Raw genomic sequence first — 72089 nt, 5'->3', positions numbered from 1 at the left:
GCCCGGAAAAAGTCAGATTGGTATGTGTTTCATTTCAGGCTGTAAGGCAAAAAAGGTGACAAGGGGTGGTGACTTCTATACCCACTGTACATATGAGTAGGAGTAGTGAAAAATATGTAAACATTATTAGAGTGACTAGTGTTACAATAAAGTGGCCAGTGATTTCAAGTCTGTGTATATAGGCAGCAGCCTCTAAGGTGCTAGTGATGGCTATTTAACAGTCTGATGGCCTTGAGAGATAAGCTGTTGTTCAGTCCATGCTTTGAGCACCTGTACTTGACCTCACCTTCTGGACGATTAGTGGTGAAACAGCAGTGGCTTCGGGTGGTTGGTCCTTGGGATCTTTTGGCCTTCCTGTGACATTGGGTGCTGTAGGTGTCCTGAAGGGCAGGTAGTTTGCCCCGGTGATGGTGTGCAGACCGCCACCCTCTCGGAGAGCCCTGCAGTTGGGCGGTGCAGTTGCCGTACCAGGCGGTGATACAGCCCGACAGGATGTCTGTGTCGTCTGCAAACTTGATGATTGAGTTGAGGCAGTGAGGTGCGTGGCCATGCAGTCATGGGTGAACAGGAGTACAGGAGGGGGCTGAGCATGCACCTTGTGGGGCCCTGTGTTGAGAATCAGAGAAGTGGAGGTTGTTTCCTACCTTCACCACCTGAGGCGGCCCGTCAAGAAGTCCAGGACCCAGTCTTGCATAGGGTGGGTTTCAGACCCCAAGCTTAATGATGAGCTTGGAATGGTACTATTGTATTAAATGCTGAGATATAATCAATGAACAGCATTCTTAACGTAGTATTCCTTTTTGTCCAGGTGGGATCAGGGCAGTGGCAGTGTGATGGCGATGGCATCGTCTGTGGATCTATGGGGGCAAGTAAGCAAATTGAAGTGGGTTCTAGGGGGTCAGGTAAGGTAAGGTGATATGATCTCCTTGACTAAGTCTCTCAAAGCCACTTCATGAGGACAGAAGTGAGTGCTACGGGCGATAGTCATTAGTTCAGTTACCTTTGCTTTCTTGGGGTAGAGGAACAATGGTGGAAGTCTTGAAGCATATGGGGACAGCAGACAGGGATAGGGAGAGACTGAAGATGTCCGTAAACACTCCAGCCAGGTGGTATGCGCATTCTCTGAGGATGTGTCTACGGATGCCGTCTGGGCCTGCAGCCTTGCGAAGGTTAACACGTTTGAATGTCTTACTCACGTCGGCACGGAGAAGGAAAGATTCCACCCGTCCTTGGTAGATAACCCGTCGTTGGCACTGTTTTTATCTCAAAACGGTTGAAAAAGGTGGTTAGACTCATCCGGAAGCAAACATCGTTGACCGAGACGGGGGGTTTCCCCTATGTAGTCCATGATTGTCTGTAGACCCTGCCTCATACGACTCGTGTCTGACCGTTGAACTGCGACTCCACTTTGTCTCATGTACTGATTTTGCCTGTTTGATGCTTTGCGGAGGAATAACGGTGTGGGTGGAGTACTGTTTGTATTCGGCCATATTCCCAGTCGCTTTGCCATGGTTAAATGCAGTGGTTCGCTCTTTCAGTTTTGGGTTGGTTTTACAAGATCTCCTACACATTTTTCTGATAAAGTATCCGTATCCGTGTTATCGTCATATTATTGTCAGAACAATATCCCAGTCCACGTGATCTAAACATCTTGAAGCATGGATTCCGATTGGTCAGACCCAGCGTTTGAATAGTCCGTAGCCACAGATAATCCTGTTGAGTTTCTGCCTATAGGAAGGGAGGAGCAAAATGGAATCGTGATCATATTTGCCCAAGGGAGGGCAGGGGAGGTCCTGTAGCCATTTTGAAAGCTGAGTAACAACGTCCAATGTTTTCTCAGACGGTGCTACAGTCAATGGTTGTAGAACGTCAGTAGGTTTCCCTCAGATTAGCTCTGTAAAATCCCCTGCTACAATAAAATGCGGCCTCAGGATATGTGGTTTCCAATTTGCTGGAGTCCAGTGGTAGGTCCTGAGGGCTGTCGTGGTATCAGCTTGATGGAAATATACACAGCTGTGACAATACACAAGAGATTTATCTTGGGAGTAATACGGATGGCATTGATTGTGAGGTATTCTAGATACGGTGAGCAAAAGATTTGAGTTTCTGTACATTATCACAATCACACCATGAGTAGTTAATCATGAATATACACCCCCGCCCTTCTTCTTCCCGGAGAGATCTTTATTCCCGTCAGCGCGATGAACTGAGAACTCAACTGGCTGTACGGACTCAGACAATATACCCGAAAGAGCCATGTTTTCGTGAAACAGAGTGTGTTACAATCCCTGATGTCTCTCGGAAGGAAATCCTCACCCTGAGCACGTCAACTTTATTATCAAGAGACCGAACATTAGCAAGTAATATACTCGGAAGCGGTGGGTGGTGTGTGTGCCTCCTGAGTCGGACTAGGAGTTCACTCTGAAAAACTCTCCCCACCGGCGGTATTTTGGATCAGCCTCTAAATCAGTTAAAATGCCCTGGGGGGTACGAACAAAGGATACTTTTGGGAAAGTTATATTCCTGATCGTAATGATGGTAATGCTGGTGATTACCACCGCTCGATATCCAGAAGTTATTTCCAGTTGTACGTAATAACACACAAAAAATCTGGCTAATAATATAAGAAGTAACACATAAAAAACAATACTGCAAGTTGCTTAGAGTTAGAAGCACAGCTGCTCTAACTTTTGCGCCATCAAGACCAATGGTCAACTCTTATTGTTACAGTTTTCTTATATTTTGATGGCTTTCTTTCATTGATCCCTAACATTCTGAACCTGTTCTCTCACATATTATAGTGAGTCGTCGAGAAAATTAGAATTAAGGTACACCGTATTTAAAGGGGTGACTTTAGATAACTGAAAACAGCAGTTTAATTAAAGCTAACGTTAGCTCTAGGGGTTAGGGTTAGTGGTTAAGGTTAGGAGTTAGGTTAAAGGGTTAAGGTTAGGGTTACCTAACATGCTAAGTAGTTGCAAAGAAGCTAAAAAGTAGTAAGTAGTTACTAATTAGCTAAAACTGTACCTTTCGTTTGCTAGACGTTTGCGTTATACGCCTACCCATCCATCCATACATCCATCCATCCTGTCCAACCACCTTATTTCATTTTTGCCTTAAGTGACCTATCTTTTTAATTTTTAAATTTTTATTTCACCTTTATTTAACCAGGTAGGCTAGTTGAGACAAGTTCTCATTTGCAACTGCGACCTGGCCAAGATAAAGCATAGCAATTCGACACATACAACAACACAGAGGAATAAACACATGGAATAACAAAAACATACAGTCAATAATACAGTAGAAAAAAGAAACAAAAAAGTCTATATACAGTGAGTTCAAATTAAGTAAGAAAAGGGAGTTAAGGCAATAAATAGCCATGGTGGCGAAGTAATTACAATATAGCAATAAACACTGAATGGTAGAGTGCAGAAGATGAATGTTCAAGTAGAGATAATGGGGTGCAAAGGAGCAAAATAAATACAGTATGGGGATGAGGTAGATAAATGGTCTGTTTACAGATGGGCTATGTACTGGTGCAGGATCTGTGAGCTGCTCTGACAGCTGGTGCTAAAGCTAGTGAGGGAGATATGAGTCTCCAGCTTCAGTGATTTTTGTAGTTCGTTCCAGTCATTGGCAGCAGAGAACTGTAAGGAAAGGCGACCAAAGGAGGAATTGGCTTTGGGGGTGACCAGTGAGATATACCTGCTGGAGCGTGTGCTACGAGTGGTGCTGCTATGGTGACCAGTGAGCTGAGATAAGGCGGGGCTTTACCTAGCAGAGACGTTAGATAACCTGTAGCCAGTGGGTTTGGCGACGATCTTAAGTAACCATACCAAACATAACAATCATACAAATTTGAGTGTCACAGATTTACATTTACTGTGTTGCGTCTAGTCTATGAGACCAGTCTGGAAATTTCCTAAGTCTGAATCAGGCCCAATAAAATGAATAGATCAAAATAAACTCACATGCAGCAAACATGACCCGCAGGGTTCTAAATACAGGTTTTTATCGCAATACCCGGGCATCGCTGCATGTGTAAAATGGAGCTTGGTACATTTTAAAATGCCCTTCCCCATGTGGTCTATCATTCACTACATGGCCAAGATATGTGGACACCTGTTGAACATATCATTCCAAAATCATGGCATTAATATGGAGTTGTCCCCTCTTTGCTGCTATAACAGCCTTCACACTTCTGGGAAGGCTTTCCTAGATGTTGGAACATTGCTGCGGGGACTTCAGCCAAAAGAGCATTAGTGAAGTAGGGCACTGATGTGGGCGATTACGCCTGGCTCGCAGTCTTTACATGTCTGGTAATAGCAGAATATCAGAAAGGGAGAGTAAGGTTTGAACATTGTCTTCATAATGAATATATCTGTGAAACCATTTGAAGGGCTCCACTATGTCTGTACTCCAGTCATTCCCTCCTTTTCCCATTGGGGGGAGGAGTATGGCAGTGTCTGGAACCATTGTATTACCCCTCTGATGTTGCATGAATCTTGACCTAGTATATGACCTAGAGGCTCACTCCCCTCTGTGAGCTTGTCCAGGAGGGGGTGTATTTGAGATGGGAATATCTAGAATTGACAATTGATATATGTCATTGGATGAGGTAATGTTTTGGTACTAGGAAGTACCAAGAACGAGAAGTAGGACCTCGTCTAAGAGACCAAACTGAACGATAATTTATAGCTAATGCTATCTGGCTATGGGATACTCCMCTCGAAAATAAAAMGACTTTTGTGAAGTTCCTAAGATCTGTGGTTCGTCATGTGAGTTGAGAGGGGTGTATCTTGGCTATAAAAGATACTAAGTATTCTTTTGTAAGCACTCTCAGAGAATAGAAACGGCATGCAGCTCCAGTCTCCGGCAGTGTTCACAGTGGTAGGAGTCCTGATGGTAAGGCAGGCGTTTGGACATCAGGCCCAGAGAAGCTGTGGAGAAGGCAGCACTAATCAAGTGCAGCCCCAGGGTACATTTCACCTGGAGAGAGTACACCAATACACTGAATACACTGAGATTAACATTATACATTGAAAGTCAGGGTTTTTCATATGTGTGATTTCTTATAATTGCCTACATCACTATCAAAGATCCGTGGACACACTCTGCCACAACAGGAGCAAACATACATTAAAGAATTGTGTGCACCATTTCGGGATAATMTGTTGTTCAGTGCATACTGTTGCAAAAGGCAGCATATTGCATTATACCCACCCATAAGATGGAAGGCTTCCTGCTCACGTGGACAAGGACTGACCCAGACAGGATGAGCTATGGGAGTACACACATAACAGAATAAAACAGACGACTCACAGGTCAGATTACACACCTATACAGTGATGAAAATAACTGATTCAACAAAATAAATAATGTGTGTTCTATTCTAGAAAATTGCCATTGTACGGCTGTAAGCCTTTTCAGGTGTGCTGGATCAGGGTTGGAGCGAAAGCCTGCAGAAGGGTTGTTCTCCAGGAGGAGGGTCATTCTCCAGGAGGAGAGTCGTTCTCCAGGAGGAGAGTCGTTCTCCAGGAGGAGGGTTGGCCGGACCTGGTTAAAGACACACTGCCATTGTAGAGGGCGCTGTTGTAACAGTTGATACTTGGCCTGTAAATTCTGACTGGTACGTGTCATCTGGAGTAGGTAGAAATTGCCCTTACTAACGGATATAGGGTTGGGATTTATTTATATCGCCCTAATTGTTAAGGTTAGGATTGGGGTTAGGGTATCTGACTCTAGATCTGTGGTTGGGGTCACCATTGGCTCACTCACATGTAGGACAACAATCAAAAGGACAACGACATCACCAGTGAAGTGGATCTCGTGGAGCTGCAGCACAGAGGCGCTCAGACAGAGGACAAGACATCCTATGATGATCTGGACAGCCTGAGACCATACATAAAGAACTAGCATCAGTACCATTAACAGACCATTACATAGATAGAACAATGAGACAGATATTTCACTGGATGTATAAATGTGAAGCATCCGCTTGGCGTTTCCACTCACTACCAAATATGGTAGTGAGAGGAAGCCCACTGGCCGGCAGCGGGAGAAGATGGAACAAGATGGATTTTGGCCGAAATTTGTTTGGCCGACAAATTTTCTCATTGATGAAACATTTGATCTCAATACAGTTTTCTGCTCCCAAAACTAGAAATATGTTATGAACAGAGTGGACAAATTTTTGTCCTGCAATGATTTTACCCGTTGCAAAAAATTAAATAATTTGCAATGTTTAGAAGGAGTGCAAAGGTGAATTGAGTTATTGCACACGCGCACTTCACAGCTATAGGTGTTCCCTAACTGAAATATGCAGATGTATGCTAGAACACGCCAATAGTACCTCGCTAGCTCGTGCTTGGCTCTTCCCACCTCCTTGCTTGTGCTTCCCACTATGACTAATTTGTTCCCATTGGAAACAACAGGCTGTGGTCTATCTTGGTTTAGTTATAAAAATCTTTGGCCATTATGTGGCTCGACGGCTCTGTGTTTGGTATCACAGTAGTCATGTTCAGCAGACACACCATAGCGAAACGTGTTGTAATTGAAAACAGAATGGAGCATTTCTTAATGGACAAGTCCAGGAATCCCTCCCTGATTCAGTTTTTTCTCTTTCGTTTGGTGCCTACTGAACACGACCTAATGATGGGTTTGATTCAGGCATGGGAATATAAGAGTCWCCTACATTTACATATTATCATTATATTATAAGGCAATTTGTTGATGCTTTATTCTACGTACAGAATTTCAACTGGTATTGATTCATATCATATCCTTATAGTGTATCACACACATCTGMATGATTGAATGCTCATGTGATGATGTCACTCACCCCCAAGGTTTTAGCATCCACCTTCTGGAAGGAGCCCACCTGTCCAGAGGTGAGGTTGCTGGGGGAAGGAAAGGGGTCCTGGCTTTCAAGGCCCATGTTGTCGAGGGTGACAGGGCTTTAGATTGAAACAATGCAGGAAAGCTAACAACATTTTTCTAGATAAACAGTAATTAACTGAGAAAATGATTAACAAGACAATCAATGAAAGCTACAGTAAATTACTAGAAGGGTATACAAAGATGAAAAGAGAATGAGGAGGAGGAAAGGTATGTTTTTGAAGGAGAGCAATAATAAAGAGAGCTCAAATGAAACTGCAGGAAATCTTTTATCAGGATAATATGAGGAATTTGGGATACTTCCTTGGTATCGGTGTAAAACATGTAATCTATGGTTTGAACAAATATGCATATGCATTAGTGGGGGAAACCTGCAAATTGTATTGACAGAGGCTATTATGACCTCTGGGAATAGCAGGCAATTATAGGTCATTGTGATCTCGAACACCCGGCTCTCAATTACATTTAAAAATAAAACAAATATAATACCTAAATTATCAAGAATATCAATCAATATCATGTTTGCATCCCAAATAACTTCTAAATATTTCAGAGCGAGGTCAATTAGACATCAGCCCCTGTCAAAAAAWCGCAACATCAGGACCYCAGTCYATTTTGGCAATTCTCCAAGCTKMGTACTGCGCCATCATCACACAACTTTAACACACTATTCTGTGTCATCTTCACAAATACTGCACARAATGTTWTATTCAGAGAACCTGTAGATATATGCAYTGCTCTGTGGTCGTCAACGTAGTTAAATAATGGTAGGCTATTGTAAGTTTAACCATACACCTGCTAACTTGGGCRARYTAGGAAGGGCACATGTGCTACTGRATACGTCATGTCCCAGTTAGACCATCTCACAAGCCAAACCACATAAAGTGTGTATTCTGTATTACCTCCTCTGGTTCGAACAAGCAAGTAGTTCCCTTATTTATTGTCAACTAACGTGCATACAGCTACTCGAGTTGGTGTTGATGGGATCAAAAATCTGGGAGATGTTATGTGTATGAGCTGTAGGTGGATGGGACGTTTTTCCACTGCAGTGGTGAGGCGCAGGATGTGCTTCTGCGCTGAAGTGTGAGTGCATGAGTGAGCGTGTGTGCCTCTGCGCTCTGAGATTACTCTTCTCGACTACACCTACAGCGTCATTGTGCAAAATAGTATGCGGCATCATATGGATATGAATGCAACAGAAGTTCAACATTCACCTTCTGCTACTATTTCTGTCAAGCCGTTTACGCATACCGTTTGACGCATATGTACGAGCAACTGCCTCTGCAACACAATGCTGCAATGCAAAAGCAGCGTTTCATTGGCAATTTATGTAATTCTGGWGTAGAAAATTCAAAAGTCGGTGTGTTCGAAGCGTTATTGTGATCAAATTGATTCCCAAAACGGCCCTTATTGACAATAGGCCCAAAGAAGCAGAGGTGCAATGTCCTACATTTTTATCCAATGCAAGATGACAAGCATCAGGGCAGTCCCATACTCGATGCAGGTGTCCTGTGTATTAGCATGCCCTGAGCAATCTAAACTCAAGGACATGAGAAGGTTCACCTAAGGGCGCGTTCCTCTGCCAGGCATGCCAAATACTGGAACGCCTGGATAGGTGTTGTACGTATCAGCTAACCACATCATATGTTATAGCAATCTGTTGCCCGATGGATGGCACAGACGATGACGTGCCATCGGCAACCATTGGTTGCAACGTCTGAGCAGGGGAACACGACCATAATATGTGCAGGGAAGCGGGGAAGGGGAGCGTCACTGAGTGATTTACTATTTAAAGCCAAAGGGCCTATTGCAACCATGGATGGCCACTAGATTATCTCCAGCTGATCTCTCGTTAAACCATCAATATGCGTTAAATTCACCCACTCAACTGATCTCAATTGCAACCATTATTTGTCACCTCATTACAGCTCCCTAAAAGCTGATGGTGTGAKGTCTTAGTCCTGCTTGCTACCAAAGTCTTTCAAGATACAGTATGTTCGCCCTCGGGTGTGTATTATCATTGGAACAATTTACTCTTACTTTTTGAGCAGAATAAAGATGATTTATCAATTTGACAATCATTATGTACAACTGAAATAAAGTATTTCCTCGTATACCATGYCAAATGTACTGTGGCAATTTATCCGACAAGTTGTATGAATGGAAAACTAATGTTGGTGTAGCCTACTGGTATTATTTTATTTGTTTCCAATTTATATAATGCATTAAATACAACTGTCTTAAAATAAAATTGTCTGGTGTGGTAAAATATCCCCTGACTGTCCATTTTTGAAATTTGTAACTAAATAAAGTAAATCGTGATTGAGTAATATAATCTACATTTGGAAACTCTTCATTTGGATAGTCCATCTGTAATACCTCATTTTTGTTTTCAAGAATTTTTACAATATAGCCAATTGCAGCTGGCCTATCTGTCGGGGAATTGCTCATTTCTGCCTCCAGGACAAGGTTAATGACAACAAATGTCTGGCTCAAGGCCAAAAGAACTGACCGTGTGCTCCTCATTCCAATTTCACTGGGCTCTTGATCGTACTTTATTTACACCAGGATGTCTGAGTGGTTTAGACGTTGGAAAAAAATCCAATGAACGGTATATTCTTGTGGGTACCAACCCCATTCCTGGAAAAAGCTTACTTTGGATGTAATCAACCCTCATTTCACTCATTTACATTTAGCATGGATCAAATCTGAAAGAAATGACTATGACAAGTTCTTCCATTTTTGACTCAGCTCTTGTTAATCTTTTAGAAACACCTGGATGGCAGTGTGTTTAAGGCGTTAGACTCATGATCGAAATTAAAATGTCCTTGTTGGTTCGAAACCTACATCTGGTAGAATGTTTGATTTGGATGTAATCAAGTTTCATTTACATATTGTCTGGATCAAAGCCAAAAGATCTGACTGTGTGCTCCTTATTCCATTTGACTGGGCACTCGATTTCATGTTCTTTACACCAGGATGGCGAGAGGTTAAGGCGTTGACTTAAAGATCCAATGGACATATGTCCTCGTGGGTTCGAACCCCACTCTGGTAGAAGTTTATCTTTGATTTGGATGTTATCAATTGTTTGGATCAAAGCTGAAAAAATTGACTTTGTTCCCCTTATTCCGCCTTGACTAAGCAGTGTTTATCCTTTAAAAACAAAAAGATGGCTGAGTGGTTAAGGTGTTAGAGTCATTAACAACTTAATTATTATTCTTCTTGCTTCGAAACCCGTTCTTGTATTAAGTTTGATTTGGATGTCAACAAGTCTCTTTAGATATTGTCTGGTCAAAGCCAAAAGACTGACTGTGTGCTCCTTCATTCCATTTCACTGGGCTCTTGATGATACTTTACTTCACCAGGATGGCTGAGTTGTTTAGCTGTGGAATAAAAATCGAGAACAGTATGTTTTTGTGGGTACCAACCCCATTCCTGGAAAAAGCTTACTTAGGATGTAATCAACCCTCATTTCACTCATTTACATTTAGCGTGGATCAAATCTGAAGAAATGACTATGACAAGTTCTTCCATTTTTGACTCAGCTCTTGTTAATCTTTTAGAAACACCTGGATGGCAGTGTGTTTAAGGCGTTAGACTCATGATCGAAATGAAAATGTTCTTGTTGGTTCGAAACATCTGTCTGGTAGGTAGTTTGATTTGGATGTAATCAAGTCTCATTTAGATATTGTCTGGATCAAAGCCAAAATATCGGCCTAAGTGCTCTTTATTCCACTTTCACTGGGCTTCAGATAGTTACTTATTTGCACCAGGATGGCCGAGAGGTTAAGGCGTTGGACAAATGTCCTTGGATGTTATCAAATGCATTTCACTCGTTTGGATTTTGTGTGAATCAAAGCTGAAAGAAATGACTGTGTCCCATGTATTCCACTTTGACTCAGCACTTGTTTATCATTTAGAAACACCTAGATGGCTGAGCGGTTAAGGTGTTAGAATCAATATGAAATTATTGATTCTTCTTGTTGGTTCCAAACCCCCTTCTGGTAGAGTTTTATTTGGATGTAAACAAGTCTCATTTAGATATTGTCTAGCTCAAAGCTAAAATAGCTGACTATGTGCTCCATATTCCACTTTGAATGGGCTCTTGAAAGTACTTTATTTACACCAGGATGGCTGAGAGGTTTAGGTGTTGGAATTAAAATCCGATGGACTATATGTCCAAACCCCACTCTTGGAAGAATTTTGATATGGATGTAATCAACCCTCATTTACATTTAAAGCTGAAAGAAATGACAATGGATGGGTGAGAGGTTAAGGTGTTAGAATTAAAATCCAATGGACTACGTGTGCGTTCCATCCCCACTCCAGGAAGTTTGATAGGGATGTAATCAACCCTAAATTTATTCATTTGCATTTAGTGTGGATTAAAGCTGAAAGAAATGACAAGTTACTCCATTTTTAATCAGCACTTTAGGTGTTTATCCTTTATAAACACCTGGATGGCAGTGTGGTTAAGGCCTTAGACTCATGATCGAACTGAAGAATGTTATTGTTTGTTCAAAACCCCCTTCTGGTATAAAGTTGAACTTTTATTTGGATGACTCAAAGCCAAATATCTGTGTCCTCCTTATTTCCCTTTCACTGGGCTCTTGATTGGACTTTATTAACACCAGAATGGCTGAATGGTTAAGGCATTGGATTTAAGATCCAATGGACATGTGGGTTTGAACCCCACTCTTGGTAGAAATGTACCTTTGATTTAGATGTAATCAAYTCTCATTTAGATACTGTGTGCTCCTTATTCCATTTTGACTAGGATCTTGATTGTACTTTATTAAAACTAGGATGGCCGGGAGGTTAAGACGTTGGATGAAGATCCAATGGATAAATGTCCTCGTGCGTTCGAACCACACTCCTGGTAGAAGTTTGATTTGGATGTAATCAACCCTCCTTTTGCTCATTTGTATTTTATGTGGATAAAGGATGAAAGAAATGTCTGTGACCCCTTTCTCCACTTTGGCTGGGCTCTTGAGTATATTTTAGCTACATCAGGATGATGAGAGGTTAAGGCGTTGGATTTAAGCTCCAGTGGACATATGGTTTCGAACCCCTCTCCTGGTAACACGTTTACCTTTGATTTGGATGTAATCAACTCTGATTTGGACTTTGTGTGGATCAAATCCAAAATAAATGACTATGTCCACTTTGACTCAGCACTTTTTAGTCTTTTGGTAACAGCAGGATGACCGAGTGGTTAAGGCATTGGACTTAAGCTTCAATGGACATCTGTCCGCGTGGGTACGAACCCAACTACTGGTATAAATTTTTACCTTTGATTTGGATGTAACCCAGTCTCATTTAATTCCTTTGAATATTGTCTGGCTCAAAACAAAAAGGTGACTGAGAACCTTATAATGTACAACATAATGAGTCATATTAAATGGCAGGGAAACTGTCCAATTGCAGGCTTACCCTGCAGTGAAGTTTTGATAACTGTGTAAACCTCTTTAGGACTAGGTGACTTTTATCAATATATTTGRGTGTATTTACCCAGAAAAAATCATAAAGAACATCAAATGCGATGATGATCTGGACGAGACTGCCGAATCGAGGCAAAGGTAAGAATCTCTGGATTAACTATCCAATGTTAGCAAAATGTAGTAATAAATAACTTGGCAAAATGTCTTTAAAATTGGACAATTCTGTGCAAGTTTTAAATTGACACAATACTTGTTAGCAAAGTTGTCTGCTAGAGATGACGTGCAAGAGCTTGCAGTTATTTGTAGTTTTGCATGTCTACTTTGACGCTAATAAGCATTTTCAAATCAAAGTAAATAGAGCTGAATATATTGACAAAAAGTCACCTTGTCCAAGAGAGATTGCTGGTTATCAAAACATCACCCCAATAGTCAAAATGAACAATGGATAAACGATTGGAACCATTTGTTTGACCGCTAGGTTTTATGGGTATTACGACACCTCCACTGTGGGGCTCTAAAAAGACTCTCATAAATACACTTTAGTGGGTTCATAAATTTAGATTTACCCATTTCACAGGATAAATAGGAAAATGCTTTGACAGGAAGTTAAAGGCACTGTCAGATAGTGGACTTTTCAGTAAAAGATATGCCTGCCTTCTTGCATCCACCATCTAATATATTTAGTGGCAGCGTTGGTAAGGAAGTAGCTGGCACGAGCCTTTGCTTGAGCGAGCCGGAACAGCTCATAGGTTAGGAGCCCATCTCCTGTTTCTGTAGAGTGAGGCAGCTTAATGTACAAGTACACCCCCTGGACAGGATGCTAGTCTATCACAGGGCCTTACCCAGATCCAGCTCCTTTATGCTGAGTGCCAAGCAGAGATTGAACTCTCAACCTTCCAATCTCAGGGCGGACACTAACCACAAGGCCACTAAGTTTGGTGGGACGAACGTTAATGTCCAGGTTGAATGATTAGAGAGGAATGGGCACATAGTGAAGAAAGGCACTCCTGGTGGTGTGTCCTGACATAAGTTCACAATCACATAGAAAAAGTTACAAACATGACAGGCAGGTGGACTCATTTTGTCATCWACAAGTTTATTGATTTTAACCAAATGGACTGGTGGCTAGCTACAATGGTAGAACCAAGCAGGAAGCGTGACGAACTGACAATCAGGCCATTTTTTTTCCTTTACGTCCACTGTGAATTGCAAAGGTGGTGAGGATGTGGCAATGACCCCAAAAACATTTGGAATCCTTCTGACAGCATTAGGTTTTAAAAGTTGAAAGCTCCAGAATCATGCAGTAGGTCAGTCAGCATACAACGTTATCTATGAATGAGTGACAGTCTAGCAGTTGAAAAGAAAGACTCAAGTAAAGGTCTGGGCCATATTCAGTACAGACTTACAGCAGTTCTAAGGCCTGGTCCTGCAGCGCCCCTGTGAGTCATGGTTTTCAAAACCAGTCAATTAATGACTTCTGGAGTTCGAAAGACCTGATTGAATGCAGATATGGATTTCACCAAACATGGMCCACAACGAATGAATGACATCCAATCATACAAACCAGAATACACAGGGATCCCCCACAATGACAATTACAAAAAACATACAAATAAGGGAGGGACCAATAAAATGTGACAAAGGGCTCCCCGAAATAAAAATCCTATTGTATTTCAAACATCAACAAAAGGGTTATTCTTACAAGCTAAAAGTAAAATAATAATTAAACATTTGGTTTAGCATCCAAAATCATAGGACAATACTCAATCAAAAAGGTATCTTTGCTCCAGTTCAAAAGGTTTGAAGGACCAGTCACTCACACCGAAATATCAAGGTACACACAGTACACCACTCAAAGCATGTCCCACAGTGAATAGTATAATAAAAAACCAGAGCAACTTCAAATCAGAATCGTAACAACCATGTACCCAGACAGGTCGTCTACACAGTGTTGAAGTGTTCTGTTTTCACAGGTGGCCCAATATCACAATAACCAGGACACCATCTTGTTGGACATTGGCTGATGTCCTTTTCATTACATTGTCACCATTAAAGCACCATAAAAGATGGATGACATTGTACATGTATGGACAAATGAACAGTGCAGTGGATATTAACATGAACTATCAAGAAATATATTTAAGACAAGAGCGATAACTTACCATAGAACCCTCATATTCAAATCTGAACCTTGAAGCCACTTCCACTGCTTTCATTTTAAAAATGTATTATTCCTTCCCTCTAATCAGGGACTGATTAAAACCTGGGACACCAGGTAGGTGCAATTTATAATCAGGTAGAACTGAAAACCAGCAGTACTCCAGACCTCCTGGGTAGGTTTGAATGCCCCTGCCATAGAACAATGTCCTTCCTAGTCATCTTTCACACCTGGAAGTATTGTGCTCCTTCAAACATGTCACTGGTTAATACCAACAGTTTCACAAAACATTCAGGAATGTTTTTCTTGCTTTTAAGAATGCACCTTTAATTTTGGGGTACTTTCTGAAATATAGTTTCCCCTGAACTATTTACATGTGGGAATTTGATAGGGCTAAAGTGGAATGTTTCTTACAGAAGAAACATGAAAAGCAAATGCATAAGCATGGTAGCAATGGAAAGTGAACAGTTAGAAGACSGAAAAATTTGACCAAAAGTTGAGGACATAACAGTTTACCTGACAAGACTGAATCCAAACATTACACTTGATTTTATGTGCATTTTACATTTACTGTACTTTGCCACATWTGTTGATCAAATCTGAAAATACTCTGGATACACCCAGTAACATAAGAATACTCCTGGAAAATGTGGGGTAGGTGCAACATAAGGGTTGGAGTGAGAGGAKTATCTGGTGTCTCCATGTGGCCAAACACCTCTCCAAAGTGTGCACAGTTACTAAGTAATTCCAATGCACTTTAATGACTCAAAGAAGAGTCGTCAACTATAGGGTGCTTTTTTGAGCTCTCCTAGCCGTGCCATTGAGGAACTAGAGCAAGCACACTTGTAGTCGTTTTGTTTGGAACACAACCCTGCATCCACGCCATCACACAATTACTGTTTATGCAATCCAAAAACAGACCATTATAATTTGAAATCTGGGTCAGGTGGGCATAATTTGAAAGCTTGTTCTATTGCCAACATCACTAGCTAAGTTATAAAGTACAATCTTACAATMTTAGGCTTTCACAAGGCAATTCAGAGAAATGGATAGTAATTTTGGTGTGCATAGAAAGGAGTCAAGTGCATTCAGTTGCGTGAACAGGCTCATTCTGTTCAGAACCACCCAGGATATGACGCCATGTCATCTTGTAACTGTACATCAAACAGTGATCATAAACGTTGACACAGTATATGACATGAGTTTTACAATATAGAAATGTGAAGTGCACATTTGGACTCGGCTTGCTTGATGGACATCAAAACAGTAATTATTATCTTCAACATCTCATCTTTCAAAATACATCGAGTCCTCTTAAATGTAAAGCATTTCCCTCACTCAGACAAATTTGCCAAAGTTACCGAATTGGCGGGAGGGATGGCGGGAGGGATGGGGGCAACTTCTRCTCGTGTGCAGTACTCAAGTTCAGAACGGCTGTCAGTCAAAACCCATACAGCACTGTGAGGCACAGAACCTGAGCTCTGCCGTCATTTATAGCATGTTACTCTACAGCCACTGCATTCCAATTTAGTTGCTTATCAGGCATTTTTCAACCAATATACAGGTATGAGTGTAACATGTTAAGACAGGGCTTTGCAAAGTGGTTTTGTTCTCTTGTATTTGTGTTTATGTGAATAGATTTGTGACAAACAATAAAAACAGTGAATTCTATGGGATCTAAGTGTCAATGAAGACATTATTTGGTCACCTCCCATGTACAGGCAGCATGCAACATGTTATATAGCTTTAAAGCGATAGTTTTGCTAGCGACAACTTGCTAGTGATCTAAGAAAAGTTAAATATCTTAAAAGTGAAACACACCARGAGTAAGAAAATACATAACCTATTWCAAAGTCAGGCCGAGGAAAAACGCAAATACAATTACTATTATGTACAGTGCATTTGGAGAGTATTAAGACCCCYTGACTTTTTCCACATTTTGTTACGTTACAGCCTTATTCTAAAATTGATTAAATATTATTTTTGTCTCATTAATCTACACAATACCCCACAATGTCAAAGCGAAAACAGGATTTTAGAAATGTTTGCAAATGTATAAAATATTAAAAACAGAAATACCTTATTTACATAAGTATTCAGACCATGTGCTACGAGACTCGAAATTGAGCTCAAGTGCATCCTGTTTKCATTGGTCATCATTGAGATGTTTCTACAACTTGATTGGAGTCCACCTGTGATAAATTCAATTGATTGGACATGATTTGGAAAGGCACACACCTGTCTATGATAAATCAGAAAACAAGATTTTCTGGTCTGATGAAACAAAGTTTGAACTCTTTGGCTTGAATGCCAAGCGTCACATTTGGAATAAACCTGGCACCATCGCTAKGGTGAAGRYRMGTGGTGGCAGCATRATGCTGTGAGGATGTTTTTCAGCGGCAGGGACTGGGAGACTAGTCAYGATCGAGCGAAAGATGAACGGAGCAAAGTACAGAGATCCTTGATGAAAACATGCTCCCGYGTGCACAGGACCTRGGACTGGGGAGAAGGTTCACCTACCAAGATAACGCAGGAAAGGCTTCGGGACAAGTCTCTGAATGTCCTTGAGTGGCCCAGCCAGAGCCTGGACTTGTAACCGATCGAACATTTCTGGAGAGACCTGAAAATAGCTGTGCAGTGACGCTCCCCATCCAACCTGACAGAACTTGAGAGGATCTGCAGAGAAGAATGGGAGAAACTTCCCAAATACAGGAMTGCCAAGTTTYTAGCATCATACCCAAGACGACTCAAGGCTGTAATCGCTGCCAAAGGTGCTTCAACAAAGTACTGAGTAAAGGGTCTGAATACTTATGTAAATGTGATATATTTTTTATTTTTTAATACATTTGCAAAAATTTCAAAACAACCTGTTTTTTCTTTGTCATTATGAGGTATTGTGTGTAGATTGAAGAGGGGYAAAAAACTATTTTAGAATAAGGCTATAACGTAACGAAAATGTGGAGGGGTCTGAATACTTTCCGAATGCACTGTACACACCTTAAAGCCAAGAACATAAAGATGTGTTCTTTTTATAAAGCACAACGTCATAGATAAAAGCTATCTAATATTCTCAAACCAACGAACCACAAAACTAAAAACGTATTTAAACAGGATAAGCAGGATTTTGATGTCAAATGGAAAAGCATTATGAATGTGATGTTCAAAAGATTTCCCCCAACATTGTGTTTTTGTTTGCTTATGTTCAGATTGTTAAGAAACCTGTGTACGCATGTGTACTCTCTAAACTGTAATGCATTTTGACACCTAGCAGCTAGACTTCATAATTGCACTTAAAAATAAAAAAAACTGTATACATCCGAAACCCATTTCCTCTTGAGCATTGCATTTCTCCTCACTARTGGTTTGACAACAATTTAAATCCTGGGATATTCAATACCCCCAACTGGCAAGTAAGTTTGTTTTGCCTGTACAATTTCTATATAGGTCTTAACACTTTCCAGTTACTTAATAACAGCAGAAACCTAGCACTCAAAGATTAGCTAATTATGTTGATGCCCAAAATTCCATGGAAAAGAACCACGGGTCCTTGGTCATCCTCGGAGGATTGACGTTAAGCACTGTCAGTCACAGGCTGAAAGAAAAGCATGGAGAAAATGTTACATTGCATCAGTAATTTATGTTTTTAAATAATGTTGGAAATGAACCAAACACCACCAACTATTCAAAGTTAAGTGGATCAGGGGTGAGTTTCTCATAAACCTCGTRGCCAGCACAGTACTACACATCTCCTCATGACACAGCTCGCGTAGGACAGCAAAGTGCTTCATTTGAATTTCGTTAATTRAAGCACAGAAGATTCTCAAGAGAAATAACAGGCCATATTAGCTACAAGGCGTTTGGAAAACTCACCCTGGGTCAGCCCTGATGTATGACCAAATGAATAGATCTTCCCCAAACAGGAGGTTGGTGTAAAACATAGTGAAGGGTACATTCATTATTATTTTTTGTTGTTTTATGTCTCTGTAACTCAACATATYAAAGTCAGCTTCCCTCACCTTCTCTGATGTTAATTGGGCCTCGGTCGYTGGTTTTGCTTGGCTCTCTGGCTTTGGTTCACCCGCAGAAGACAGCGCTGTGGGCTTAGGCCCTGCCTTGTCATTGAGCTTCAGCTCGGTGTCAGACTTCTTGCTATCCACCTTCGAGTCACCTTTGCTCTCTGTGTCCTTAGGTCGTTTAGGAGAGCTCTTCAGAGAGAAAGACACATGACCCTTATTCAAGTGCCATGTTTCCCCAAGTTGGCAAACATACACGATTGCTTACTTTCTTACGTTTTTTTTTACTGATTCAAATGAACAACCTCTTAAAAACCTTTAAAATACCATGTAAAAACAATTTCTTTACGAATAGCAAAGTGACCCACACCTGCCACTTTCCTATTTAATATTTGGCAGCACTTTATAATAACACCTTGTAATAAAGAATTTATAATGGATTAGTAAATAGTTTATTCATTAAAATCAGTACTCRAACATTTGTTAATGTTAGTAAGCTAGCTATTCACATATTTATAAACTTCTAAAGTATGTAGTAATGATCCATATGATAATTTATATGTATAATATAGGTCCTTATATACCATTTAATCATTAGCAATGTCTTTTTGCGTGACTTCATCTAAAGTGAGGGCTATTTATACATTAGAAATACTTTATGTTTTGAGTGACCAGTGTAATTTCTTACAAAAAGATGGACATGAATTGGGAGACATTCCAGCAGTACCTGATGCTCCTTATTAAGGTCTCAAAATAGCCTAGAACATATGGTAAAACGGTAAAAGAATAAGGACACAATACAGGATGTTAAAGGAAATATAGCGAAGATTTGTCACAAAAACTGATGTAAAACAACTGTTTCAAGGTCATGAGGAAGTATTGTAATGCTAATGTTTTTCTAACGTTGTCAACCTCTCAAACTAGAACTAATCATAAAACAGGGAGATGTAGCCTACACATACAGCAGGCCGGATCAGCCAGTTTTTCTCTAGTGGATTTTTATTCCTTCATTACATACAGTGCCCTCAGAAAGTATTCAGACCCCTTGTCTTTTTCCACATTGTTACGTTACAGCCATATGACAGAGCTCTAGAGATCCTCTGTGGAGATGGGAGAACCTTCCAGAAGGACAACCATCTCTGCAGCACTCCACCAATCATTCCTCAGTAAAAAGGCACACGACAGCCCTCTTGGAGTTTGCCAAAAAGGCACCTAAAGACTCTCAGACCATGAGAAACAAGATTCTCTGGTCTGWTGAAACAAAGTTTGAACTCTTTGACTTGAATGCCAAGTGTCACGTKTGGAGGAAACATGGTACCATCCCTATAGTGAAGCATGGTGGTGGGATGGTTTTCAGCTGCAGGGACTGGGAGACTAGTCAGGATCGAGGGAAAGATGAACGGAGTAAAGTACAGAGAGATCCTTGATGAAGGCCCTGAGCACTCTAGAGCAGGTTTCAGACTGGGGGCGAAGGTTCACCTTCCAACAGGACAACCCAGGAGCGCTTTGGAACAAGTCTCTGAATGTCCTCGAGTGGCTTGCCAGAGCCCGGATTTAAACCTGATCTAACATTGCTGGAGAGACCTGAAAAAGCTGTGCAGCAAAACTTCCCATCCAACCTGATGGTGCTTGAGAGGATTTGCAGAGAAGAATGGGAGAAACTCCCCAAATACAGGTGTGCCAAGATTGTAGTGTCATACCCAAGAAGACTCGAGGCTGTAATCGCTACAAAAGGTGATTCAACAAAGTACTGAGTAAAGGGTCTGAATACTTATGTAAAAGTAATAATTCAGTATTACATTCTTTATAAATTAGCAACCATTTCTAAAAACCTGTTTTTGCTTTGTCATTATGAGGTATTGTGCGTAGATTAATACATTTTAGAATAAGGCTGTAAGCTAACAAAATGTGGAAAAAGTCAAGGGTTTTGAATACTTTCCAAAGGCACTGTATGTGATTGAGTTAGAAATGTTACATGCATAACCTTTAAATGCTTCCAGTGCCTCAGTCTTTTTAAAACGCAGACTATTTTCACACTTTGCTTTGTTTGGCGGCAAATTTGAACGTAATGGGTTAGTTCAGTGAAATTATGTATTCAGGTATTTGTTTTCTTACCACATAAGAAGTCTATGGACTTCTCTAAGGAGCAACTGCAATCCACACTTGGGTTTTGGTAGAAAAACCACTGCCAAGAAAAGGTTCATGTTTGCATTTTTGGACTAAGGTATACACCACACTATTACAACAGTGTGACTGTTTGTATTTGTATTTATTAAGGATCCCCATTAGCTGRGGCCAAGGCATACTCTTCCTGGGGTCCAGTAGAATTAAGGCAGTTATTCAATTTAAAAAACTATACATTCAACAGATTTCACAACACATTAAGTGTCTGCCCTCAGGCACCTACTGTACTACCACTGTTCTGGAATCAAATGTTTATTATATTCCCTTAAACATCCTCTGTAACCATCCTCTGTAGAGAACCATCCTCTGTAGAGAACCATCAATATGTTCTAGGACATTTTTAAAACTTAAATCTGGAATGCTTAATGGTGAAACTGCCATGTTCATTTGCAATATTATAACAAAGAAGTTACTGCAAACGACAACAAAATAAATTCCCCTCAGACATCACTACATGCGCGATAAAACAGCAGAATATGTACTGCACGCTGTGCGACACTCCTCACCTCCGCTTAGTCTCCCCAAAAAACAAAAACACATACAGTATAATAACAGTGGCACTGTTTCCCCTACTGCAGATACCATCTTTAAGGAGCATCGAGTACTGCTGGAATGTCTACCAATGGCATGTCCATCTTTTAATGAGAAATTACACTGGTCACTCAAAACATTATATATAGTATTTATAAAGTATAAATAGCACTCACTTGAAATGAGGCCATGCAAAAAMACAAATTTTTCTTAACTGCATTGTTGGTTAAGGGCTTGTAAGTAAGCATTTCACTGTAAGGTCTACACCTGTTATATTTGGCGCATGAGACACATACAATTAGATTGGAAAGCGTTCCACAGAGATGCTGGCCCATGTTGACTCCAATGCTTCCCACAGTTGTGTCAAGTTGGCTGGATGTCCATTGTGTGGTGGACCATTCTTGATACACATGGGAAATTATTGAGCATGAAATACCCAGCAGCATTGCAGMTCTTGGCACAAACCGGTACGCCTGGCACCTACTACCATATCCCGTTTAAAGGAACTTTCTTTTGTCTTGCCCGTTCACCCTCTGAATGGCACACACACACGATCCATGTCAAGGCTTAAAACGCCTTCTTTAACCTGTCTCCTCCCCTTCCTCTACACTGACTGAAGTGGATTTAACAAGTGACATCAATAAGGGATCACAGCTTTCACCTGGACAGTCTGTCATGGAAAGAGCAGGTGTTTCTAATGTTTTATACACTCTGTATAATGCAGCCTAAAGCAGAAAATGGTATCATTGCCTGTGAGTAAGTTCTTCGCCAATACCGGCCAGTGCCAGTCATTCGCATGAAGAGGAGACGGAGATACAGGGTTTGCAGATGTGGGTGCCTTGTGAGAATTTGTCGGGGAGTGGGTGTTACTTTTTTCATTTCTTTACATTCGTTTATTTAAMAAATATTTTTTTAACCTCTATTTTCTTAACTGCATTGTAAGTAAGCGTTTCACGGGAAGTTCTACACCTGTTGTATAAAGGGCATGTGACAAATACAATTTGATATCAAGAGCACTGTAAGCCTACCGCTGGCCAATCGGATGGCTCAGATTACAGTGTCTGCAGTAACGTAGCATGTATAAAAGAAAGCCACAGTAAAGTTGATACTGTGAGATTTCAAAACATTTAAAAGCATGACTAGGGAGAACCTGTCAACGAACACAGCAAAGAGCTGTTGTTTTTATGAGTGCGTTCATGTTTAAGTTCTTACTCGGCACTGTCAACACTTTTGTATTCAACACTTTTATGAAGCCATAAAATGCACTTTCCTACTATTTCCACTCAGCGCTACAACAAGCACTCCAGCAGTAATGAATGAGTAGGAAAGTATCTATAGGCTTGCATTGTTGTTATTATTAGCGGCTTGGGTCTTATTTAATGTCAAGTAATATTTCACTTTCTCTGTTCATAAGAGTAACATGAATTTGTGCATGAGGCAGAAAGTATGCGGTGCGAAAGTGTCCCTTTTTGGTCAGTGTCAGTGGAGGAAAGGGAGATCAGAGGGATGTTGAGAGGCGGACCCTCAGTCTGCTGCTCTCTCCCTCCGCTAAGACCATCAGATGCAGGTGCCATCAGCCCAGTAAAATAAAAAATAAAAAGCACATTTAAAATGTATGCTCACTCAGCTGCACCTCACAAGTAATACAACAGATCTATTACCGGTGTGATCATACAGCCTACTTCAAATTTTGAAATATATATATTTTTTTAATGGCCCCAACAACAGGGCACTGGCAGGGCAATTCAAGCAAAGCCAATGTGCTGATAAAGTATTGGGCCTATAGCTTACTGCGCAAACCAAGTACTGTTTTTAAATTGGTCAATGTTGCATAAGCTTATGTTTTTTAAGTAACGTYAAAAATAATCTGAGCAGTAGATCTCTGCCTGCATTTTGACTCAGAAAAGGTTGGTGACCACTGTTCTAGAGCATTTCCCTTTACTGTGGCAATTGTGATCGAATCAATGCAATGTTAGCCATTTCCAATGCAACATACTGAAACAACAAGAGATTTTGTTGTAGGCGGAACGCATCAGAGTAGGATACTATTGCATTGACACGCACGTCTCATCTAATACTCTACACAGACCAGTGCGGCATAAACAATCAGAGCTGCAGTAGGCCTATATGCAAATAGACCATTGCCTTATATGGATCTGTGCCATTTACTTTGAACTGGACTGTGTTTACAACATGAGCAGTCGTGAATAGATGAGCTTGGTTTGAGATCAAAGCGAGAGCTGCATATAGCCACTTGTGCACATTTTGTTCATATCATTTGCTAGGTAGTGAGTTATTAACCCAGTTATAGATCATTTGTAGTTAGCAATACGGGAGTGATTGCTTCCTACACGAGCACAAAATMTATACATTTCTAGACATCTTCAAAAATCGATTTTGTAAAGTGGTTTCRTGCATCAAACAACATTTTCAGTCACCTTGTCTGAAGGACAAGCAGATAAAGAGGTTAACTTCTCTAGGATAGGGGGCAGCATTTTCACGTTTGGATGAAAAGCATACCCAAATTCAACTGCCAGCTACTCATCCCCAGAAGATAAGATATGCATATTATTAGTAGATTTGGATAGAAAACACTCTGAAGTGTCTAAAACTGTTTGAATCATGTCTGTGAGTATAACAGAACTTATTTAGCAGGCGAAACCCCGAGGACAAACCATTCAGATTTTTTTTTTTGAGGTCACTCTTTTCAATGGGTTTTCATTGGGAATACAGATTTCTAATTGACCTTCTTGCAGTTCCTACCGCTTCCACTGGATGTCAACAGTCTTTAGAAGTTGGTTGAGGTTTTGTCCTTTGTGTAATGTAGAAGTACGGCCATCTTGAACGAGGGTCACTGGAAGTGTACTGTTAGTTAGAGGCGCGTGACCAGAAAGCTAGCTACAGTTTGTTTTAATCCTGTATTGAACACAGATCATCCCGTCTTCAATTTTATCGATTATTTACGTTAAAAAATACCTAAAGTTGTATTACAAAAGTAGTTTGAAATGTTTTGGCAAAGTTTACAGGTAACTTTTGAGATATTTTGTAGTCACGTTTCACAAGTTGGAACCGGTGTTTTTCTGGATCAAACGCGCCAAATAAATGGACATTTTGGATATATATCGACGTAATTAATCGAACAAAAGGACCATTTGTGATGTTTATGGGACATATTGGAGTGCCAACAACAGAAGCTCGTCAAAGATAAGGCATGAATTCTATTGTTATTTCTGCATTTTGTGTCGCGCCTGCAGGGTTGAAATATGCTTCTCTCTCTTTGTTTACTATGGTGCTAACGCAGATAATAGCATCGTTTGCTTTCGCCGAAAAGCCTATTTGAATTCTGACATGTTGGCTGGATTCACAACCAGTGTAGCTTTAATTTGGTATCTTCCATGTATGATTTAATGAAAGTTTGATTTTTATAGTAATTTATTTGAATTTGGCACTCTGCATTTTTACTGGCTTTTGGCCAAGTGGGACGTTAGCGTCCCACATATCCCAGAGAAATTAAAACTCTAATTTAATGTAGGCCTTCATTGAACACCACACATTGTCTGCTACTGTAGGCTGAAAGATAGAACAGCCATTTCCATATTAAAATGTTATGGGATGCATTTTCTCCATTGTTTTTGATGGTAGGCCTACATTATGATAAAATAGCCTACTTGGCCAATGTTAAAACTAACTTAAAGCGGGTACAGCCTCAGTGTTCACTATAAACGTTCAAGTTGGTGCTCAGCAGACATGAAATTTGCTCTGTGCCGTAAAAATATTAGGGAACATTGCTTGTGACTGACTTACCTCGACGGAATCCCCAGCTTTCCTCTTGGCCCCTCCCCTGTCGGTCTTCTCATCGATGATGAGGGTCCCTTCGTCCTCATCACTGCTTCCTTCTGCATTACCCTTTCGCGGCCCACCTGCCTCCACCGCCCCCTCTGCTGGGGTCTCCTTTGCCAGCTGAGGGAGAAAGAACATAATTTTGGCAGGAAAATATGGTGAATTACACCCTGTATTTGCTGAGGTTGAGTATAGGTAAATCTGTATTTGGGAGTACTTTTCGTCATGGATGATAAAGTAATAGGGATTTTGTGTTACTAGAATAGGAAAAATAAACATTGTGTGGTGTGCTTCTTAATATTTGCTCAAATCATATGTCATGTGTCACACAGGAACAAAGGCTCATGCACGTCGGCAGGTAGACAGACACGACCCTTTCCGCCGTAATCTAAGCACACACACACACACACACACACACCTCATAACCTGCGGGTTCGTGTATCACAGTAGGGTTGTTCTCAATTTCCCATAGACCCTCACTGAAGCCTTTCCTCTTGGTGGGCTTGCCAAACTTCTCCTTGCCCTCCTCATAGGGGAACAAGTCCTTGGGACCCAGGAATGCACTGAGATGGCAAATGTTAGAAAGTTCAAAGGTTGACGCATGCAACTACCTACAGAGCTTCAAAATACTATTCTATGGAGCTAATTCTAATTCCAAACGAACAGCCTAATGCACTTGTGGAGATTTGGAGAGAATTTGATAGGCGAAAGGAACAATATGGTGGTAGCTCCAACTTGTTCTCTGATAAGCTAGTCTGTATTTTCACCATATTACTTGTACATATCAAAGCCTCTCAGATCTCCACAAGTGTATTGAAGGTAGGGGCTCATTTGGAATTTTGATAGGATTCATCGCATCAAAAACCATATTCACTTACGTCTCATGTGTCCCAAAGAAGAACACTTGGTACTTGTTGGAGGGGGACTTGACTGCTCCTTCGGGTAACTCATTAATCTGCGGAAGGAAACAGGGAGTGCAATCTTTTAGTGAGTGCATCTGTTACGTCCCTCAGAAAGAAACCAAAAACTGTATCTCAAACAGAAGGTGAACTAACAAAGAGTCACTAACATCCAAAACGAAACAGGTTCAGAAAGGGTTTCAGAAAGACACTCATGGGGTGTCCACAGAGTTGTCTAGCAACAACAACTGGGACTTAAAGGCACCAATCATGACTAAATTTGCCCAAGAGGAGGCAAACAAAATTTAAACCCACACCAAACTTAAAGACAGGAAGCAAACCCCAAAGAAATGGAGCAAAACAAAAACAAATATAAGATAAAGGAATGCTTTTTAAGAAATCAAATAGGGAGAACCAACTAAAGGCGTTAACCCTCCACATCTCTCAAGGCAACTGGAGCACTAGGACAGCCGTTCTTAAATATCACTGTGCCAGCACAGGTGAAACACCTTCTGACTAACCAGCTGACACCAATCGGTGTGCCCAACGTCCAACCTCGAAATATAAATGGCGGAAAAAACTAAGCATGTAAAACTTCATCAAACTAAATGAAAACTAGTGGCAAAACTTCAAAAAGCACACCTGATATGGATTTATGAATTGCAGGAGCTACCACAAACAAGTATATACAAAAAAAAATTTTGGCTACTGAAACAAAGAGAAGAGACAGACCAGTGTAAACAAAAACGCCYGTGCTCCAATAAGGTAATTAAAAATGTACTTCACACTCGACAGGCCTGGTTGTCGACAAGTTCTTTAATGACTGACCAACACTTTTGTTTTCTCACTCAAATACACACATAGCATAAATGACTGCCATTTAGTTTTGTGAAAATGGTGTCACTCTCCCAAAGGCAAATATTGGGCAAAAGTTAYGCACCAATCTCCAACCTACTGAGCCACATGAATTTCACATTATAGCTTGATACTCGTGAAGTGGTGGAAAAAGTGTCCAATTGTCAAACTTGAGTAGAATTTTAGATACCTTAATCCAAAACAACTCAAGTAAGTCACCCATTAAAATACTACTTCAGTAAAAGTCTAAAAGTATTTGGTTTTAATTATACTTAAGTAGGGGCACACTCCAACAAAGCACGCGTTTAGTGAGTCCGCCAGATCAGAGTCAGGGATGTTCTCTTATTCAATAATATGAATAGTAAAGTACAGGTACACTCACAAACTACTTAAGTAGTACTTTAAAGTATTTTTACTTAAAGATACAATGTGTAACTTTTTGGGCGACCCGACCAAACTTATAGATCTGTCATTCACATTGAAAGCAAGTCTAAGAAGCGGTAGATATAGCGCGCATAGAACATTTCTATGCTTCCCATGCTTACATTTAGTTTTTTGCTCCACCATTTTCTGGTTGCTAAAACTAATAGTGGACTAATTTCAGTTTGTGACAAAATAACATAGTGTACAATCTAAACCGCTGTGAAATACATTTTCCATAACCCAAAATATTGTTTCAGCTCTTTGAGGCTGGTGTAAAAAAAAAAAAAGTAAAAGAAGCAAAAAAAAATTAGAACGGGAAGCATAGAAAAAGCACACCTAGAACATATTTAAATAGTGCAAAAACACAGTGTTGGAGAAGAAATTAAAAGTGCAATATGTGCCATGTAAAAAAGCTAACGTTTAGGTTCCTTGCTCAGAACATATGAAAGCTGGTGGTTCAATATTCCCAGTTCTCCAATATTTGCAGTTAAGAACTTTTAGGTTGTAGTTATTATAGGAATTATGACGCGTCGACTATTTCGCTCTATACCATTTGTATTTCAAATACCTTTGACTATTGSATGTTCTAATAGGCACTTTAGTATTGCCAGCCTTATCTCAGGAGTTGATAGGCTTGAAGTCATAAACAGCGCTGTGGAAGCAAGCATTGCTAAGAGCTGCTGGCAAACGCAGTAAAGTTTGAATGAATGCTTACGAGCCTGCTGCTGCCTACCACCGCTCAGTCAGACTGCTCTATCAATTATCAAATCATAGACTTAATAATAATATAATAAACACAGAAATATGAGCCTTAGGTCATTAATATGGTCAAATCCGGAAACTATCATTTCGAAAACGAAACTTTTATTCTTTCAGTGAAATACAAAACCGTTGTGTATTTTATCGAATGGGTGGCAACCCTAAGTCTAAATATGTATGTTACATTGCACAACCTTCCATGTCATGTCATAATTATGTAACATTCTGGCAAATTAGTTCGCAACGAGCCAGGTGGCCCAAACTGTTGCATATACCCTGACCCTGCATGCAATGAACGCAAGAGAAGTGACACAATTTRCCTAGTTAATATTGCCTGCTAACATGAATCTTTTAACTAAATATACAGGTTTTAAAAAATATACTTCTGTGTATTGATTTTAAGAGAGGCATTGATACTTATGGTTAGGTACATTCATGCAACAATTGTGCTTTTTTCACGAATGCGCTTTTGTTAAAACATCACCCGTTTGGCGAAGTAGGCTGTGATTCATGAAAAATTAACAGGCACCGCATTGATTATATGCAATGCAGGACAAGCTAGTTATTAACCTAGTAATATCACCATCATGTGTAGTTAACTAGTGATTATGTTAAGATTGATTGTTTTTTATAAGATAACTTTAATGCTAGCTAGCAACTTATTTTGGCTCCTTGCTGCACTCGCGTAACAGGTGGTCAGCCTGCCACGCAATTTCCTCGTGGAATGCAATGTAATCGGTGTCCAAAAATGCTGATTACCGATTGTTATGAAAACTTGAAATCGGCCCTAATTAATCGGCCATGCCACTTCCGTGAAGGGAAGTGAACAAGTGCACACTTCGGAAGCAAGGAGAGATTATTGGGGCACAACACTGGACACCTAGGCTACCTTGTTTTCAGATTAAGACTACATAAAATTGAGAGGTACCCATTATCTTTCTCTGTGGGACACAGCTATGGTGTGTTGTACAGGAAGCCCTGTGACAACGGTTGGGCCCTGAGCCACCGTGCCTGCCTCGCTGTGCCACCTTGCTTCCTGATGGGCGTCATGCCAAAGAGGCCCTATAGGCGTTCCCGTTGCGTGTCTTACCAGAATGTGTGTTTGGTGGGCTAGGACAGGGGCATTGACTGTGGACAGTCTGGTAAAGGGGAAGGAGGGAGGGATAGTGGGAGGAGAGACAGACAGAAAACAGGGGGGGTGTATATGCATTGTTCCAGAGATCTGACCAGCCATGTCCTGTATCTATGGTCATCGTAGACTGACAGCCATTCTGAGCTTTCTGATATCATGCTCTATATCTTACTTTTGTAACAGTGCCCTTGAGGTATCTATCTGGTTGTGAATTTCTGTAATGTACAGTATACTGCCATCATGAGCAATGCACAATTAATACAAATGAACAAATAACACATTCTCCTGAAGACTACTTTCTTTTATTAATTTTATGCTTCAGCCGGTCATTTCCCAATGTTATTTGGGGGAGGCTACTGTGCAAATGTATAGATTACAGAAGTAAATTGGGCATGATTTTTGACGAAAATAAATTAATGAAACTTTTAGTAGTTTCCAAACGCTGCTGTTGCAGAAATTGGTAGAAGATTCACTTGAAACTAATCCACGTTGCCGAAACAGTTAATTACACTTCAATGGATMTGGAATGCCTCAGGAAGGGAGAAACATTTTCATAGAGCACCAACTCAGGCAATGTGTGTTGTCCTTTGCCCGAGGATATAACTATTTTTTTTTTTAATAAACAATGTCAATTCTCATTAATMACAATAAATCACCTACTTTCCCCTCATTTGTAATGAAGTCTAGGCTAAAATAAAACATTTACATTACCGTTACAATAGSCTCATGCATTCCTTCCAGACAATCAAACGCCGCCGCTGCCGCCAAATATTAACCATACGGGAATTACCACACTGTAGCAAACTCGGTTACAGTGTTTCAAAGAATCCATTTCACGACTCGCCTCAACTTTGTCTCACATTCACATTGTAAAATYCTACTGGTTGGACTTGGAATAGCCTAATATCCTAGTGGTAACTGTTCTTAAACGTAGGCTACTCGAGCCTATTTGTTACCGAAGTTGAAGATGTTATACATGTTTGTTTACATGAAGCCAGGATCTATCGAACAGCCTATACRAGGCCTCGTATCAATGGTTAAAGTAAACAGTGCCTCTGCGAACTGAACAGTAATCAGGACGGCATTTGCTAGGTTACTGTAAAAGTATGTTTACTGCTACAAATAGAAGATTTCGCATTTCTCAAAATGAAACACCGAATGTACAAAAAATGTCACTAGCCTATTTCACACCACGTAGTCATACGCCAATAAACTTTGCAAAGACCAGGGGGTAGGCCTCATTGAACTGATCTAGCAGATAGGCCTACATGCATGTGTACTAGAAACAAAATGACGTAAMCCTACTATTAGCGTTTGGTTAAGCAAGAAGAAAAGTATGAAGGAGCTTACCCTCGCGGGCCAATGTGGATAACCCTTCATTTTCGCAAACACGAGATCCCCAGGCTTGTATTCTTTTTGCCTATTCGACCTCGGCATAGCTTCTCAGCGGATGAATAAGATATTTATTTTTTAAATATAAATGTACAATGTCAGTTTACTGTTGCAAGTAAGAACAACGAGATATAGCRACCTAGAGGATTGCACTTGTTAGGTTAAGAGCTCCAACTTTGGGTGGCTTCAGGTTTTCGCGTCAAAATTAAATAATGCGTAGAAATTTGGAACGTGGACGCAATCGAATTGGTAACTTTGCGCGGTCCAGTGCTTTGCAGAGTGTGGTTACAAGATGCAGCTATTAAATGTAATTTTCTTATTTAAAAATAGAATAATAATCCCGTTATTCCTGCTGTCGTAATCCTCTGTAGTCTATCTACAGACCTTGTTTTTGTTTGAAATTGGGAACCGCTTCCCTCTCATGAGCAGATTCATTATCTGAGATTGACTAGTATGGTCTAGGCCAAAACCGAGGTAGCAAAGATATTGGAATTCTGCAAGATTACATACCCTCCATGGATTCTAAGGAYCAGAAGCCTTCCAATACACCAACAAAAATGCCTGTTTTGTATTTGATTTGTTTTAAAAGGTKAATTGTCTATAATATTCTACTGATAAAATATTATTGATGTATTTGGGTAGCCTATCTAGGGAGAACCAATACCATTTTCTCCACTATTGTGCCGATCCAAAAGGGTACTMTACTGGCTCTATTTTCTTTCACACTTTCCTTTGCAGCACAGTTCCAGCAATCTTATGGTGAATGAATGCATAACCGGGCCAGGCCACAATTCKGCTTGGCGCAGCTCCACTGGACTCAGTAGTGTGAAAAGGGTTGAGTAGTACACTAAGTATCTCAAACTGATAATTAATCCTGAATTGTCCAACTCTAAAATGTCCCCGAGTTGCTCCTGGTATTCTCAGATCAAGACACCATGTGGGAATATTGAGAAGTCCAAAGTACCTGTAAAAACCTGTGTAAAAATTATTGACATTACTGGATATATCAAGTACATTTATTTTTAGCAGTAGGCCTACTTTCAGAGTTCATTAGTGAGCGCTGTCAAGGCGAATTTCTGAATTTCGGTGGAAGAAATTAGATTAAAAAAAAAAAATAAGAACAGAAAAGTAGTCTTGTAACAACATAATTTTCCCAAATGCCCTTAGGGAAGACACCACAACACAGACAACACCTTTACATCAGAGCACTTATACGAGAGAGAGCACTTGACAAGGACTGTAACTGTAATCATTGAAACTGGGATTGGTTATCTTGCAGTTTAACCTAATCTTTGTATTTAGGCCTCTTTTTAAGACATTATGCATCAAATAAAGATAGGCTCTGTTTGGAATATCTTGGAGCAGAGACTCATCACTCTTTACATTCATCCAGAACACAATCAGGATGATTGTGTTCTGGATGAATGTAAAGAGTGATGAGTCAAACACAGTGTGACCATCAATAGGCTGTAAAGGAGTCCAGTCTTATTTTTAGATATTAGTAAAAATCCAAGACCAACCAAAGTATCTCCAACCAAACCTGTTGGGTGTTTTATCATGATCTGTGATGCCAGACTTACTATAGTGCCTTAGTSTCACATATAATCTTTTGACACTTCATTGTATAGCATCTCAAGTACCTAATTTGACAGGTTCTGAGCCGCACAGACAAATGTGTGAGCCTCCTGTTTGCAGAAAAATCTTTCAGCAGATTTGGGTCCCTCCACAGTCGTGCCTGAGGATAGCTTCCTTGATATACCAAATAAGGCATCTGCAGCTKCAATTTGACTCTTATCTGCCTAAAATAAATGAGTCCCATTTGCCTTATGATATTGTTTAAGAAGCCCCTTACCTCTCCACCTGTCAAATCCATCATATTGTTGTTTCTTGCTGTATACCTGAGGACATAGAGGGGTTCTGCTGCCATCTGAGGAGGCTGGTGGAATCCAACAACTAGCGTTGAGTTCATGCTGCCAATGTCTGAATTCCTCATATGACTCATTTGTGGAGATTCGTTAAGATCGTATTGCTGCTTCAAATAAAGTACAGGAAATGAGAACCGTTTTGTTGTTGGCAGTATTAAAATCWATTTTAGGATGTTGGGAAATCAGTATTTCAGTATTTCAAACCAAAAACGGTGTTCTGAGTAAAGACAGTAAAAGTTTTTAAAACACACTCTTTGGATCAACATGATGGCAACATTACATTTGTATTTTTTTTTTAATAACTTCTAAAAAATAAAACTTTTGAGTGATTGGCTCGCTGAAAAGCTGCTGCTACCCCCTTCGAACAGTCCCATGCGGCAGTCTGAGACAGAGACATTGCATAGCATTTACACTTCATTCAACAATATTCGTTTTAAACCCAGCAATTGCCATTTTATAAAAATGTGCCCAGACATAAGGAGATGAGAAAGCAAAAAGCAGAATATGGATTATCAGTACTATGATATTCTATGCAGAATATTACTACTATGGTTAGTCCGATTATGCAGAATACTGCAGAAAAGCTAGAATGATCAGGTGCTAACAAACAGGTGCTCTAAGGTCAATTGACTGTTCATGGGATACACTACATACCGCCCACAATTCCAAATGATGGACAATGTTTCCACCATTGTGAGACCTAATGATGCCAGTGCCGCAGTCGCTACACCGCCTCCCTCTTGTGACACTCCACAACTGTCACAGCATGCTGTGTCTGGTGGAGTTGAAGCTCAACAGCTGGGAAGTGAAGCAACAACTCCCACAGTGTCCTCCAGGCATCTATATCAGTCTCTTGGTATTTGTATGTTTAGGGGGTTTGTTTCCCTTACATGTTTGAAGGATATCCATGTACTTTAAAGATACCATGAACTAATGGGTCCTTTTTTCAAATCACCATAGCAATGGTAGATTTGGACCTACTGGACCTACTGGACCTGATAGGAAATAGGTAGCTGCTGTTCTCATTCAATGGGTAGATTTGTTTTTAGGGTTAGTATTTCGAATTTTTGTTAGTTTTTGTTTTGGGCCATCGGGTGCATGAGTTCAGCAAATCTAGCTTAATGTCAGAGTCCAATCTAACTGTTTGTATCCTTTTACAACCTAAAATGATGTAAATGTACTTTTTTTTTGGTCTGATATAAAAGTTAGTGCAAAAAGGGTCAATGCAGATGTATGCACTACCCTCTGTAGCGCCATGCGGTTGGATGCCAAGCTGTTGCCATACCAAGCGGTGATGCCAGCCAGTCAATATGCTCTCAATGGTGCAGCTGTAGAACTTTTGAAGGATCTGAGGGTGCTTACCAAATCTTTTCAGCCTCCTGAGTGGGAAGAGGCATTGTCGTGTCCTATTCACGACTGTGTTGGTGTGTGTGGACCATGATAYATCCTTAGTGATGTGGACACCGAGGAGCTTGAAGCTCTCAACTCGCTCCACTACAGCCCTGTCAATGGGAATGGGGGTGTGCTCGGCCCTCCGTTTCCTGTAGTCCACAATCAGATTCTTTGTCTTGCTGACGTTGAGGGAGAGGTTGTTGTCCTGACASCACACTGCCAGGTCTCTGACCTCCTCCCTATAGGCTGTCGTCGGTGATCAGGCCTACCACCGTTGTGTCGTCTGCAAATTGAAAGATGGTGTTGGAGTCGTGCGGGACCACGCAGTCTTGGGTGAACTTGGAGTACAGGAGGGGACTAAGCACGCACGCCTGAGGGGCTCTGTGTTGAGGGTCAGCGTGGCGGATGTGTTGTTGCCTACCCTCGCCACCTGGGGGGCGGCCCATCAGGATGTCCAAGATCCAGTTGCAGAGGGAGGTGTTTAGTCCCAGGGTCCTCAGGGTCCTTGAACACTGAGCTACACTCAGTGGTCAGACAGTGCTGCAATTGTGGTGGGAACCATGTTCCTGAGTTTCAGGAGTGCCCTGTAAGAGTGAAGGAGGTCGAAGTAGCAAGAATCAGGGCTGTCTGTCCAGCAGGTGTCCTATTCAGAGACAGTGGAAATGCTGAAGGAGTGAGTGGAAATGAGGACGAAATGTGTTTTTTTCACCCATTCCCTGTGTTTTTTTCTGTGTTAATGTTCCCTAGCTTTCACCCCCCACCCAGTAGGTGGAATCTCTAACATTTGTTTGCGGACCGCCATAATACCATGAAGAAGAAGAAGAAGGGCTCATGGCAGCAGCGGGCAGCAATCGAAATGGTTGCGATAATTGTTGGATTGCAATGGTGCAACCAAGAGTAGTAATATGTTTGGAGTTTTGTGTAGTTTAAGATCTGGAAAGTCAGAACGTGAGGATTTACGGTTAGAAAGAATTATGCTGTTGTTGGGGTTACACATAAATGGTATTGAAAATCAGTTCTGTTGGATTCCGGCTCATACAGAAGTTTAGTAGATATAATACAAAAAGAGCAGTGAAAAATAATATTGTGGATATACAGGTGCAGTTAGGTAAAGGGGAAATTAAAACATTGATTCAGAAAAATGGGTTTGATTGCTGGCAGAGACAATGGGATGAAAGTAGTAATGGCAGACAGTTTTATAGTACAAGGAAATCTGTACGGGACATAGTGTCATATAATAGGAACAGAAGGGAGGAAGTTATGTTGTGTGGGATGAGATTAGGCCATACAGGATTTAATGAATCTTTGAATGTATAATGGCTTTATGGTAGAGGAAACAGTTGAATATGTATTATTTTATGAAATGTATGATGTAGAAGGGAAAGGTTTTCTGACAGGGTCAGAATGCACCTGTCAGTTGGGTGTGATTCGCCAATAAAACTTGAAGAAGAAGAAAAAGCTGCAGCGGGCAGCTCGATTCTGAATTTCCTGAAGTCCCACACGGAGATGAAAGTCATCAATGTCGGAGGACTGGGGTTGGAAGAGAGTGGATGGTGAGAAGAAGTGAGGCAGAAAGAAGGGTACAAGGTGAAAACCCGAACCTACTGTGAAATACAAGCCCGAGTACTTTCTCCTTTGGATCAAGTACAGGAGAGAAAAATGCATGTTATGTGCCTGAAAACCCTGAGTAGTCTTGCTGGGGATCAGAAATGTCCTGTGTGAGTGAGACAGATTGACATTTCCATTTATTGCTATGGTCATTAATTGTACCGCACAGATGGAAAGGAAATCCCAGAAGATTGAATTGGTAGTAGCAGCAGCAGAGGTTTTTGGGTATCAGAGATTTTAGTGCAGAAGAACTACGGTGGGGGGGCTCTGGTCTATGTTGGGTTAGTTATAAACGTCTTTGTGTCCACTGTGGGGCTCCATGAGAATCAGATCAGGAAGAGTGTGGCGGAGTCTTCTGGGACTGGCGGAAACTGAGGTTTTGTTTGAAACTGCTAGTTAGTCGAGTGAAGCAAATAGTACAGAAAGTGAGAATGAGTGGGTTACAGTGGCGAAGAAAAAGGGAAACAAGAGAAGTAAAGCTATGTTGGAAAATAGGAAACCACTAGACTCGTTTTTGGTCGGAGTCAGTTTTTTTCTGGGGTGGTGCAAGAAATAAAGGCAGAGGATATAACTGAAGACATCGATGGAGTGGTTGGTGCATGTCAATTGACCTGTATGGTGGATGGAGAAAAGAAGTTCACTTCATCCATGCTACTGATCTTTGATGAAGAGTCTCTCCCTTCTCATATAAAGTTAGGATTCATGAGATACCCTGTAAGAGCTTTTGTGCACAAGCCCTTTCGATGTCATGAATGTAAAAGATTTGGTGTCAAGTGTTTTTAGAAGGTAAGAATATRGTATGCCAGATGAAGGGAAATGCTGCAACTTTGGAGGTGAACATGTGCCTGAATTCTTGGAGTGCCCTGGTAAAGAGTGTCCAGTGTGTCTCCTTTCTGGAGGCGGTGAGAAAATTGGAACGTGTGGTGGGGAAGAAGCAATGGTAGTAGAGCCACCATGACCAGTGAAGGTTTCTCATCAACCGAGGGATAGTGAAATGCTACATGTTAAAAAGGTGGACTTTGTATTATTTATTGCAATGGTCATAAACTGTACAGCACAAGCGGAGAAAAAGTGCAAGAAAATTGGAATCATTGTGAATGCCTCTTAACGTTTTTGGGGTCTTTGTGATTTCACAGCCGAGGCAGTGCAAGAAATCCTGTCGATGAATGTAGCCCCGTCACAGGCCCCTGAGCCTTTGTAGGGATGTATTTTGGAGTGGACTGTAATTGAAGAAGTATGATGTTTTTATTTTTATTAGTTGATGTGTTTTATTTTGTAAAATGTAATTTTCCCCCTTTCCCAGAGTTTTTTTGTTTCTTATTCAATACCCCATCCAGCTGGTTGCGGTAATGCACCATTAACATTGGATGCCAAACACCGTTAAACTCCATCGAAGAAGACCTACAGGGGGTTTTGAGAGAATGTGTTCCAGCCTCCCAGGCTGATGGACTGGTGTAGGATCTGTTGAGGTCAATGTAGTGGGAGGGGGGGGGTGAGTGAGGATAGGGGGAAGGGAACGTTATGGGAGCATACCCCATCCAGCTGGTTGCGGTAATGCACCATTAACATTGGATGCCAAACACCGTTAAACTCCATCGAAGAAGACCTACAGGGGGTTTTGAGAGAATGTGTTCCAGCCTCCCAGGCTGATGGACTGGTGTAGGATCTGTTGAGGTCAATGTAGTGGGAGGGGGWGGMGGTGGTGGTGGTGGGAGTGTGTTGGGGATAGTGGTATGTTTATATAGGGTTAGAAGGCAGTGCAATTTACTTTTTTTGTGAACAAATGTGCAATGCATTTTCCAAACTGTGAAAGGCAGCAATATGCAATAAAGCGTCTCGTCTGCCGGAAAACCACAAGAAGAAGAAGGTAGATTTGCGTCGAAGCTGCGCAATAAGTAGCAGCTTGAACACTTCTGTTTTGCACGCATCTATCCATGATTGGCATTAGAGACCCAAAAAGGAAATGCTAGCAATTGCTAATGTTATTGGATAGAAATAGCTATTTTGGTGGAGGAAAGAAACCATGGGGTATTGACTAAATTGATTGCATAATATTAAATGTAACGGTTAACTAGAATTAGCTTAACGTTTACATTAAAATTCTGTTAAAACGACCTGCTGAGGCCTTGTTAGCTTCGAGTCAATCAATCCTCGGCTTGTTTGAAACATTACCCTGCAGTGTGGCTCGACTTGACTTGAGCCTCGCTAGCTAGCTAGCTAGCCTTTGGCAAGCCAGTTGTTTTAAAATTCAATTTTAAAGCTAGCAATGAAGTTGGTCCAATTTTAAATGGTTGTCCACAATTTAATTGTTCTCATGCAATACGTCTCATATACTTTTCTGGCCAAACAATTGTAGCTAGCTATTGTGAGCTTGGAAAGTGGGTCGTGGGTGCAGCTATAGCTAGTTAGCCATATCTGTATTTACCCGCTACTTATGCGAACAAGCTGCTGCAGAAACATCAATAATGTCTTTGGTAGCGTATGCTAGCAGTGATGACAGTGATTCAGAAACATCTAGTTCCATCGTCCCGGGGAGCAAACCTGGGGGGCTTTTCTCACGCCTTCCTACCCCAAAAATATCTGCCTCAGAGGCACTAGGAAACGTGCGACCAAGAAAAGGGACAACACACGCATCATCACGGAACACTGTGTCAAGCGATGGCAACGAGGACTCAGTTACCCGTTCTCAAGCATTCAAAGGAGGGTTGCTTTTCGATTTACCTAAGCCGAAGAAGCGAACAGAGCCTGTCAAAATCACTATACCTGAGATAAAAAGAGGGGATGTAAGTAACAGGACCACAGGCTCATACCTAGGCTACATTTTAAACATTCAATTACATATCTTGTTTGCTTGTTTTTAAATGGATTAAAAGTGGAGATTTCAACATGATTCTATGTCTTGTCAACAGTCTGACTCTGATGAAGATGAACCAAGGAGAAAGAAATCCCTGCCCCAGGTAACCTGACACTGCACTTGCATTTTAGATAATTCTCAATGACAAATTCTCTGTATGTGGACATGGGCCTTTCCAACCATACATATCATGATCTAACCCCTGACCTAAGTCACCACTAGCTGGCCTCCGCCCATTACACAGCCCTGAACCTTAGTCACTGTTCTAGCCAGCTTCCACCCGGTACTCTACCCTGCACCCTAGAGACTGCTGCCCTATGTACATAGTCATGAACAATGGTKATTTTAATTATGTTTGCATGGTGTTTCACTCACTTTATGTATATACTGTATTCTATAATTTATTTTCTTTCACTTTTTTTATTGCTACTGTAGGTATTACTGCATGGTTGGAACAGGAAACATAAACATTTCGCTGCACCTGCGACAACATCTGTAAATCTGTGTACAAAAAACTTTGATTTGAAGACATACTATTGTCTTTCCACCTCTATCTCTCTCTTAGGGCCCTGGCACTGGCCTTTCCTCCCTCCTGCCTCAGCCCAAAAATGTGGTTGTGAAGGAGATGCAGAGGGCCCTAGTGCCTCACACCCTCACCAAGCGGCCGGATCCAAAGAAAACCACAAAGCCCTCTTTAGGGTCCTCCCAGGGCCACGCCAGTGCTTGCGCATCCCCCTCCGCCATCAAAGCAGCAGCCAAGTCGGCTGCCCTGCAGCTAGCGAGGCAGATAGCTGCTGAGGAAAGTGACGAGGAACTGGCCCCAGAGAACTACTTCTCCCTGGGAGAGAGCGCCAAACCTCTCCCCGCTGTGATCCCCAACCTGAACCCGGAGCCTGTCCCCACCTCAGGCCTACTACCCGCTCCTGCAAGCATACAGCGTGGTACCTTCCAGTCAGACGCCCCTCTGGACTTTAGTGCGAACCAAGAGGGAGCTTGGGGAGGTCAACAGCTAGGGGTGTACCAACAGCCCTCGGCAGAGCCTCAGGTACTGAGAAAATGTTGGGTTAATAGATATAGCTATCTTTCTCTCTAGATGGATGGACAGATATAAACTGTATTGCTTTGCAATGTATTATAGAAAACAATGTTGCCAATACACCAAAATAAACTACAATAATACTCAACTTCCACAATATACCAAATACAAATAGACCTGCTGTGCATTACCTACTCAAATCTCCAACTACAACTTATTTTAGAAGAGAGCAAATTATATATATCAGTCTCTTACCAAGCTGATATACAGGTTCAAACATCAGATATACTCTGCCCAGAATGGATCCTTATTGACCCCTACGAGTTGCTCTTGCAGACAACATTTCGCTGTAAAATCTCTCTTGTTTTTATCCATTGAGACACATCAGGATAGCGTAATGCTTTTCTCATGTTGCGTTGATACAGGCTAACAAAAACATTCTTCTGTTGGATAGGGCTACTACAACGAGGCTTACTACCAGGATCCTGAGTCTGACCCAGCGTTGCCTGAGCCAGAGCAACCTAGCTCCTCCGCCCTGTTTGATGATGAAGCGGTATGAAGGTTTCTTGACTTGACAATGGTTTATTGACTTGTTATTGATCAGGAACGTTCCCCCCCCCCCCCTCCCCCTGATTAATCAGGAAGTCCTGCTTGTCTGACATTATCCTGTATATCACTGAAATTGATTTGTTTTATATTGTCCTGATCACATCTTTAATTGACGACATAGTTCATACATTGATTAGAGGTTACTGCTTCAAGATATAGAAGAGTATATCATGTTTTCTGGCTACAGTTCATGAGGCTGCAGGGGAAGAGGAACAGGGGCAAGGAAGAGGTGAAGTTCCTGGAGATCAAGGGAGATGACCAGCTGAGTGGCAACCAGCAGTGGATGACCAAGAGCATGACTGAGGAGAAGCAGGAGCGCAAGTCCTTCAGCAAGGTGAGGGAGATTTGCGCAGGAGCTGTCCCGATATTGCTTACACTTGTCCACTCCTTCCAGATCTGTGAACATAGGGTTGTTAGGAGCTAGGGTTGTTAGGGGCTAGGCGCTGAATTGGAAACTGGATCGTAGTAGTGATGATGGGGTAGGGGAATATTAGGCAACAGTGGAACGAGAGCTGTGGAGTTGGTGGGGCAGGACTTTTTCCATGTGGCATAGGTGAGGATTTTGTCATCTGTTCTCAACCTTGTTTGGTCTGACTCTTTGACCTCTTCCCTCTATAGAAAAAGGGAGACCAACCCACAGGGCAACAGCGACGCAAGCACCAGATCACATACCTCATCCACCAGGTGAGTACATATACATTGCAATTTTTTAAACAATCAACATGCATGATTATTGGCCTCACATCAACATACCTAAATTTAACCAGATATGGGATGTTTACAAGCATGTGTCAGTTTGAGCGAACTTGTTCTAATTCTTATCACCTTTAGGCAAAGGAGCGAGAGCTGGAGCTGAAGAACAGCTGGGCCGACAACAAGCTGACTCGCCGGCAAACACAGGCAAAATACGGCTTCTAAGAACCGTAACAGGAGGCTTGGTGGCATAGCCCTCCCCATGAAGATTAGAGTAGTACAGTCCACAAGGTTCCCTCAACAACGGGGGTCATACTATACCCTTGCAGTGGGGGAGGGGTTACACACCTCATAGACCCATCCTTGGAGATGCTAGCACTGACTTTCCTTTTTGTTCACCCTTATTTGTTGGCCTCCCTGGATTTGTGATACTTAAAACATTTCTGATTTAAACCATCATTTTGGTGGAACTATTTTATATTATGTTGGTTCTTGGCTGCATAGGAAATCACATGGTTAACAGACACTATGGTTTCCTGGGAAATACTGTTTAAATGCAATTTCATGTGGCGGTATTTTTCATATTACACCTTGAACCACCAATGATCAATAGTCTGGGAATAAGAGGAAGGTTTCCCTTGTGGTGTCGATATTTTCTTCATCTTGTATGTTTCCAAGGGTGGGACAGTGACCTGTTCTTAAATCATGTCAATCCAACCCTAAGCTTCCCCTCGGTTTTTAGATGTTAGAAAACACATTTGGTGCGCTTGGTGGAATTGCCGTGTGGTGGCGACGCTTCAACCTGACCAGTTTGGTATATGTCTCTATTGGATTTTGGGGGAAGAGTTGGTATCTTTTTGAAGGAGCCAGAAACTCCTACTGTCCATCTGTGAATAAACACGATCATATACAGTGATGACGGAGAGACTTATTGAAATTGTACACTTAACAAAAATATGAACATAACAATRTTTAAGATTTTACTGAGTTAGTTCATATAAGGAAATCAGTCAATTGAAATATATTAATTAGGACCTAATCTATGGATTTCACATGACTAGGAATACAGATATGCGTCTGTTGGTCACAGATACCTTAAAAAAAGGTAGGGGCGTGGGTCAGAAAACCAGTCAGTATCTGGTGTGACCCCCATTTGCCTCATGCAGTGCAACACACCCTTCGCATAGAGTTGATCAGACTGTTAATTGTGGAATGTTGTCCCACTCTTCGATGGCTGTGAGAAGTTGCTGGAACTGGAACACGGTCATACACCTTGATCCAGAGCATCCCAAACATGCTCAATGAGTGACATGTCTGGTGAGTATGCAGGCCAAAAAAACTGGGGACATTTTCAGTTTCCGGGAATTGTGTACAGATCCTTGCGACATGGCCAGGCATTATCATGTATGAGGTGATGGCGGCTGAAGAATGACACGACAATGGGCCTCAGGATCTTGTCCCGGTATCTCTATGCATTCAAATTGCCATCGATAAAATGCAATTGTGTTTGTAGCTTATGCCTGCCCGTACCAGAACTCCACCGCCACCATAGGGTACTCTGTTCACAACGTTGACATAAGCAAACCACTCGCCTAAACATTGCCATACACGCGTTCTGCCATCTGCTCGGTACATTTGAAACCAGGATTAATCCATGAAGAGCACACTTCTCTAGAGTGCCAGTGTCCATCGAAGGTGAGCATTTGCCTACTGAAGTCGGTTACGACGCCAAACATCAGTCAGGTCAAGACCTTGGTGAGGACAACAAGCACGCCGATGAGCTTCCCGGAGACAGTTTGTGCAGAAATTCTTTGTGCAAACCCACAGTTTCCTCAGCTGTCCGGGTGGCTGGTCTCAGACAATACCGCAGATGAAGAAGCCAGATATGGAGGTTCTGGGCTGGCATGGTTACACGTGGTCTGCGGCTGTGAGGCCCGGTTGGACGTACTGCCACATTCTTTAAAATTACTTTGGAGGTGGTTTATGTTATAGAAATTAACATTAAATTCTCTGGCAACAGTTCTGGTGTACATTCCTGCAGTCAGCATGCCAATTGCACGCTCCCTCAACTTGAGACATCTGTAGCATTGTGTGACAAAACTTCAAATTTTATAGTGGCCTTTTATTGTCCCAGCACAAGGTGCACCTGTGTAATCATGCTGTTTATTCAGCTTCTTGATATGCCACACCTGTCAGGTGGATGGATTGTTTTGGCCAAGAGGAATCACTAACAGGGATGTAAACAAACTTGAGAAGGTTTTTGTGCGTATGGAACATTTCTGGGATCTTTTATTTCTGCTTATGAAACATGGGACCAACACTTTACATGTTGCGTTTATATTTTTTGTTCATTATAGTAATGAGCTGTGCAATTTYAATAAAATAAAACTTCCATTGTTTCTCAAGCTGTGGAAAATCTTTGAGGATGTTGCTTTCTCTTCAGAGGTAGCGTGGATGTAAAATTTGATCTGTTATGCATTTTACTGTCCCAGCTAGCCAACCAGGTTTTTAAATGGCTTCGCTGGCCAGGCCTCAACATTTAGTGATTAATTGGTCATCCATATTTCTGAAGGGTACACTGCACATTCTGCTGGTTTTGTTGTAGCTCGATATGGTGATATACGGGGACCACATCAATTCTGGATCTAAAGACATACTGTATGTGTAAGAAATATGCTAATAGCTCCATATAGCAATTTGATAGATAAAGGTGCATTCATTGCTTACACATATCCAATCCACTCAGATCTTCAAGGGTGAGAATTAAGGGAAATGGAGCACAGAGGGGCAATTTCCTTAACTACTTTCGGCACTCGGCTCCTACAAAGGTCTGTGCTTTGTCAATTTCCTTAGGAGGTATTTCGATACTGTATATCAATGAAGAGCTGTGGGAAATACCTTTTTGTTTTACCCTATCCTTTGTTACATGTTTTGTGCTGTTAAAATCAAATATTTAATTTCCTGACAATTTTTGTCCGATTTGATACGTATTGTACGATGTCCTGTCCACCAATATCTCAGCTCTTAACATTGCTTAAAGAGAAACTGAAGTAAATCAGTCGATGGTACCGACACCTGGAAACCAAGACCAAGTTAATGGCTCCATCACAGGCATTTGCACTGCGCACAGTAACTACTCTTCATATCAACTTGCAGTGAAAGTGACATGCATCATATGCATATGGAAATAATGAAATTACAAAATGAAAGAGTAGAATACAATGTACAACCATGAGTTTGTCATTAAATAACTACTTCTTCCACTTTCAAAACAGATCCCAATAATTGATTTACTGTTATTGCCAGGAGTCAAACAGAGTAAACTGTTCTGTGAGCATCTAGTAATGACATTAAGTGCTCAAACGCYGGGTTCTCTGTCTTTTTTCTGGTTCTCTGTGAGTGGAACTGCTTTTTTTTTTTCCCTTAGTCGCCTCTGGTGTGGCAGCCACCTCTGGGGTAGCCTCAGCCACTGGGGCAGCCTCTGGAGCTGCCAACTCTGGAGCTGTAGCTGCCACCTCGGGCACGGCAACTTTTGGAGCCGCAACTGCAATCACCTTTGAAATGCTAGCCTCTGTAACTGCGACTGCTACATCCTCTGAAACGGCAGACTCTGGAACTGCAGCTGCAACAGCCTCTGAAACGACAGCCTCAGGAACACACAAAAAATAAAAGGTTTCTGGAGTATCCTTTAGGGGTTCTTCTTCAAATAGAAACTGTAGGGCAACCCCTATAAATTCTTTYWAGAACCCCTTTTAATGGATCCTCGAAGAACCCTTTGAAGAACCTTTTGGGGTTCATTTTTTAACAACCCCCCCCTATTATTAATAATAAGAATAATAAGAATATGCATAACAATAACACAACATTTTAGTTGTCAGTGTTTATTATGACTTTAAATAAAAAATTAGGTGAACCCCCAGCAAAGCCCCAAGTCCAATGGGTATATTATCTGGCGTGTTGATGTTCTCCGTATCCATAGCCAGAATGATTTTGCAGTAATATTCGGAGTTGTATGGAATATGGTCTTCTGAATCCCAAAAATAGTAAGTATACAGATGATTAWCAAAGCATGCACACAACAGTATTCATACCTTGGTTTTTGTGGTAAATGTGAATGAAAAYAACTTTTGAAAATGGTTTTCATACACATCCGATGGGATATTCATTGAAGAAGTAACGGAGGAGGATGGTAAATGTGATCTGCATAACATACCGATGCCAATTGACATACCTTTGTATGCCTCCTTGTCTGTATACCTACAGACACAAAAGTGAACAGTTCAGTCAACTGCACCCAATACAGCTATCCTTCAACATATTCTTATAGCCTACATATTCTTACTTCTGTTGGTTGATTGATAGCCATTGAATTGTGTCCATTTTCTGTTTTAGAAAGATTTGCACAAATATGAAAACATAGATGGTATCATCATAAAACAATATAAATTTAGATCATATAATGGACAAACCTTACCTTAAATTGAGATATTTAAATGTTTCAGATAAGTGCCTGCACCTGCTGTCCTTTCTAATTCAAATCCAAATATTTCAGTTGGGCAGAGAGGTTCCTGCAAGAACCCCCCTTCACCCCCCCCCCCCCCCCCCAACTAAGGAGATTCCTCGATAAACACCACCTCCTATGGGGTTCTTGGAAGAACCTTTTGAGGACAATTTTCAGTGCCAAGAACCCTAAGGTTCTTCAAAGAACTTTGAGGATCTTAGAAGAACCTTTGTTGAAGCCCTAATTTTTAGAGTGCAGCAGTCTCAGAAATGGCAGCCTCTGGAACTGTGGCTGCAATAACCTCTCAAACGCCTGCCTCTGGAACAGTAGTTGCCTCTGAAACTGCAGCTGCCTCTGAAACTACGGCCTCTTGTACCACAACTGCCTCTTCCTGCTTTTGCTTTTTCAACAGTTTGACAAAGGGCACCACCGAAATGGGCACCACCGAAATGGGAATCAGCACAGTGTCTATCCCGTTAACCTGGGGAGAATAGGCAAATTAACACTAGAACCACCAGATTACTGAAACGGGCACGCAGCGCATGTGTCCTGGGGCCCCCAACCCCCCCAGAGGTCGAGGAACCTCCCGATAGCATATGAACACATAAATCATGGCAAAATGTGTAGAYTTGCAGGCAATTCACTTTAAAATGGCAAATTCTCTCCACCTCATGACAAAATGTATAGAATAGCAGAAAATGTTGCTTTAAAAATGATAATTTCTCTCAGCCTCATGGCTCTTGATGGAACGTCAAGAGACAACTACTTAGTRAAGTGGCAAGGCATAGTGAAAACAAGCATACAATATGCAAACTGGACTCCCAGTTCTTATGTAGTCCCAGCAATTTTCATTTGATTGTATCTATGTTGATTGTATGGTAGCAGGCTTGGTAGATGAGGTACCTCTCTCTCAGTTGAAGTTGATGATCATTTGAAGGAGGGGAGCGGCGGGGAAGTCCATGGTGATGATTCCGAAGCGCCTGCTTTGCCCTATCTGTGCCGTCAGGTACAGGTGGGCGTTGATTCGCTGCACACACGCACTTCCAGGAAGCGCACACCGGCCTGGAYCTGCGACGCCAGGCTACAGGACTGGCACTCGGCCAAGGTGCCGCTGTAGATGGCCATGGTGTCCAGCCAAAGTCCTGCAGGACAATGAGCTTCCCTCTGTTCTGTCCCACAGTGGGCATGGGCTGACTGTTCCACAGCAGGCCCCAGTCGGCATAGAGGTGGATGTAGCAGACTACCGCCCGTAGAGGTCGAAGGTCTCACTGAACTCCTTGAGCCACACCAGCACCATCTCGCTGGGGTACTCACTTAGGAAGTTGGCCACGCCCTCCAGCACGTCGCCGAAGTGCGCCCACAGGTAAGACACGCCGTGGTGGATGGTGAGGTTGCCACGCACATGGCACACACGCACTTCCAGGAAGCGCACARCGGCCTGGAGCTGCGACGCCAGGCTACAGGACTGGCACTCGGRCAAGGTGCCGCTGTAGATGGCCATGGTGACCAGCAGGCAGCTGTCCGGGAGGCCCGCCATCCAGGAGGGGTTGACAAACTCGTGGGGCTGGACTATGTCGTCGTACTCGGGCCTCTGGATGGCACTGTTGCTCAAGCAAACAGCCCTGGTGGGTAATTAGTTTGGTGTCAAAGGTCAATACCTAATCCTGAAGTTAGCTAATTATACTCACAACTGACACACCACTCTTACACTCCTTCTCTAAGGGTTGTGTCTAAATTCTCCTGGATGTTGTCCTCTCCTTATATCCTTTACTTTATAACTACACAAGGCTTAAATTGGRCTCTACTATATTGCTTTGTCCCCTCCAGTCATTTCAGATCAGTGCTAATGACATTGTCTCCTTAAACTATTCAAGACTATTGAGACACAACCCCTGACTACCTTTGAAACAAGATACTCACRCCAAAAGGACAATCAGCTTGATAAACATATTCCACATCCTGGGGACTCCTTTGGTGCTTGCCATATCTGATTCTTCAGTTATATAAATGGGGACTGAGTTTGGGGGTAAGAAAAGGAAGCACAAATGAATCTTTGTTTGGTGCTTTAGTTTTAGATTAGCAGCAATACAGGTGCATTATCCATTTCAATTATTATATTCAGTTTATTTAAAATATACCCGTGGGCTGCCACTCAAACAAAAAACACAAGTAAGAAATACATACAGAGTTTAAGTAAAAATAAATGAGTATAAACAGGAAAAGAAAAACAACCTCCCATCCCATGAAGGAATGTGCCTACCTGATTTAGGCAACACAGTGAACAGTTGGGAGTTGGGGTCAATTTKATCGGAAAATGTTTCCTTGGTGTTCAATACAGTCTGTGAACAAACTTAAAACGTATAAATTGATGGTTCGGATTACAGGATACCAAGGTCATATTTTTCCATATTCTGTTCCATACGCATGCACACACACACACACACACACATAGGCATGCACACACACTAGACACATACACAAACACAGACAGTACATGTACACGCTTAAAGGTATGCACACAAACACCTACGCAAGTGAACACAGATAGATAAATCAAAGTCTACCTCATTCATAACTACGCAGGCAACTGTTTAACCATTAAGAGTGGTTTGAAATTCAATACACAATAGTGTTGGAATTACATATATTTTTGGTTGTATGTTGAGCAAGTTTATCGTTCACTGTCTCGTCACGTTTCGGTATGATTGCTGTGCTTGTGTGATATGAAATGTGCCTTAGTGCCAAATAGAAATATATAATGTGAATGATAATGTCCTGCCAAATATGTTTATTTTCACATCACGATGGCAATGCTACATCATTAAAACTCTTGGTGGCAGAAATCATTTCATAATTAAAGAGTAAAATAATGGAGACATTGTTTGCTATAATTGTACAATGAATATATATCAATATAAATGAGAAAATTAGAAAAGGGGGCAAGCAGACAGGTATGTTGTTATAAGCATTGATGAGCCTTTATGAAGAAGGCCAAGTATGTATCTTTATGTTTTCAACTGTAACACTTTTCGATCTTATTGTTTTTACTAGAGAACAAATGTAGTCACTGGTATGGTGCTGGAGATAATGGATAATGAATATGAGGTTAAAAAGTGGTGACATGCACCTTTTCTTATACCTATGTAGTAACAGTGTAATTACTACAGTGTTGTTGCATACTAACTTAGTGATTGCYTTGTAATGGCATACTAATGGATTGAGCAGTTTTTGTAATTASACATGTTTAAGGAGTAACGTTCCCGGTTTCTCAAAACAGCTTAATTTKATTTCTGTACAATTCTAATTCAATAACTGAAGTACAATGTAGCATATCAATATTTTGTTGTTACTAGTGTAATAAGAGTTACACAGGTATAAGATACATTTCATGCAAAGTGAGTAATAAAGGTTTACAATGTATTTCCAACCTGTGATCTCATAGGGCTGCTTGTTTTAGGACCCATCTTCTCTCTATTCCTAATATAGGACAGGACACTGGGAGTGTACCGGCAGTGTCCTGTGTTTCTGTGTCTGTGTGTGTGTGTCCGTGTGTGTCTGTGTGTGTGTGTGTCTCAGCGGTGGGAAAAGTATCCAACTGTCATACAGTACTTGAGTCAAAGTAAAGATATCTTAATAAAAAATGACTTAATTAAAAGTGAAAGTCACCCTGTGAAATACTACTTGAGTAAAATTCTAAGAGTATTTGGTTTTAAATATACTTAAGTTGTATCGGCTTTCTTCTGTGGACGAAGGAGAGGACCAAAACGCAGCGTGGTTAGTGTTCATCATGTTTAATAAAGACAATTAAACGTGAACACTACAAAAATACAAAACAACAAATGTGAAAAAAKCGAAACAGTTCTGTCTGGTGCAGACACACGAAGACAGAAGACAACCACCCACAAAACCCAACACAAAACAGGCTACCTAAATATGGTTCCCAATCAGAGACAATGACTAACACCTGCCTCTGATTGAGAACCATATCAGGCCAAACATAGAAACGGGAAAACTAGACACACAACATAGAATGCCCACTCAGCTCACGTCCTGACCAACACTAAAACAAAGAAAACACAAAAGAACTATGGTCAGAACGTGACATAAGTAGCAAAAGTAAAGGTATAKATCGTTTCACATTCCTTATATTAAGTAAACCAGACAGCACAATTGTCTTGTTTTTTTTTCAAATTTACGGATCCAACATTTACACTCCAACACTCAGACATAATTTACAAACGAAGCATTTGTGTCTAGTGAGTCCACCAGACCATAGGCAGTAGGGATGACGAGGGATGTTCTCTTGATAAGTGTGTGAATTTGACAATTTTCCTGTCCTGTTAAGCATTTAAAATGTAACAAGTACTTTTGGTTGTCAGGGAAAATGTATGGAGCAAAAAGTGCATTCTGTTCTTTAGGAATGTTGTGGAGTAGTAGTAAAAGTTGTCAAAAATAAAGAACAGATATAAAATAAAATAAACTTATGTAGTACTTGAAATTATTTTTACTTAAGTACTTTACTCTACTGGTGTGTGAGTGTGTGAGAGAGAGAGAGAGATAGAAAGTTGTGGTGTGGTGTGTTGGTTGAGTACTGTGAAAGCAGAAAATAAAGAATTGCCATGCAAATTGATGAACATAGATATATTATATTCTGATGGATTCCCCCTACCCATATCCCTACATTCCCTACAACACTATAAAACAATTATTGCTACTGAAGGTGTGGATGTATTTGATATACCTAAAACAATAGACACCCTGCCTGTCCTCTGTTTGGGTTACAACCATAAAGCAGTCAGCTGCATTTTCCCCTCCATCCAATCAGCACAGCCCGGACAAGAGTCATGTTTCCTCGTTCCTCTGTCCTTATATGACAGAAAGTAGGCTGGGCTTCTCAAGACTGTGGGACTCCTGGAAAATGGTGGCTTGGAAATACTGACAGCTTGTGTGAAGAGYAGTATAACAATAGCTTGAACTCAGGTAAAAATAAGAAATGCAGCCTCAATGGCTTTATATTATCTTTTGGGGGGTTATCTGAAAAGGAACTCTGTTTAGATATATTTAATTCAAAAGGGAAATCAGTGGTTCATGATACATGTTTGTGGTTGGAGATACAGGAAATGAATTTAGTTAGACCAAAATGAATGTGATTTACTAKTGGCAAAAGGATCTCTGAATTGATGAAGATTGGCATGTGCCTTCATKATTTTGTTAATCTTTAGAAAACTTGCACTGTAATAGGAGGTCAATGATCATACTTAACGTACCCTGTAGACACCCACTGGTCTTCCTGATTTTTTTCTGCATTGCTGGCTTGGGCATGATGAGTAAGAGCGTTTGGCCATAGCCAAACAGATCAGTTGGTGTACACACACAGGACAGCAGCCACTCCCTTTAAACCAGTTACCCAAATAGATGTCTGTGTGGGGTTTTGAATTTAGAAGCATTCTATGCCCTGTATTTGAATGAAATACTCTACTTGATTTAAAACTGATCGCTCATAGTCATTAATATGAAAATGAAAAGTTTGATAATGAAATATATGTTTCTCTTAGAATGGCATTGTCTCTCTTTCTCTTTCAAATAAGAAATAACAGTTAATCTTGGCTTTTAAACCTAAGTAATTAGTGACTTGTTGCCCTGGCCTATAGACTTGTTGCTTACTACACAACTAGGGGCTTTATGAGTGGTGTCACTCAGGAGTATTACGACTGTAACTTGATACCTGAAGCTAAAAGACACACAGTGACATAATACATGTGTAGAATGTAACTTGAGAACTAAGATGCCTGATTTTGCCTGCAGCATTAAAAGTAATAAGATTGGAATTCTACTGAAACATTGGTCAATCCCCCATCTACAATAAAAACAGAAACAGTTCAGTTCATTGTCTACTCTCACAACAGCCTGACAGTGTCTGCTCTTTCTCTCCTTTCTCTTCTTCTTTCTCTATCTTTTTCTCTCTCTCTCTCTTTCTCTCTCTCTCTCTCTCTCTCTCTGTCTGTCTTGCTCACTGTTTGTCAGAGTCAGAAGCTCACAGCGATGGCTGACGCCGGGCAGATCAGAAAGACAGCGGTCAAGGTGCTGGGCTGCGTGGAGAAGGTATCCTCTTTCGCCTCGTCCATCAACCCCCTCTTCGGCATCGTCTCKTCCCTGGTGGGGGTGGTGCGCATAGGCCTGGTGGGCGATGAGGCGCACGCCCTGGACAAGGACTTCCAGGTGGTGCACGGCAAGCTGGAGAGCATCTCTGCGAAGAACCGCCAGTGCCTGCGGCAGATCCGTGTGGACGAGGTCAATGAGACATTTGGTAAGTACGAGGAGTACATCAAGCACCAGTATGCCMCCTTCAGCTCCATGGTGGCGCTGGTGAGGAAGGACCCAGAGGGAGCGCGGCGCCACATGGCCAACTTCGAYTGGGTCTATGAGAGGGACAAGAGCGACCTGAGCCTGGACGTGTACTACCGGGGCGTAATGGGCACCGGGTCGGTGTTCGGAAGGCCCCTGCTGAAGGTGTACCTGGAGCACTGCAACGGAAACCGCAGGGTCATGGAGCACTGGTGCTCCCAGGTGGGACACCTGTTCCACATCGGCCTGATCGCCCTCATGGCCTACACAGCGGTGACAGAGGACGACGAGGACGAGGTGCGAGAGAAGTGGACCAAGCGTGTGGAGGACATCCAAGCCAAGATGCAGGAGGTTTTGAGTCAGTGCAAAGAGGAGGAGGAGAGGAGTCTTCCCTAAAGCTTGGGGAAGGGGAGAGGTGGGGAACCTGTCCAGAAATTACCCTTACTCCCAGTCCTTGAGTGCTACTGGGTGTGTAGTATTCCTGGGTGTTCCTACCCTGCTCTAATATATCCGATTCTACTAATCAACTGCTGATCATTGGCCTAATTAGCTAAACCAGGTATGTTAGAGCAGGGATGGAATAAAAGCCTGCAGACCCAGTAGCTATTCAGTAAAAAGTCTGACCACCCCTGCTCTAACTCCTTTTTAGAACTGGACAAGCAATATGGCTGTAGCTCCACCTTGCTCTATGAGAGGCAAGYTGGAATGTTTTGCCAAACATTTCTTAGACCTGTCCAATTTATTCTGATCAACACAAGTGCCAAGGGGTAGGGGCTAGGGGTTGATTKTTGACACGGCCAWCAATTTGAAGGGAGGTTAGGTGGGTGAGAAGTGGAGTTTGGTGGTTAAAACTGTGGAGAAGAGGTTCGTTCCCACTTTCTCAGCAACCAGACTCATTCAAGTGGACCAAGTAAAGCAAGGAAATCATGTATTATGAATAGATGGGYAACTAAATTCACAGTAAAAGCATTCAAATGTATTGTCATTTATTTGGGTCAACTGAACTCTGTTGTTGTGGCAATAGTTCCTAATTTGAACTTGTGTTCATACAGCTGCCTTATATTAGCCTACCTGTCAATACATTCTCTGACTGTCCGTTAATGTTTTATACACTGTCTTCAATAAACAAGTCTAAATGATGACCCATATTACAGTATGCACAATAATCATTTGACTGAAACACTAGTATCTCTCTCTCTCGCTCGGTTTGCTATGTGGCCAATGATGTCACCATACATCAGGGGTTCCCAACCTAGGGACTGTCAGGACTTCAAAAGTGGTGAGTGAAGGAGTCAGGCGCAGAGAGCAGGGTAGTTCCAAAAGACGTGGATTTTTAATATACCAAATAACCAGAGAGACGGTCACGCCACACACACAAGGGCGCGTAAAGTCCCAGTCCAACAAACAGGACGAAACTGAGCAGGAACAGACACCACAAGAATAAACAAACACCACAAACAGAAAAACAAGCCCGCACAAAAGCCGGCGGGCCAACTGGGCTTAAATAGCCCACAACCAAACCTAAACACGAAACAGGTACAACAAATCAGACACAACTAAATGAAACAGAAAAGGGGATCGGTGGCAGCTAGTAGGCCGGCGACGACGACRGCCGAGCGCCGCCCGAACAGGAAGAGGCACCATCTTCGGCYGGATTCGTGACAGGGACCTTCCTTGATTTGAGGGGTACAATTCGTAATTGTTTATACCGATATAAAACGACGCAGAAATCTGTGATGCTTTATGCTAGAAACAAGAGGTACAATGCCAGATGAAGACTGATGCACATGGGAATATCTATCAATCAAATGTATTTATAAAGGCCTTTTTTTTACATTTGGGGCGGCAGGTAGCCTAGTGGTTAGAGCGCTGGGCCAGTAACCGAAAGGTTGCTGGATCGAATCCCTGAGCTGACAAGGGAAAAATCTGTCATTCTGCCCCTGAACAAGGCAGCTAACCCAGTGTTCCCCMGTAGGCTGTCATTGTAAATAAGAATTTGTTCTTAACTGACTTGSCTTGTTCAATAAAGGTTAAAAAAATGAACAGTGAGCAATGCAGATGTAGAAGCCATGGTGCCTAGGAATAACTCCCTAGAAAGTCAGAAACCTAGGAAGAAACCTAGAGAGGAACCAGGCTCTGAGGGGTGGCCAGGCTGTGCCGGGTGGATATTATAAGAGTAGATGGCCATTAAGGCCAGATCAATGTTCAAATGTTCATAGATGATGAGCAGGGTCAAATAATAATCACAGGGGTTGAAGATGGTGCAACAGYTCAGCACCTCAGGAGTAAATGTCAGTTGGTTTTTCATAGCTGAGCATTCAGAGGTMGAGACAGCAGGTGAGGGAGAGAGAGGGTCAAATAKAGCAGGTCTGGGACAATGTAGCATKATTTCACCAGATAGGACAGACTGACCCTAGCCCCTCGACACATAGACTATTGCAGCATAGRTACTGGAGGCTGAGARGGGGTCGGGGGACACTGTGGCCCTGTCCGATGATACCCCTGMACAGGGCCAACCATGCAGAATATAACTCCTCCCACTTTGCCAAAGTACAGCCCCCACACCACTAGAAGAATATCAACAGACCACCAATTTACTACCCTGAGACAAGGCTGAGTATAGTCCACAAAGTTCTCCTCAACCGCACGACCCGAGGGGGTGCAAAACCAGACAGGAAGATCATGTCAGTGACTCATCCCACTCAAGTCGAGTATAGCGAAAAAAGCCTGACATGACATGACAGAGGGCTAGGGACGGCATGGAAGAGCACTAGTAAGCCAGTGAATCAGCCCCCGTAATAGGGTCAGAGGCAGAAAATCCCAGTGGAAAGACGGGAGACGGCCAGGCAGAGWTAGCAAGGGCGGTTCGTCCAATCAGTGCCTTGCCATTCACCTTCGCACCCCTGGGCCAGACTACATTCATTCATAGGACCTACTGATGAGATGAGTCTTCAGTAAAGTCTGCGTCTCTCACATGGATAGGCAGACCATTCCATAAAAATGAAGCTCTATAGGAGAAGGCCCTGGCTCCAGCATGTTTGCTTAGAAATTCTAGGGACAATAAGGAGGCCTGCGTCTTGMGACCATGTAGCGTACTTGTTGGTATGTTCAGCAGGACTAAATCGGAGAGATAGGTTGGAGCAAGTCCATTTAATGCTTTGTAGGTTAGCAGTAAATCCTTGAAGTCAGCCCTAGCCATAACAGGAAGCCGGTGTAGCGAGGCTAGCAGTGGAGTAATATGATACATTTGTTTGGTTCTAGTCAAGATATCAGCAGCCGTATTTATCACTAACTGAAGTTTATTTAGTGCTTGATCCAGGTAGCCGGAGGGTAGAGCATTGCAGTAGTCTAATCTAAAAGTGACAAAAGCATTGGTTAGCTTTTCTACATAATTTTGGGACAAAAAGTTTCAGATTTTTGCAGTGCTGCCCTTCAAGCTGCCCTTGAAATATTCTTGATATGTTTATCAAAAGAAAGATCAGGGTCCAGAGTAACACAGAGGTCCTTCACAGTTTTATTTGAGACGACTGAACAACCATCAAGATTAATTGTCAGATCAATCAGCATATCTCTCAGCAGAACTAGCATTTCTGTTTTGTCCGAGTTTAAAAGTAAAACATTTGCCGCCATCCACTATTCTCTTWTGTTTGTCTCTGATATTCAGAAACGGAGCTACGACCTAAAGTCGAGGAGTCAAAGAAATTAGACTTTGGGAAGTAATCTTACACAATAGGTGACTATTAATTGATCAAAGAAATTTCTGTAAGAGAATATGTATAATTAAGTTGAGGGTTCATGTAAATMATCATAATACAACACTTGGTAGCAGAATAAGATTTGTCGAAATCGGGTCTAGACTTTATTTTCCTTATCTATTAATATCATTATTATCACTAAATAGCCTACCTAAAAGATATCATGAGTCTTGTTAAACTTGGTAGAATTGCAGGAAATTAGCTTTAAAAAAAAATCCTAGGTCACTCAAATTAAACAAAATCAACCTGGTGTTTGATTCAAATGTGAAAAGGGTGCCCTGTGGAAAAAAGGTTTGGAACCCCTGCCATACATAATCTGAAACTAGCAAAAGTGTACCTGGAATTGACTATTTAATATACAAATATTTGGAAACATGCCCGTATTCACAATTTATACCAGGATTGCCTGAATGCAATCAAATGAATTCAGAACAAAATTTACGAGTCAAAAGTGACTTGGCCTTATTTTATACCAAAGCAAATTACWTTCACATCCGATTTGATTTCTGTATAATTTATTTCCATCCGTCTACATTTTCAGAAGAAAAATATGCGCACTAAGTCCACCCGACCAGCAGAGTTCCCTGTTGTCAAAACTAGTCAGTATAGGCGCAATGTGACTCTTTTCCATTTCACTTGCTGTGGTCGCCAACCGATGTTATGCTTTTAGGAAACACACAAATATCTGCRTAGAAGCTTGCCTAGCTTATTGTTACTGCGTGTCTTTGCCTTATTACACCCGGGGAAATGAAAACACCGACAATCTATACTTTTTAAAGTTTGTGATAGCTCATAATTTCAGGTATGTTTGAAAGCGTTTCTCAAAATGTAACAGTGCGATACCTAAGCCTTTAAGTTATCTGACGTAAAGTTTCACATCTACTTCAAAGGACACAATATAGCTTTAATGAAAATTCGTGCCGCATAGTACTTTTCATGTTGTATTTTATACTGTATGTGATATCAGTAGTCTTCTAGAGGAAGGCAACAGTATGCTTGGTTTCCGGGGCGTGACTTTTGTTGTGACATAACTTTAGACTTTTGAACGCAATCAAATTTGCCTTTGAAAAGATTTTCGCCATAATTATGTTACTATCATTATGCTATTTCATTTTAATGCGTTAAAGTAACAGCCTACGTGATCGTAGATATTAAGTAATTCATTACAAGTTAACAATTTAAAAGTCTTATCTTTTCCAGATTGATCAGTGAAGAGAACCATATAATGTGTAATAGCCTAGCCTATTTTTAAATAATTAAAAAACACTCTACAATAGAATAGAATATAGATTATTAATAGAATAATCACMTTTTGCTGTCTCCCAATTAGATTCTGATATATTATTTGTAACATTTCAGGCATGGTGCTCCTCACATTCCTCATAAATCAGTCCTTATGTAGGATGCTTGAAAGGGATTGAAGGCAAGTCAACGCCATGGGCAACCAAGACAACTTGGAAGATGTGTTTGTTGCTGTCATTCGTCCAAAGAATCAAGTCAGTCTGAGCTCTAAGGAATATCGGGCTAAAGCCTATGAGGTAAGACTACAGTATATTTCATATGATACAGTAGCGACCATGCAACATCTAGCAACCTCATCCAGAGGTTAGGATCTCTTTGCATAACAGCAAGGGGTTGGAATGACAGTCGCAGGGTACTSTGTTTGTGTCCCAGTCTGGGCTACCTCCTGAATTTGTTACATTGGTTTCAGAAGTGCGATACACATTTCATATACATGTTTAAGTAACACTGCGAGTAGCAGACTATGGTTCATGCAAAGTGTCAATGCCTTTATTAATACATTTAGTGTAAGGAGGCTCAGTGTGCAAAGCTCCCTGGAAGTTCACAGTTCTGGTTTGTGCCTTGATKCTGAGTGGCGCAGTGGTCTAAGGCAGTGCTACAGGSATCACTACAGACCCGGGTTTGATCCCGGGCTGTATTACAACCGGCAGTGATCGGGAGTCCCATAGGGCAGCGCGCAATTGGCCCAGCGTCATCCGGGTTAGGGGAGGGTTTGGCCCGTGTAGGCCGTCATTGTAAAGAATAAATTGTTTTTAACTGACTTACCTAGTTAAATAAAGGTTAAATAAGAAATATAAAAATATTACCATATCATCAACCTCAAATCTGTTTCAATATCATTTTACTTTAACCCAAATATTGTTCATGGCCATTTACAATTATTTAGCTTATGGTTTGATTTCATAAATGTTTCTCGTTCAGTTTATGTTCCCCATCAACATGTGTAACCCTATTACCCATCCTTTAGATCCTGTTGATAGAAGTTCCTTTGGAAGGAAAAGAGAAGAAACGGAAGAAAGTCTTACTGGCGACCAAAATCCAAGCGAGTGGGGACACAGCCAGATCCATTTTGGATTATGTWGACGAAATGACTAAACCCATATCTAACAYCCAMGGTTTTATTGGTAAATAWATACATCTTTGCTTCTTTTCTGTAATTATGGTAGCTTTCCAGGTTTGGATGTGAATCGTTTGTTAATGTAAAAGATTTATGAAGAGTAGAAAGACATTTGAAATAACAAATTGTGTCAAAGSGCTGATCCTGTTGTTCATCACAGGAAAGCGTGTGGTGCACATGAGGAAATTCCCTCTCGATGTTGACAATGAAGGGAAAGAGGTCTCCCTCTTTATTGTGCCAGTCAATGTCAAAGGTAGGACTTGACACTAACTTGTCAGCACATAACACATAAAGGGGTATAAATTATTAGAAATGGTATAAATGCTCATTAATTATATACAGTAGGGACCGGAGTTATTGGATCCCTTGATAAAGATAAGCAAAAAAAAGACTGTATAAAATGAATTATGCAAATACTGAGCTATATGTATGCTAAAAAAAGGAAACATTTTATTATTTCATACTAATACAAATTACAAAAAAAGACTGTATAAAATGAATTATGCAAATACTGAGCTATATGTATGCTAAAAAAAGGAAACATTTTATTATTTCATACTAATACAAATTACTCAGATAAATAGATTTTTGTTTAAGAAGTAATAATAAAAATAAAAAATCTCAAAGATGGGGTCAGAATTATTGGATCCGATGTCTTCTATACTCCAGCACCCGCCCCTTGCGAGGACCATGAAACTGGGCCTTTTTCTAAAATGTTTTTTGAGATTGGAGAACACATTTGGAGGGATCTTAGACCATTCCTCCATGCAGAATCTTTCCAGATTCTAGATATCCTTCGCCTGCGCTTATGGACTGCCTTCTTTATTTTCAAAAGACAGGTCTTCAATGGGGTTCAATTCTGGAGAATAGGATTGCCATTGCAAAAGGTTGACTTTGTGATCAATTAACCATTTCTTTGTGGATTTTGATGTGTGCTTGGGGTTATTGTCTTGCTGGAAGATCCACTTGTGGCCAAGTTTCAGCCTACTGGCAGAGGCAACCAGGTTTMTGGCTAAAATGTCCTGGTACTTGGTAGTTCACAATGCCGTTGACCTTAACAAGTGCAAAATAGCCCCATAACATCAAAGATCCGCCACCATATTTAACATTTAGGATGAGGAATCTTCTGTATATGCATTGTTCTTTCGAAGGCCAAATCCACCGCTGGTGTGCGTGGCCAAAGACCTTCATTTTCGTGTCATATGACCAGGTTCAGGAGGCTGAAACTTGTCTGCAAGTTGATCTTCCAGCAAGATGATAACCCCAAGCATGCATCAAAAACCAATAATTTTGACATTTATCTTTTTATTATTTATTATTTGTTAAACAAATATTGTATTAGCAATTGTATTAGTATAAAATAATATAATTTCTTTTTTTTGCATACAATATAGCTCAGTATTTGTATTATTTAATATTATATAAAAAATGAATTTTTTGCTCCTTTATCGAGGGAAACAATAATTCCGGACCCCACTGTTAGTGTTAGTCCACTTTTGTCTGGTGTACTTTTTAAACCATTCCTAATAATATAGTTTAGCTAGCAATGTTTTTTTATTGTTGTGTGCTGCTTATTGGTCTTTCTGAACAGATAACAGCAAGCCTATCTACAGCCCTGGTAGCCCCAGTTTTTACTGCCTGCAGGATATCATACGTGTGTGTAGCGAGACCAGTGCTCACTTCTCCCCTATCACCTCAAAGATGCTCCTGGCTTTGGACAAGTAAGTCTTTGTCTATGATTTCATATTGAAGTCATTTAGCAGGCACCCTGATCCAGTGTGACTTACTGTTTTTGGTGTGTATCAGAGAGCTGAAAATCAGTATATATGGTAGCATCACTTACTGTACCATCTGCATGTCTGTTGTATTTAGGCCACTTCGGGGTCGGTAGGTAGCCCAGAGGTTAGAGAGGTGGACCGGTAACAGGAAGGTTGTTGGTTTAATTCTCAGTCCGGACGATGAAAAAAGMGGGGAACTAGATTGGTTACTGGAGGGCTGCTGGTTTCAGATCATTAATACTATCCACTACTGTTGTTCCCTTGAGCAAGGCACTTAACCCCGCTGCACTGCGACTGTCGTTGTGCTGCTTCCAGCCTCCTGTGAGTTTGTGGTGTCCGGGGAGTTGGGATTGTGAAAAACAAAAGATATTTAAAGCGATATACAGTGCAGTGAGTGGCACATAGTAGATAATTCACCTACCATAGAGACATTGGTAAACCTTACCAGAACGTCGCCTACTAAACCTTAACCTTTGAACTTGTCCACCTGCCTTATCCAGGTGGCTGGCAGAGCAGCACACCATGCCTCACGCCATTCCAGCTCTGTTCCGGCCCACGCCGGCGGACCGAGTCAAGACCAACGTGAGTAACCCTGCCTACATCAGAGAGGGCAAACCCAGTGACGGGGGTTTGCACATGGGTTACACTGCCTTGGAGATCAAGAGCAAGATGCTGTCACTGGAGAAGGCTGACATGTGCATTCAGAACCCTCTCTACGGCTCAGACCTGCAGTATACCAACCGGGTGAGTGCCCTTTGCCCACATACTGTTTTTTTATTTTTAGGGGGTAGATCAGCTTTACAGATAGATTGTAGCTTCCATCAATGTAATTGTCTACATCATTTTCAATCCCCCATATATATATATATATATATATATATATATATATATATATATATTTATTTATCAATATATATAGTACCAGTCAGAAGTTTGGACTCATTCAAGGGTTTTTCTTTATTTGTACTATTTTCTAAATTGTAGAATAATAGTGAAGATATCAAAACTATGAAATAACACATGTGGAATCATGTAGTAACCAAAAAAGTGTTAAACAAATCAAAATATTTAATATTTGAGATTATTCAAAGTAGCCATCCTTTGCCTTGATGACAGCTTTGCACACTCTTCTCTCAACATATATAAACTCAGCAAAAAAAGAATTGTCCCTTTTTCAGGACCCTGTCTTTAAAAGATAATTCATAAAAATCCAAATAACTTCACAGATCTTCATTGTAAAGGGTGTACACACTGTTTCCCATGCTTGTTCAATGAACCATAAACAATTAATGAATATGCACCTGTGGAACGGTTGTTAAGACACTAACAGCTTACAGACGGTAGGCAATTAAGGTCACAGTTATGAAAACTTAGAACACTAAAAGGCCTTTCTACTGACTCTGAAAAACACCAAAAGAAAGATGCTCAGGGTCCCTGCTCATCTGTGTGAATGTGTCTTAGGCATGCTGCAAGGAGGCATGAGGACTGCAGATGTGGCCAGGGCAGTAAATTGCAATGTCCGTAATGTGAGACACCTAAGACAGCGCTACAGGGAGACAGGACGGACAGCTGATCGTCCTCGCAGTGGCAGACCACCGTGTAACAACACCTGCACAGGATCGGTACATCCGAACATCACACCTGCGGGACAGGTACAGGATGGCAACAACAACTCCCCGAGTTACACCAGGAACGCACAATCCCTCCATCAGTGCTCAGACTGTCTGCAATAGGCTGAGAGAGGCTGGACTGAGGGCTTGTAGGTCTGTTGTAAGACAGGTCCTCACCAGACATCACCGGCAACAAAGTCGCCTATTGGCACAAATCCACTGTCACTGGACCAGATAGGACTGGCAATAAGTGCTCTTCACTGACGAGTCGCGGTTTTGTCTCATCAGGGGTGATGATCGGATTCGCGTTTATCGTCAAAGGAATGAGCGTTACACCGAGGCCTGTACTCTGGAGCGGGATCGATTTGTAGGTGGAGGGTCTGTCATGGTCTGGGGCGGTGTGTCACAGCATCATCGGACTGAGCTTGTTGTCATTGCAGGCAATCTCAACGCTGTGCGTTACAGGGAAGACTTCCTCCTCCCTCATATGGTACCCTTCCTGCAGGCTCATCCTGACATGACCCTCCAGCATGCCACCAGACAATGCAACCTGCTCGTTCTGTTCGTGATTTCCTGCAAGACAGGAATGTCAGTGTTCTGCCATGGTCAGCGAAGAGCCCGGATCTCAATCCCGTTGAGCACGTCTGGGACCTGTTGCATCGGAGGGTGAGGGCTAGGGCCATTCCCCCCAGAAATGTCCGGGAACTTGCAGGTGCCTTGGTGGAAGAGTGGGGTAACATCTCACAGTAAGAACTGGCAAATCTGGTGCAGTCCATGAGGAGGAGATGAGCTGCAGTACTTAATTCAGCTGGTGGCCACACCAGATACTGACTGTTACTTTGGATTTTGACCCCCCCCCCCTTTGTTCAGGGACATATTATTCAATTTCTGTAGTCACATGTCTGTGGAACTTGTTCAGTTTATGTCTCAGTTGTTGAATCTTGTTATGTTCATACAAATATTTACACATGTTAAGTTTGCTGAAAATAAATGCAGTTGACAGTGAGAGGACGTTTCTTTTTTTTGCTGAGTTTACATACACATGCATGCATACATACATACATACATACATACATACATACATATAAATACACGTCTTTTAAAAATATATTTTCCTTCCAACCCTCCCCTAATTGGACTAAACATAACAACAACTGAACAACAACACTTTGGCTTCTACTTCAAGCMTATACACACTATATACATTTTACCGGAAACAATTTATTTTACAATATTTAGATATGTTTGTTTTTAGTCCGGTCCTTCCTCTTACCTCAACCTCTCCCATCTATTTCTGATGTCCATCCAGTTTGATTTCTATTTGCCATATATTTTTAACTGTGCTGTTTCACAAAAGTTCTGAACCTTTATACATTTTACATACACAGTATATTTTATATTTGTTATCTTGTTATTATTAGTCCCACCCTTCAGCTCCATTCAACCCCTCCCATCTATCTCTTAACGCCATCCATATTGGATTTCTATTTGCCATATCTTTTTCAACTGTGCTGTGATGCTAAACAAAAGTTCTGAACCTTTATATTCTCATAGTTTCTACAGATTGTAAATTAAAGATAAAAATGTTTGCTAAAAGTATTATTACATTATTGATCGGCTGACTGACTTTTCAAATCACCCAGTATTGCTATCTGCAGCGTTAGCTCRAGGTAAATGTTACAATTCTTCAGCCATTCCTGGACCTGTGACCAAAAACAAGCTACATATGGACAATACCAAAATAAATGATCTAGTGACTCTGTCTCTTTGCAGCAAAATCTGCAGAGCTAGGAAGGTTGTATCCCCCGTATATATAACATTCTATTGGTTGCAAGAATTTTGTATAATCATTTAAATGGAAAAATTCTAAGTTTTGAATACAGTTTAGTTTTACGTATCAGTTTATAATCCATGTGCCGTGGAATCGGTACTTCAAAACAATCTCTTCCCCACTATTTTTAATCTATATGGAACAGCTGTAATTTTTTTGGTCTTTACAAGACAGTTCACATTTTTGTTTTAGCCCTGCACTGATATACTTTTATTTTAAACAGTAATACTTTGTATCATCATCAAAATATTTCAACATAAACTAGTGTTTACGTATCCTCTCTACTTTTGCCATTTCTAGGTGGACAAAGTTATCATCAACCCTTACTTTGGCCTTGGTGCACCAGATTACTCTAAAATCCAGATCCCTAAGAGAGAAAAGTGGCAGCACGGCTCTAACAGTGTGACAGAGGACAAGTGAGTGAGCTTCCCAAAATTTTACTTCAAAACAACAACTTCATGCATTTTCCAGACCAGGGTTCAAATAGTATATGTTTTCCTTCAAATGAGCATGTCTGGAGTGCCAAATGGGCAACATTTGCACATTTGGGACAATTTCATCTGTTCCATTGCACCAGGCAACCTCAATCAAGCCCAATTCTGTCTGGCATTCTCTGGAGTTTGGGCCTTTTCAAATGCTTCATGACATTGTGAAGTCAGTGATTGAATGGGCCTATTCTCTGTCTCCTCCCTAGGGAGCGTCAGTGGGTGGATGACTTTCCCCTCCACCGCAGTGCCTGTGAAGGCGACACAGAGCTGCTCACCAAGCTCCTGGAAAGTGGCTTCTCAGTCAAACAGCTGGACAGCGACCACTGGGCCCCCATCCATTACGCCTGCTGGTACGTCTCATACGAGGGATGTTGTGTTTTAGCACAGCTGTAGACCAAAACAAGTGGCGGGGCTGCCATTTTGCTGGAAAACAAATCCCAGATTGTAAACCAATTCCCTAAAGTAAATGTTAAGTCCTCTAAGGACAATAACGTTTCTATTGATKTTTTTTTTAATCGAACAGCTGTCGTCAAATAAGAGTAAAACTTCTATGTTGTTTTGAATGTAGGTATGGTAAAGTGGAGGCGACCAAGCTACTGCTGGAGAAGGGAAACTGTAACCCCAACCTGCTGAATGGCCAGCTGAGCTCCCCGCTGCACTTTGCTGCTGGAGGGGGCCACTCACAGATAGTACAGCTTCTGCTCCAGCATCCTGAGATAGACCGGGTAAGACTGAGACGGGGGTTGCTAAACCTAACCCTTTTCTTAATGTTAACCTCATACTCCTAACCTGCTATGTTAATTATCCTAACCTGCCGCCTAAGTTTTGCTAACTTGTTACGAAAAAGTAACTTRCGTATCGAAATGGTGTGAAAATAGTCTTTCCCTTTATGACTAGGGTTAGACTTCAGCCAGGGTGTGGACATAAAGCTAGGGTTAGGGTTGAGCCGGGGTGTGGACGTGAAGCTAGGGTTAGGGTTAGGGTTGAGCCGGGGTGTGGACAAGAGCAAAGGGTGGAGAGACAGCAGAAGGCCGTCAGCATGGTTTAAACCTAGTTCTAACACGTTTGAATTCCCAATTCAACACTTTAATGTGCTGGAATAAAAGCCTGCACACCCAGTATCTCTCCAAGACCTGAATTGGAGAAGCCTGGTTGAATACAGTATATCCTCCATCCTATTTGCATGATGGCCACATACTGTGCTGGTACCAGTGGAACATCATAGTTTAGGACTTCAATGTGTTTCCAGTAGTAAGTAGCAGTTAGAAAGTAACTTTGCTTGCTTGTTTTTATTAGCACATAGAGGATCAGCAAAAGAGATCGCCCATGCAAATCTGTGAAGAGAACAAGCAYAACGAATGGGAGGAGACAGTGAAACTCCTACAGCAAGCCAATAACAAACCAGTGAGTGTGAAGTGTGCGTGCATGTATGCTACTCCAACAGACTTGTCAAAGACTTTTATTAAGTTTAGAAATGTATACAAAAACAGTGTTTTCCTTCTGCAGTACGAGAAGGTGCGCATCTACCGCATGGATGGCTCGTACCGCTCGGTGGAGCTGAAGCACGGCAACAACACATCAGTGCAGCAGATCATGGAGGGCATGCGGCTCTCCAAGGACACCCAGCAGTACTTCACCATTTGGATTTGCTCCGAGAATCTCAGTGAGTCACACATACACAGATCCAAAATGGCTGCCCAATATCTAGGCTTAGGTAGTATATGCTTGTATTTGTAGTATCTTATTTCCAGGCTACCTGTGCTTATTATACCCTTTGTGTGTTTCTGTGTCTTGTCTTCCATCAGACCTGCAGCTGAAGCCCTACCACAAGCCCCTGCAGCACCTGCGTATCTGGACCGAGATTGTCACTGACCTCACTGTACTGGACCCCCAGAGGGAGAACCCACAGCTCTTCCTCCGTAGAGATGTCCGTCTGCCCCTCGACATTGAGAAAAAGGTTTGTAACCAATTTGATTTTGATAAACTTGAATATTCCCTTGAGGAAATTCTGCATCTGTAAAGCAAGGATTTGGGATTTTGATTAGATCAGTGTTTCTCAACTCTGGTTAAGTGAGACCCAGAGGGTGTGCATGATTTTGTTCCAGCCCAGTAATAATACACCTGATTAAACTAATCTAGGGTCTGGTGTTCAAGTTAATCCATCCATGATTGGCTTGAATCTTCTCCCCCAGATTGAGGACCCCCTGTCCATCCTGATCCTGTTTGACGAGGCCAGACACTGCCTCCTCAAGGGCTTCTTCCCCTCCCCAGACAGCAAGCTGATCACCCTGGCCAGCTTGCTGCTGCAGATCATCTATGGAAACTATGAGAGCAAGAAGCACAAGCAGGGTTTCCTTAAGTAAATATCTTAAATTGGTCCCTGAATTGAATCAATTTAGCATAATACTCTTCTTTAAAACTGGTGAAATCTTGGTATGATATTCGAAGATAAGGTACAGTACATAAACCTGTGGTAATATGATATAACCGTAAATGTTTTGTTTTCAACAGTGAGGAAAACCTGAAATCTATTGTCCCGATATCCAAGGTGAAAAGCAAAGCGCATCATTGGACAAACAGGATTCTTCATGAGTATAAGGTCAGGTTTATTTTCACTATTTAGTTTTTGTGTAATATACATTTATATCTGTGGGGTCAAACTCTTACCCTTACTTCACCTTATCTGCCACAGAACCTCAGTATGAGTGAGGGTGTGAGCAAAGAGATGCACCACCTCCAGAGGCTCTTCCTGCAGAACTGCTGGGACATCCCAACATATGGTGCTGCCTTCTTCACGGGCCAGGTCTTCACCAAGGCTAGCTCCAGCAACCACAAAGTCATCCGCGTCTTTGTGGGTGTCAACACCAAGGGCCTGCACCTCATGAACATGGAGACCAAGGTGCCCTGGGGCTATTTGTTTGTTGGGACCAGAGTATATGTATACAGAGAAAACCAATGGTGGAAAAAGTACCCAATTGTCATACTTGAGTAAAAGTAAAGATACATTAATAGAAAGTGACTCAAGTAAAAGTGAAAGTCACCCAGTAAAATACTACTTGAGTAAAAGTCTAACAGTATCTGGTTTTAAACATACTTAAGTATCAAAAGTAAAAGTATAAATCATTTCAAATTCCTTATATTAAGCAAACCAGATGGCACCATTTTCTTGTTTTTTTAAAATTTATGGATTGCCAGGGGCATGCTGCAACCCTCTGACATAATTTACAAACAAAGCATGTTTTTCATGAGAGATTTAAAAAAAAATATGAAAATACACCTTATAGAACAGCGGGACTGTGAAGAGATACAGGAACAGACGCACGAATACGCACACAAATGCTAGCACACGCATCTACACATATTGTAATATTGTTGTATGGTGGTATTATGCATTTTGTATTGTAGATATGTAGTGGTGTAATAAATGTTATGATGTACTGTTTTATCTTTTGTTTCATATGTAATGCAAGTGCATTAATGTGTTTGGACCCCAGGAAGAGTAGCTGCTGCCTTGGCAGCAGCTAATGGGGATCCCTAATAAATACAWATACATTCTTATCTACTGGTCACAAAGTAAGCATTGATGTAAATATCTAAGTAAATAAAGTACGCCTCAAAAGTATTGATTTTAAAAGCTTTGTATATGTTTTACATTTTCATGTAAATGCCCTCTTTTACTGATACTTGTGCATATGTTCCACTGTGTATCTGTAGGTCCTTCTTATCAGTCTGGAGTATGGCTCTTTCATGTGGCAGCTAGGGCACGCTGATCAGTACTTCCAGATTCACAGTCTGGAAAACAAGATGAACTTCATTGTGCACACCAAACAGGTAACTGTAGGACCTTTCCCAAGTCATTCTGATGGATGTACCTGTGATTATCTTAAATCAATGTGTTGTAGCCTGGGAAACAGTGCAGATTGTATGATGTGTAAGAAAATATTAACRGTAGCGTACAGCTCTAACTTTGGAGTTCAATCTGGGCAATATTACATGAAATTGCTTATTCGTGTGCTTCTCTTTTCCTCAATAGGCTGGCCTTATTGTTAAACTGTTAATGAAGTCGAGTGGACAAATGACTCCAAATGACAGAAGTTTAACAGACAAGTATGCATATGGTTGACTCACCTTCAAAGACGATATTATTCATATGTACTCTTTTTGGCGATTGCTTTGCTTTCTTGTATTGGACCATCGCTTTTTTTGAGGAAATAGTCTGTTTTCACCAAATACATCATTTAGTTTATTTGATATTCAGATTTCTGTAACATTTCGTGGTTGTAAATAATGTGTATTTAATGGTTCATGTTTAATAAAATGAATAATKGGAGTGCGAGTAATTCCTTGTTTTGCTGAAAATACAAGTCCGTCTTGTATTTTTATTTTTTTATCTGTGTGCATGCAGTGCAGTGCAAAGCAAAGCAAATACATTAATTAGGCCTAATAAATTAAGGTCAATCTAAGATAGTCAATGAAAACAGTGTGGTGCCAGGACAATAACCTCTCTCCCTCAACATGGGCAAGACAAAGGAGTTTATCGTGGAATACAGGAAACGGAGGGCTGAACACGCCCCCATTCACATTGACGGGGCTGTAGTGGATTTGACATAGGCCCTCAGATCCTCAAAAAGTTATACAGCTGCACCATTGAGAGCATCTTCACTGGCTACATCACCGCTTGGTATGGCAACTGCTCGGCATCTGACCGCAAGGCGCTACAGGGGTAGTGCGTACGGCCCAGTACATCACTGGGGCCAAACTCCCTGCCATCCAGGACCTCTATACCAGGTGGTGTCAGAGGAAGGCCCTAAAAATGATCAAGACTCGAGCCACCCAAGCCATTGACTGTTTTCTCTGCTACCGCATGGCAAGCGTACCGGAATGCCGAGTCTGGGACCAAAAGGCTTCTGAATAGCTTCTACCCCCAAGCCAGAAGACTGCTGAACTGTTAATAAAATGGTGGACTATTTACATTGACCCCCTTTAGAGAGAGAGTGAGAGAGTGTGTGTGTGTGTGTGTGTACACAGTACCAGTCAAAAGTTTGGACACCTACTCATTCAAGGGTTTTAATTTTTACTCTTTTCTACATCTTATAATAATAGCGAAGACATCAAAACTATGAAATAACACACAATCAAAAAAATGTGAAACAAATCAAAATATATTTTATATTTGAGATTCTTCAAAGTAGCCACCCTTTGCCTTGATGACAGCTTTGCACACTCTTGGCATTTTCTCATCCAGCTTCACCTGGAATGCTTTTCCAACAGTTTTGAAGGAGTTCCCACATATGCTGAGTACTTGTTTTTCCTTCACTCTGCGGTCCAACTCATCCCAAACCATCTCAATTGGGTTGAGGTCGGGTGATTGTGGAGGCCAGGTCATCTGACGCAGCACTCCATCACTCTCCTTCTTGATCAAATAGTCCTTACACAGCCTGTAGGTGTGTTTTGGGGTCATTGTCCTGCTGTAAAAACAATTGATAGTCCCACTAAGCACAAACCAGATGGGATGGAGTATCAGTGCAGAATGCTGTGATAGCCATGTTGGTTAAGTGTGCCTTGAATTCTAAATAAATCACAGTGTCACCAGCAAAGCAACCCTACACACACTACATATGCTCCRATACACACTCACACATAGACACACTTTCACACTCTTCACATTCGCTGCTGCTACTCTGTTTATTATATACAGAGTGTACAGAATATGAAGAACACCTGCTCTTTCCATGACATAGACTGACCAGGTGAATCGAGGTGAAAGATATGATCCCTTATTGATGTTACTTGTTAAATCCAGTTCAATCAGTGTAGATGAAGGGGAGGAGACTGGTTAAAGAAGGATTTTAAAGGCTTGAGACATGGATTGTGCATGTATGCCAATCAGACCCTAATGAAAAAAGATTGCAGTCAAGAGTGCAGTATAACTGCCGTATACTGCAAATACTGCATCCAAAATTACAGTAATTTTACTGTGTAACTACAGTTACAGTGTAGTACACTGCAGTTATTCTGCAATAACTGCGTCCAAAATACCACGGTCGACTGCAGTTACTGCACTTTTACGGCAGTTTCAAAACGGCATCATTTTTTTGTAAGGCGAGGGTGAATGGGCAAGACAAAAGATTTAAGTGCCTTTGAACAGGGTGTGGTAGTGTGAAGAACTGCTGTTGGGTTTTTCACACTCAACAGTTTCCTGAGTGTATCAAGAATTGTCAACCACGCAAAGGACATTCAGCCAACTTGAGACAACTGTGGGATGCATTTGAGTCAACATTGGCCAGCATCCCCGTGGAACGTTTTCAACACCTTGTGGAGTTAATGCCCCAACGAATTCAGGCTGTTCTGAGGGCAATACTGAGTGCAACTCAATATTAGGAAGGTGTTAATGTTTTGTAAACTAATATCCTGATTGCCTACTTGCCTAGTCACTTTTACCCCTACCTATATGTACATGCTGAATTACCTCAACTACCTCGTATCCCTGCACATTGACTCAGTACTGGTACTCCTATATAACCTTGTTATTTTATTGTGTTACTATTTCCTTTTTTATTTGTCAAACTTTTTAACTCAGCATTGTTGGGCTCGTAGGTAAGCATTTCACAGTAAAGTCTACACCTGTTGTATTTGGCGCATGTGACCAAAACAATTTAATTTGACTTGAAAATGTTGTCAGAAATCAGACCAAGGACTGGCAAGGTAACAGCAGTAGCTGCCACATGAGGGCACTCTGCTCAAATAAATGTATTTAATTTATCCATTATTTTACCAGGTAAGTTGACTGAGAACACATTCTCATTTACAGCAACGACCTGGGGAATAGTTACAGGGGAGAGGAGGAGGAGGAGGAATGAGCCAATTGTAAACTGGGGATTATTAGGTGACCATGATGGTATGAAGGACAGCTTGGGAATTTAGCCAGGACACAGGGGTTAACACCCCTACTCTTTCGATAAGTGCCATGGGATCTTTAATGACCTCAGAGAGTCAGGACACCCATTTAACATCCCATCCGAAAGACGGCACCCTACACAGGGCAGTGTCCCCAATCACTGCCCTGGGGGCAGCTGTCCCCAATCACTGCCCTGGGGCATTGGGGATATTTGTTTTTTTAGACCAGAGGAAAGAGTGCCTCCTACTGGCCTCCAACACCACTTCCAGCAGCATCTGGTCTCCCTCCAGGGACTGACCAGGACCAACCCTGCTTAGCTTCAGAGGGCCAACCGCACCAGCATATGGTCTCACAAGGGGTCTGAGGATCTCATCTCGGTACCTAATGGCAGTCAGGCTACCTCTGGCGAGACCATGGAGGGCTGTGCGGCACCCAAAGAAATGCCACCCCACACCATGACTGACCACCGCCAAACCGGTCATGCTGGAGGATGTTGCAGGCAGCAGAACGTTCTCCACGGCGTCTCCAGGACTCTGTCACGTCTGTCACATGTGCTCAGTGTGAACCTGCTTTCATCTGTGAAGAGCACAGGGCGCCAGTGGCGAATTTGCCAATCTTGGTGTTCTCTGGCAAATTGCCAAACGTCCTGCACGGTGTTGGGCTGTAAGCACAACCCCCACCTGTGGACGTCGGGCCCTCATCCCACCCTCATGGAGTCTGTTTCTGACCGTTTGAGCAGACACATGCACATTTGTGGCCTGCTGGAGGTCATTTTGCAGGGCTCTGTTAGTGCTCCTCCTTGCACAAAGGCGGAGGTAGCGGTTCTGCTGCTGGGTTGTTGCCCTCCTACGGCCTCCTCCACGTCTCCTGATGTACTGGCCTGTCTCCTGGTAGCGCCTCCATGCTCTGGAACTACGCTGACAGACACAGCAAACCTTCTTGCCACAGCTCGCATTGATGTGCCACCTGGATGAGCTGCACTACCTGAGCCACTTGTGTGGGTTGTAGACTCCGTCTCATGCTACCACTAGAGTGAAAGCACCGCCAGCATTCAAAAGTCGACAACAAACCATTTCAAGCCAGGAAGCATAGGAACTGAGAAGTGGTCTGTGGTCACCACCTGCAGAACCACTCCTTTATTGGGGGTGTCTTGCTAATTGCCTATAATTTCCACCTGTTGTCTAATCCATTTGCACAACAGCAAGTGAAATTTATTGTCAATCAGTGTTGCTTCCTAAGTGGACAGTTTGATTTCACAGAAGTGTGATTGACTTGGAGTTACATTGTGTTGTTTAAGTGTTCCCTTTATTTTTTTGAGCAGTGTATTATTGAAACTATTTAGCGATTGTTTGTGAGAATGCCAACAGGTGTGGTTCCTGTGGGGGAAAGGTTCCCGTGGGGTTGCCATGGAAGCAAAGAAGGGGAGTGAGGTGTGTGTGTGCTCAAACAAACATGCATGTGGGGTCTGGGAGAGGAAGTGTTCATCTGATGAATGGAACTCAATTTTATACACTAATTGTAGTCTCACCCATTCATTTCTAATGACCAGTCATTTTTGACCGGGAACACCACAGGTGTACAAAAGTTAAATAAAACACCCAACATTTTATGAAAATCATTAAAAAATATATTTTGTGTGTTCAGGTGCCCTGTGTGGACAAGGTTATGGAACCGTATGACAATCAGATTAAATGAACTACATTTTTCAGAGAGAAAACTTGTAAATCGGTCCAATTCGACCAGAACACAGCAGGAGTATTAAACATGCATCGCTACTGGACGCAAGCTGATTTGTAGGACAGTTAGTCAGCAATCGAAGCATT

General features: G+C 41.6%; 4 protein-coding genes and 1 pseudogene across 6 annotated transcripts; 3 read left to right on the top strand and 2 right to left on the bottom strand.

Annotated features, from left to right (window-relative positions):
• Positions 1-13414: 13414 nt before the first annotated feature.
• On the bottom strand, positions 13415-30974 carry LOC111956123 (hepatoma-derived growth factor). Of its 3 annotated transcripts, none has more exons than XM_023976565.2 (6): positions 30909-30974; positions 25943-26019; positions 25483-25627; positions 25029-25184; positions 18513-18701; positions 13415-18088 (listed from the first exon to the last, which is right to left on the bottom strand). In XM_023976565.2, the coding sequence occupies exons 1-6, from the start codon at positions 30957-30959 to the stop codon at positions 18068-18070; spliced, it is 639 nt and encodes a 212-aa protein (XP_023832333.1). In that variant the 5' UTR covers positions 30960-30974; the 3' UTR covers positions 13415-18067. The 3 variants fall into 3 exon arrangements, with proteins under 3 accessions (XP_023832333.1, XP_023832332.1, XP_023832334.1); XM_023976564.2 differs by having other exon boundaries at positions 30483-30964; XM_023976566.2 differs by lacking the exon at positions 30909-30974 and adding an exon at positions 29844-30366.
• A 6288-nt stretch (positions 30975-37262) lies between these two features.
• On the top strand, positions 37263-41097 carry LOC111955898 (proline-rich protein PRCC). Its single transcript, XM_023976263.2, has 7 exons — positions 37263-38232; positions 38359-38406; positions 38869-39348; positions 39794-39892; positions 40136-40282; positions 40567-40632; positions 40780-41097. The coding sequence occupies exons 1-7, from the start codon at positions 37915-37917 to the stop codon at positions 40864-40866; spliced, it is 1245 nt and encodes a 414-aa protein (XP_023832031.1). The 5' UTR covers positions 37263-37914; the 3' UTR covers positions 40867-41097.
• A 4955-nt stretch (positions 41098-46052) lies between these two features.
• Positions 46053-47127, bottom strand: LOC111955502 (1-phosphatidylinositol phosphodiesterase-like; annotated as a pseudogene).
• Positions 47128-50030: 2903 nt separating this feature from the next.
• On the top strand, positions 50031-52635 carry LOC111956102 (protein rapunzel). The gene is made up of 2 exons (XM_023976537.2): positions 50031-50122; positions 51167-52635. The coding sequence occupies exon 2, from the start codon at positions 51185-51187 to the stop codon at positions 51881-51883; it is 699 nt and encodes a 232-aa protein (XP_023832305.1). The 5' UTR covers positions 50031-50122; positions 51167-51184; the 3' UTR covers positions 51884-52635.
• A 3237-nt stretch (positions 52636-55872) lies between these two features.
• LOC111955713 (krev interaction trapped protein 1) lies at positions 55873-67698 on the top strand. The gene is made up of 17 exons (XM_023975993.2): positions 55873-56044; positions 56602-56780; positions 57512-57668; positions 57822-57914; positions 59253-59382; positions 59940-60183; positions 63181-63296; positions 63575-63718; positions 63937-64093; positions 64665-64772; positions 64875-65031; positions 65174-65325; positions 65561-65727; positions 65880-65967; positions 66061-66267; positions 67083-67199; positions 67402-67698. Exons 2-17 carry the CDS (start codon positions 56679-56681, stop codon positions 67489-67491), a joined length of 2229 nt encoding a protein of 742 aa, XP_023831761.1. The 5' UTR covers positions 55873-56044; positions 56602-56678; the 3' UTR covers positions 67492-67698.
• Positions 67699-72089: the final 4391 nt, after the last annotated feature.

This window comes from Salvelinus sp. IW2-2015, linkage group LG31, assembly GCF_002910315.2.
Source record: "Salvelinus sp. IW2-2015 linkage group LG31, ASM291031v2, whole genome shotgun sequence".
Taxonomy (NCBI): Eukaryota; Metazoa; Chordata; class Actinopteri; order Salmoniformes; family Salmonidae; genus Salvelinus; species Salvelinus sp. IW2-2015.
Note: the sequence above shows the minus strand (reverse complement) of the source record. Positions and strands in the feature narration are given on the sequence as shown.

Excerpts from the sequence above, each read along its gene's own strand:
- LOC111955898 (XM_023976263.2), top strand. The coding sequence starts at position 37,915 with ATGTCTTTGGTAGCGTATGCTAGCAGTGATGACAGTGATTCAGAAACA. Across the intron at positions 38,233-38,358 it reads CTGAGATAAAAAGAGGGGAT|TCTGACTCTGATGAAGATGA; the intron begins GTAAGTAACAGG and ends TCTTGTCAACAG. Across the intron at positions 39,349-39,793 it reads AGCCCTCGGCAGAGCCTCAG|GGCTACTACAACGAGGCTTA; the intron begins GTACTGAGAAAA and ends TCTGTTGGATAG.